Source organism: Lygodium microphyllum, unplaced genomic scaffold, assembly GCF_053477565.2.
Source record: "Lygodium microphyllum isolate KBCC unplaced genomic scaffold, Lygodium_microphyllum_v1.1.10 scaffold_32, whole genome shotgun sequence".
Taxonomy (NCBI): Eukaryota; Viridiplantae; Streptophyta; class Polypodiopsida; order Schizaeales; family Lygodiaceae; genus Lygodium; species Lygodium microphyllum.
In genome coordinates, this window is record NW_028229515.1 from 4,732,733 (window position 1) to 4,794,390 (window position 61,658).

The 61,658-nt window shown below is 41.2% G+C and overlaps 1 protein-coding gene across 1 annotated transcript; it reads right to left on the reverse strand.

Moving 5' to 3' along the window:
* Window positions 1-28,757: 28,757 nt before the first annotated feature.
* LOC148009237 (uncharacterized) lies at window positions 28,758-29,726 on the reverse strand. The gene has a single exon (XM_087673677.1). The coding sequence runs from the start codon at window positions 29,724-29,726 to the stop codon at window positions 28,758-28,760; it is 969 nt and encodes a 322-aa protein (XP_087529803.1).
* Window positions 29,727-61,658: the final 31,932 nt, after the last annotated feature.

Genomic DNA, 61,658 nt, shown 5'->3' on the forward strand with positions numbered 1-61,658 from the left:
TTGGTCATGTTAATGTACAGCGACTTAAATCAATGCAGGCTCAAAATATTGTTGCAGGATTGCCAAAATTCAAGGTTGCAGAAATGCATAAGGTATGTGAAGCCTGTCAGTTTGGAAAACAGGCAAGGAAACCATTTCCTAGACATGTTCAAGAGAGTGAGAAGCCATTGGAATTAATCCACTCTGATGTGTGGACTACTAAAGCTGCATCTCTTGGAGGCTGTCATTATTTTGTCACTTTTATTGATGACTATAGCAGAAAAGTTTGGGTGTATTTTATGAAAAAGAAAAGTGAAGTTTTTGGGCATTTCAAAACTCTTAAAGCTATGGTTGGAAAAGAAACAGGCTTGCAGATAAAATGCCTAAGGTCAGATGGAGGGGGAGAGTACCTCTCAAATGAGTTTGCAAGGTTCCTGCAGGAGCATGGCATAAAGCAGCAATATTCATGCAGTTATACCCCACAGCAAAATGGAATTGCAGAAAGAAAAAACAGACATATTGGAGAGGTATCTCGTGCCATGCTCAATGAAAAAAACTTGCCAGATTTTTATTGGGCTGAAGCAGTTGCTACAGCAGTCTACATAATGAACAGGACTCCCACTGCAGCAATACATGGAATGACTCCAGAGGAGAGGTATACTGGTAGGAAACCAGATATTTCTCATTTGAAAATTTTTGGTTGCATTGCCTATGTACATGTGCCAGATGAGCTGAGATCCAAGTTGGATCCAAAAGCTGAGAAGTGCATCTTTATTGGTTACTCTCTGCAGCAAAAAGGGTATAGATGCTATAACCCTTCTACTCGTAAGTTTACAGTGAGCAGAGATGTTGTTTTTGATGAGATGAGTAGCTGGTATAAACCAGTAAATGTGATTGATGATGTAGATGCACAAAATGGTAATGCTGCACAGAATTCACAGCAGCAGTCACAAAATATTAGTGGACCTGGAGCGTCCTCTAGCAGTGGTTCACATTCTTCGCCATGGACAGGCAGATTGAGATCAGGAGAATCTTCTCAAAGTAATGCAGATAGTGGTATGCAGGTATCACGAAAAGGAAAAGAGAAGGTTGATCAGCCCATGTTTGATGTGAATGCAGGTCACTCTTATGTGGATGGTGAATCCAGTGGCTCAGAACAGAGCATTGATGATGAGTTGGGTATTCCTTCTATTGTTACACCTGGAGTAAGGAAGACCAGGGATGTTTTGAGAGCACCTGGGAGTGAACCTACTTTGCGCAGGTCTACGAGAGCTAGGTATCCTGTGGATAGGCTGAAATATGATGGATTTACAGCCATTCACTATGCATATATGGTCAAAGTGATACAGGAACCAGAACCCACTTCTTTTGAGCAAGCCATGGGAAAAGAAAAATGGGAGAAAGCCATGGATGAAGAAATGGATGCCTTGGAAGCAAATGCTACATGGGAATTGGTACCTTTGCCTAAAGGTAAAAATGAAATTGGCTGTAAGTGGGTTTATAAGGTGAAGCACAATGCAGATGGTTCTGTGAATAGATACAAGGCAAGATTAGTAGTCAAGGGGTATGCACAAACATATGGCATTGACTATGAAGAAACATTCAGTCCGGTTGCAAGGATGGCAACCGTAAGAGCAGTCATTGCTATGGCTGCATCAAAGGGATGGTCTTTACATCAGATGGATGTAAAGAATGCCTTCTTGCATGGTGATTTGCAAGAAGAGGTCTATATGGAGCAGCCACCAGGTTATGTGCATGCTGCTCATCCTGAGTTTGTTTGCAGGTTGAAGAAAGCCTTGTATGGCTTGAAGCAAGCACCTAGAGCATGGTCTGACAAGATAGGACAGTATCTTGTCACTATTGGCTTTCAGATTTCCAAGGCAGATTTCTCACTTTATGTGAGAAAAACAGAGAAATGTATTATGCTACTTGTCATTTATGTTGATGATTTGATTATGACAGGTGACAGTGATGAAGATATCCTTCATGTGAAAATGCTATTGAAGCAGAAGTTTGAGATGAAGGATTTGGGAGAGCTGCGTTATTTCTTGGGCATTGAGGTGATTAGATCACCAAGTGGGATACAGCTCTTGCAGAGGCAGTATGGATTGGACATGCTGTCCAAATATGGGATGACAGGCTGTAAGCCTATTTCAGTTCCTTTGGAGCAAAATGTGAAGCTGAGCACAGATGCAGGTGAGCTTCTAGAAGACCCTACTATGTACAGACGCATAGTAGGAAGTTTGATTTATATGACTATTACCAGGCCAGATTTGAGCTATGTTGTTGGATTGGTAAGTCAGTTTATGCAGGCTCCAAGGAAACCACATTTGGATGCGGCTAGACGCATACTCAGGTATGTGAAGTCCACATTGCAGTATGGACTATTTTATGAGACTGGGGTTCAGATACAGCTGCATGGATACACTGATGCTGATTGGGCTGGTAGTATTTCTGATAGACGATCTACCAGTGGATATGTGTTCTCTTTTGGGAGTGCTGCAGTCACTTGGAGCAGCAAGAAATAGCCTACAGTTGCCTTGTCGAGCACTGAGGCTGAGTACAGGGGTGCAGCAATGGCTGCATGTGAGGTAGCTTGGTTGCATAAGCTACTTTATGATATGCATCAGTCTACAGATGGACCAGTTGTCATTTATTGTGACAACATGAGTAGTATACACTTGGCAAATAACCCAGTCTATCATGCTAGAACAAAGCACATTGAGGTGCATTATCACTATGTGCGAGAGAGGGTTTTACTAGGTCTTATTGATCTAGTTTATGTCAGCACAGAGGATCAGGTAGCTGACATATTCACGAAGGCATTGGGCGCAGAGAAGCTGCGCAAGTTCAGAGACCTGCTTGGTGTGCAGGAATTGGGATTGAGCTCGAGGGGGAGTGTTGAGATATCGAGCTCCACTCGTGATACGCCAGGGTGACCGTTGTGTATTTATGTCACCGACTTGTCAGTTGCAGACGCGGTTGGTACACCGCCCATGAATAATAGCTACATGATAGCTATCCTTATCTACTCTAGTTCGTGGCTCAGTTAGTATGCCACCTTAGTTAGTTGAGTTTGGTTTGAGACCCATATATAGGGTTCTTCTATTTCTTTGTATTAGAGTTCTTTTGGCTTACACAACTAAGAAGAGGAAAACTGTTTTCAGCCTCCACCCTTGTGTGTCTTCCCCCATTGTGCAAGCAAGAAAGCTTCAAGCGAGACTCCTTCCTTCTCTCCCACAATCTTGACATGATAGAGGGTAGTCCTTGTGACCATGTCCTTCCTACTTGCTAGGTAGCTGTCCTAAGAGTCCCTACTAGTGTGAGGCAGTTAGAGAATCCTACCAAAATAGCAAAGAAGAGCAAGTTCTGCATATATCTAAAGATAAAAAGTACAGAGGTGTCTAAAAAGGGTTCTAACCCCTCAATAAGAAAAAAAAAGAAAATTTCTTAAAAGTAATTGATTATCACATTGAGGAGGCTTGGTAGGTTCCTGGGGATGAGTCAAGCTGATGCCTTGTCTTCCTAGAGGTAGCAGGTAGTGAAAAAAAGGAAGGCTGGAGCGAAAATAAAAGTGAGTGAAATGGAAAAGGATTAAGTGTCGCCTCATGAGAGCTTGGTAGATTCTTGGATACCGAGTCAGGACGACCTTAGGCTGATGCCCTATTCTCCTTGGGTCACTCTACGCTCAGCTCCCTCCTTTTTATATGCCTAAGTATGGAAACCATGGAAGGAAAATGTGTCATAATAAAAATATGATAACCAAGCTATAGGAGTCTTTGCCTAGTAGGAGATCCTGGTCTAGTTGTCCTAAGTTAGGTAGGTAGTTCAGACCACGACCTCTTTGATAGGATTTTTATCCAGTCCATGTTTGAGGAGTTGGTTAGCAACTCGCTCTAGATATCTGTCAGATTACTCTGGGCCTATCCCTTGTGGATTCTCATGCCTTGATTCTATCAGGGGGGTAGGGAGAGCTGCTCCTGTGCTTTGTTGAGTATATTTTTTGTGGCACTTCATGCTTTCTCTGGTTGTTGGCTATGCAAATCCATTCATGGGATTCGACGGGCTGAGTCACCCTACCCCGTGGTCACCAATGAGAATAGTATTTAAAGACCTGCAAAGTGTTGATAAAGAGTGGATTAATGCAAATTTTAGGTGGAAATTTTAGCCAATGGAAATGAAACATAAAGATTCGGTCATTTTTAGAGACCGAGGCGGACAGAAATGTAAAACCTCAACTATTGCAGTGGTTGCAAATTTTTAGTAATTATTTCAATAGTTGAATTGAAGAGAGATAGCTTCTCAACTGTTTGGGATGTCAAGTCCGGCATGCAGGATTTTTCTGATTTGGAATCAGGCACCGAGCGAAAGAGATGTGAGTGACCAGGCAATTTTAAGGGTTAAAAATGACCAAAGCAATGGGCATGGCCTTTGATTTTTTTTTTAAAAAATCAAGAGGGGGGGGTTTCAAATGGCGGCGTGCAGCAAACACGCCCCGCCATGGCATCGTTTTTTTTTTTTTAGGAGGGTGTGGAGGTTGCAAACAAGGCCATCAAACACATCAATGCAATCATTTTTCTTAATTTTTCTCTCTCCATCACCAGTCTTTGATCACAAAATGGATGCCCGGTGAAGAAGTTGAAAAATCAGTCTTTCTCTCTCCTCCCTCATCTCTTCTCTTGATGGATGTTCACATGTATGATTCTACAGAAGAAGGGGAAGGAGTTGGATGCAAGATGCTAATGGAATAACAGAACCATCGTAAAGAAGATCGTAGATCAAAGTTGAAGAGAGCGTCAAACGGCCAAAAATCAACATCAACGGGTCTCCCAACCATTAAATACATGTCTCCAAAATCCGATTTCTATGTGTAAGTGGCAGATTCATTTGTTTTATGAGAGATGTTTGATGGAATTGTTTGTAAATGGTTGTCTTTGATTGATAATGCTGAAATTTATTAAAAATATTGAATAAAACCAAAAAATTTAGTCATTTAATGATTTATATCAAAATACGCAAAACCTGCAATTATGTGGTTTTTATAGAAATGCTAAATTTTGGAGATTTTGGAATTTATATCGATTAGAAATGAATATAAAATCAATTCTCAGAAATTATAATCAATCCCAATTCATAAATCAAAAATATCATAATTTAATCTAAATAAATAAAGAAAAATAGTAAAAAAATGGAAAAAATAGTTTTTTTTGCTAGAAAATTAAGAAAAAATGTGTTATGTTCATGGATGTATGACATGGCTAGACCATGAGGGATAAGCCTCAATTCAACCTTATCTTTGTGTCAAAGTATAGTTTTTACCGCTTTTACAAAAAAAAAAACACATGAAAAAACTGCTCTTTAAACCTATCAACGATACATAGCCGAAACGGTAGGGAGAATGAGGGCTTTTGATGTTGATTAGTGACATATGATTTTTGATGCCAAGAAGTGCTTAAACATAGCCAAAAATTCCGAATTTTAGGGAAAAAATAGACTTCGTTGAAGGCAGCAGCTACAATCAATGTGATCTTAAGTAGCAAGTCCCTAAAGCACTAGTGCTTATTTTCATGGAAAATCAAACCATGGCGGATGGCTGAGCTAGAGTTTTCCTAATTGCAAAACGACGTCACAAATCCAACGCAAGTCTCTGATCTCCATTCCGAGGTCGTTTGAACCCCCATTTAATCCTCGCAAGGTTCGGGGTTGTGAAGTGACTACTGGATCTAGAAGCTAGGAACAATGGGATGGGGCCTAGCATTATAGATTTCAACGTCATGGAACCACCCGGAATCGAGACGGATCTCGATTCCGACGTCATTTGCCCCCTCAAAATTGAAAAACCCACTTGTCGGAAGTGTGAAAGCAAAAGTCATGAACTAGATACTTTGGGTTTAAAAGCTTAAGCTTGGAAACAAACTCAAGAAATGAAATGCCATTGGGGAGGGAGGGGATGGGGCGTCAGTTTTTCGTCGCCTCCCAAATCCCCTTTTTTTTGTGATTTCTAGTCAGTCTGAGGCATGAGGGATCCTCTTGGGCCTGATATGCCTCTATTCTTCGCCCTCCATCGCCATAAACGGATCAAGAATTGATGCACTAAGCAAAGTGATAAAAAACTAGTATTTCTCTCTCCTCTTTCTCTCTCCTGCATAGAGGCACTTCATGTGGCAAGAATCAAGAAGAGAATCAATAGATGGATGCTTGTCCGGGAGGCACTGGATTATTCCAAGAGACTGGGGAGGCTCAAGGCTGAAGATCTATGCTGAAATCCATGGCTAGTTGGTTGATACACAGTTCCAATTAAATCTTCAAAAAACCTGAAATACCCAAAAAGGCGATATGCTTTATTTTATGAAAGAATTTTTCTTGTTTTTTATCGTTCATGGTCTAAATGGTGTGCACATGAGCTGAACTTTTATTTGAATGTTCCTTACATTATGTATGAGGACTGCAATCATTGTTATGTAGAACTCATATTGATTTACGGTAATTATAAATTCGGTGAGGGGGAGGATGATGTTATACAACAATTTAGGCATTGAAATAATACAAAGTCTGATTGTTCTCTCTATGCATAACATTTAGGATGTGGTTTATTTGGAAATAATGGATCTAGCAGCACGAGGTTCGCATGGGTGCTAGGTTCTTGCAAGGAAGCATTGCGTATTAGCGAAAATGCATTAAAAGGGATGTTTTTGCACGACACATAGGCTGATTTCAAACCATAATTGTTTGTGCACAATAAGGCATCCACTATTGCATAAATCATACACATGGTATCTATTCCTAACATGCATAGCAATTGGTTGAATTATAAATGACCCACGCTGGAGAGAGTAAGGCACCCAAGCTGTAGGTCTAGACGGTGGGTCCAAGGGGACAAGTGAGGATTGGTACATTCTTGGAATGATATAATATTAATACCAAGAGTAGAGTATGTTTCGTATACGTTATGTTTCGTATACGTTATATGTGTTAGCGATGCATCGAGGGGCCAATCCTCAAGGTGTAGGAGGGTCGCAATGGGGCCGCAGCAATCAGCTGAGGGGTGCCTCCTATGTTATTCTACATGGTGAATTATAGCAAAATGTGTAGAGTCTCCCCCTAAGGAGTCTAACAAGATTAAGGGTTGGACTACAAACACGATACAAACGCAAAATGTACGTACGATGGCAAGGCAATGTGTCCTGTAGATGCTCCTGGCCGCGAGGCGTGGGGTTGTCTTGTGCATGTTAGAGGTCGGGCTAGTGCTATAGCCAGTGCTAACCCTTTCTAGGTCCAATCAGTGGTGCGTCTACTGGGAGCCGTCAACAAGTGGTGGTTCTGAATCTAGGGTTTCTAGGGACCAAATAGTTGGTTTATGTCCTTTGACAAGGACCATCAAGGCGAAATACAAAAAGCAGAATGTGCTAAGAGGGCTAGATGGTAGTTGGAGATTGTAAGACACTATTCTCCTTAATAAAGGAGTAGCCCGTTACACATAAGCGGTAGTGGTTCTAGTAACCTAAGTGTCACAAGCAGCCCTTTGAGTGCAAGTGGAAGTCTTATTACTTTCCTACTTCTAATTAATCAACCCACAACAAGTGGGGGTTAGTTGCACCTACACAAATTCCTGTTGTCAATCCAGTTGTAGCCATGGCACAACCCATCGCAATTCTAGTAGGGACATCGGATTTACCAGCATTAGGAGCACCGTTGCCCATTTTCCATGGGTTAGCAGAAGAAGACGGAGAACTCCATATTAAGGAGTTCCAAACGCTCATGTTCAACTATCAAATCCAAGAGGAAGGACATCTAATGATGTTCTTCAATATGACGTTAAAAGGAAGAGCGGCAATGTGGTATCACGGTCTAAAAGCCAAAACCATAACTAGCAGTGCCCAATTCTTTACGGCTTTCCGTAGAGAGTTTGCTCTTGAGAAGGGTGGACAGTATTGGTTGCGTGTCTTGAATGTAATATGCCAAGAGCCAAATGAGAATGTTCAAGCCTATGCCAAGAAACTAAAGCAAGTTCTTTGCAAACTTAATACTTATATTCCCATTCGAGCAGCTGCATAGTTGCAATATTTCCTACATGGATTGGATTTCAATATTCAAGTGTACCGTAGTAGTGTCGCTTTGGCCAACATTGACATTGTTATTACCCAAGCAGGAGTAGAGTCACGCTTGCAAGCATATTATGTAGCAATGATAAATTGAAATGGTAATAAGTTGCCTTTGACCAATGGGAGTCAAGGAGACCCCACGTCAAACGCGAATGGGAGAGGGAGTATCATGCCAAATTTGATAGGGAGTCGATGCCCCGAGGAGGGTGCCCCCTCAAGATTTAACTGTAAGTGGTGTGGTGGCCAACATTTCCCTAGGAATTGTCTGAATGTTAAATGCGATATTTGCGAAAAGTCTAGCACTTAGCTGCTATCTATTGGATTAAGATAAATTCTCTCCGACAAGGTAGTAAAAAACCAAGTCCAGTTAACCATCATGCACAAGGGAGTAATCTCCAGCAAGATGAGAAACCAAGACAAACACTGCAACAAGGAAAGGCTACTGTAGAGGAGTTGCCTCATGGCAGTAGAGTTAGCCTTATTGAGGTCATATATGTTAATGATGTTGAAACTTCTAATCTACGAGCTGTAACAAGAGGTCAAAAGATCAAAGAGGGTGAAAAAGGAATTGTAAAACCTGTCAAGGGAAGCCCTAAGCAAGATGCTAGGGAAAAGCGAGTCCTGAATCCTGATATGGAAGGTGAACCTTTAAGACCTGTTGGTAGTAAAGTTGATCCCAAGAAGGATAAAGGATTGCTGAGAAAGAAAGTAAAGGCTAAAAAAGAGGTACCAAATACGATTGAAAGACCAAAGGAGAGAATGGCTTGGCGCGAGAAGAGAACTTTGGCTAAACCACCACGACTTTGACCTAGCAAGTTCTCTTTGCAAAGTTAGACTAGACATAAATCTTATACAATTGACTAAAATTTCTCCAAGAGTACGCAAGAAATTCAAGAAAATCCTGTGATAGGGTATATTGTAGAACCTTTGGGCATAGCTAGAGTGGGAGAAGATTGGTTTGATCATACTAAAAAGCATTGCCTTAGGGTTCCAGCGTATGTGAATGGAATATTAGTAGAGCACGCTATCATGGACACTGGATCCTCTGTCATCAATATCATGAGTTTAGATTTGATGGAGAGGTTAGGTCTAGAGATCCAAAAAGATGGCTCCACACTTCTTAGGATGGCTGATGATAGTCTAAGACAACAGAAAGGTTGCATCACTAAAGTCCACGTTACAGTTGCGAGCGTGGAATGCTATCTAGACTTTAGGGTGATAAGGTTTGTAGGACATCCTAGCTATCGAGTTTTGCTAGGCAGGCCATGGATTCTATGGCTTGTATCCGAGAACTATTGGATATAGATTCAATTACGTAATTGCTCGCTCCTATCACATAGGAGCAGGGTCTAAAAGAAGGTATTCCCTAACCCTTGGAGGGTATTGGAAATTTTCGCCAAAGCAAGAAGGTCAAATGCTTAGCATCAAGATAGGAACCCCCACCTTAGCAGATGTCTCGAGCACTCACCTGCACCTTTGTTTGTTCTTGTAAAATTAGGAACACCACTTCAAAAAAAGATTGTGTAACCCTAAACTCATAAATGAGAATAATGAATCAAGTTGAGAACTTTTGGAGGGCATGCCAAACCACCCCCAGCTGGCTGCCAACCCTAGCCAAGGGGGTTCTAAATAGTCGTGACAAAAACGTGGACCGAACCTGCCATGAGAGGTCTCACCGTGGGTTGGTTTGAATGTAGGAGGATGCTTGGATGCTAAGGGGGCCTCAGGTTGTAAATTCCCTACTCTCAAATGATATGTGTGACTCGGGATAGATTCTCAAGGGGCCCTTGTTACTAGTGCAAGGGGAAACTTGGTGGAAATAAAGTGAATCCTTATGGATTGTGGATAATGTCCCTTGTTGAACAAGACTTGTATCTCTGATAAATTGCTAATATTAAGTTTACTTCCAGGGAACTTGTTGGAATTTTTTTTCATGTTAGTGCCATAAGATTACGTGAACGAACCCAGTCCTTAAAAAGGCCAATTAAGAAAGCTAATTTTACATGTCACACCTAAAAGTGATAGGGCTAACTAGATAACTAAAGTATGCCTAATGAGGGAAGCGGGAGGGTAGAACCCCGGGTGGGTTTGTCCTATGGCAGGGTGGTTCCAAATAACTGAAAGGCTTCTCACAAGATTTTACTATCGTTAGACCTTTGGGTAGCACAGGTTAATTCCCGAACTCATACCGTTTTTGGGGATTGGAAGGGGATTATGCCCTATGGATAGAGAGAGTTGGAGCAATGCATGCCTCTCGTTCCTACTTCTCCTTGAACCCAGAGGGGTATGGACTTGCTTTGGATTGGGTAACTCCGCATATAGTAGAGCAACCGGGAAACCTTGACCACTAGGAATTCAAGATTCATGTCAATCATAGTGGGTTTGGCCGCGGACATTCTGTTGTGAGAGGCGGACTCAGGAAAACCTAGGCGACAACCCCCGTGACATTCCGTGGGAGTGCCGAGCGGTGACACTTAGATTCATTTCTGGATGGATTGGCAAAAACCTAGGCAACAAACCCTGTGAAATTACGTGGGAGTGCCAAGCGGTGACACTTAGATTCATTTCTTGATGGATTGGCAAAAACATGCTTAGACAGCCAATAGATGGGCACATTATAGTTGGTATCAGAGCCGACCCATGACTGAAATAATTAGGGAGAAAATTTGGGAGGAGTGAGACGATATGTTCATTAGAAAAGGTTTCTCTCTTTTTTCTCACTTGTGGATTGTTGTCGCTTCAAGACTTACAAGGCATGGAGGGTTCCTCATATTTCATATCATGTTTAGGACAACTATGAACTCTACAAGCTATCGCAAATGATCAGACATGATGGTGATCTTGGATCGGCTCTACAACATCTCACTGTTGTATGTGGAAAGGCGTTGGACTTGGAGTGTAGGATACTGCTACATAAACGCCAACCGATTCACCTAACTTCAAAACAATCTGAAGAGGTTAAAGTGGTTGGAAGACTTGAAGATTATCAAGTTATTCATCTTCTATGAGACTCATGTCAACTTGACCCTACACATCGGATGCCGGCCAAGTAGATCAGAACTGCTACATCTATGAAGAGGTGGTTAAAGTTTTACCAACGGATAGAATTAAAGTAATGGTCAGAAATGAATGTAATGGCTATCAAAAATAAGGATTTCTTGAACTTCCCATGATTTATGGCTTCTTGAGAAACCATCCCCCCAATCCATACTACTATTTTGTCCCTATAGCTGATTCCAATAGGGAATTATTAACCTAGCGTTAATGTAACTCCTAAAAAGAAAATCTCAGCCAAAACCTATCTATTCCCAAATAATTATACTTGAGGCTTACACCTACCTATGGTTAAATAAGAATTTTATGTTCATTTGAATGGTTGCAAAGTTGCAACTGAAAATCTGTGTGCATTGATTTAAGTTGTATAGGGATGTGTAAATGCAATCCTAACACAGGAAAGTTTAAATGGTAATCAGATACAACCCCAAGCGCAAATCCATAATCCTATTTCTGCACTAAGCCGAGCAGAGGTACAAGAGAAAAAGATTCTTCTCAAACAAATTAAACCACCAAAATTTGATGGAAAAGGGAAGACTATTGAAGCTTATGTTGAAATATGGAGTGAATCCATGGAGGACTATTTCAGTGCAACCGGGACAACACCTGTGAACCAAGCCATGATTGGTAAGCTCAAGCTCACCAGCAAAGCTAAGCTATGGTGGAAGCAATGGTGTAAAGGCCAAGCAATCCACTGAAAGCACAATAACTTGAAGAAAAAATAAGGAAGTAGTGCAGGGACGGTATATGCCACGTGCATACAAAACTCAAAAAATGAATGAGTTCTTCAAGTTGAAACACTTGGGCTTGTCTCTGTAGGCATACTACTCAAAATTTGTTTCCTTGTTGAAATACGCCCTGACAATGAGTATCCCCCAACAAGTCTCAAAGTTTTGCAATGGGTTGAATCCACGAGTAAACACTCAGTTGGAGTCAATGCGTTCTTCGAACTTGCAAGATGCATTTATAAGAGCAGGACCTATTGCCCAACAATTCCAGCCAAAGTCCAGACCTTGGGCTTACAGAGACCAGAGTTCGAGGATTTCAATAACTCAAATTAAAAGGGCACAAGGACAGAGTCAAGGCCAATGGAAGAAGCCAAGAGCAAATGCAATCAATGACTTTTCCCCCGCTCAAAGAGGTGATCAAAGCTTGTGTTATTTCCACTATAATGAACCTGGGCACTTCAAAAGGGAATGTCCCAAACTTGGTAGAGACCGCCGTCAAGGAAAATTCAGAGGCCAAGCTAGGGCTACCCATGGCCGAGGTCGTGCAGCATTGGAAAGAGCAAAAACTTCCAATATTAGCACTAAAGTATTAGATGAAGAAGAAGATCCATGCATGGAAGCTAAGATTGAGAGGGCAACCATTCATGCCGCTCTCCATAAGAAGGGGCCAAACCGCAAATTCTTGGTGATTCAAATACCATCAAACTACCAGGATAAAGAATTCAAAACCTTGATTAACTGTGGTAGCACTCATTCTTTAATTTCATCGACCTATGCAAGAAGGTTAGGGATAACCACTGTAGCTGCATCCACTTTGCTTGTCGAACTAGAAAATGGGCGAGAAATCACTTGCACTAGACAAACTGCGAAGGTGGAATTCCTACTCGAAAACGAGCCCACAATTGTTAAGTTCAGAGTAATGAATCCAGGTGTCCATGAATGTGTGCTCGGGATTGATTGGCTAATCCCCATTGATTCTTACATTCATTGTGGAAAAGGTCAAGTCCCTTTTTGGAATCCTAAGGGTGAGCTAGTTACAACACAAGGTGAAGCAGGTAAACCAAAGATCCAGCTAGCTAAGGCAACATGAATAGTTCAAGGAATAAGGAAGGGGTTACCCGTCTACCTGATCAAACTAAACAAACCGGATCAGGCAGAGGTTACCAATGAAGAACCATCATGGCTAAAGGAATATGTGGATGTGTTCCCAGAAGAATTGACTAAATTACCACCACTTAGGACAGCGGATCATGAGATTAAGCTAATCCTAGGAGCTATGCCAGTTGCAAAAAGGTCCTACAAGATGTCCATTCCTAAATCCATTGAGTTAAAGGAACAACTCAAAGAACTACTGGACCAAGGGTACGTACGCCCCAGCAATTGTCCTTGGGGAGCTCCAATCTTGTTCCAAAAGAAGAAGGATGGTACACTTTGACTTTGCATCGATTATAGAGGCCTAAACCAAGTAACCATCAAGAATAAATACCCCATTCCAAGGATAGATGAGTTACTCAATCGACTACAGGGAGAAAAAATCTTCTCGAAGATCGGTTTGAGGTCAGGGTATTATCAGATCCGCATCAAGGATGAGGATATTCCAAAGATGACATTCAATATTAGATATGCTCATTTTGAATTCACAATAATGTCTTTTGGATTGACTAATACCCCTGTCACCCTTAACAAGCTAATGAAGGACATTTTTAGACCATACCTCGATGATTTCATACTCGTCTTCTTCGATGACACCTTGTTTTATTCCAAGGAAGAGGTGGATCATGAATCCCAAGTTCACATCGTCCTTGAGACCATGAGGACTCATAAGCTCTATACTAAGAAGAAAAAGTGTGCCTTCCTCAAAAGGAAAATTGAATATCTTGGATTTATTATGTCAAGTGAAGGGATCTCTATAGATCCCACCAAGGTTAAGGATGGGATGTCCAAGAGTGGTCCCCATCAGCTACTATTAAATATGTGCGCAGCTTTCTTGGATTAACAAGTTGGTACATGATCTTCATTAAGTACTATGCATTAATCACAACACCCCTCACAAATTTGCTGAAAAAGTAAGTTGCCATAGTGTGGACGCCCTCTCTAAACAAGCAAGTTTTAATCAACTCAAGCATAGCTGGGTGACAACACCAATTCTAAAGCTCCCTGACTTAAGCAAGGAATTTGAAGTTGTCATGGATGCTAACGCACTTGCACTGGGCTATGTACTAATGCAAGAAGGTCATCCCATAGCCTATTCCTCGCGGAAGCAAAAAACCCATAAGAGGAATTATGCCACCCATGACCTGGAACTACTAGCAATGATCCACGCCCTCAAACTTTGGTGACATTACTTGCTTGGTAGCAAGTTTTCTTTGGTCACCGACCATGAGATTCTTAAATAGATCTTCACCCAGAGACCTCAATGTGAGGCAACGTCATTGGATAGAAGTTCTACAGGAGTATGATTTTGAGATTAGGTATCAAATTGGCAAAGAGAATGTGGCTTGCTGATGCTCTAAGTCACAAGGCGTTCCTAAACTCTCTTATCATGGAGGAACCCTCAATGGCTGAATCTTTGGCAATTATGGTATCAATGCCTAGCAACCCTATCCTTGAACTAGCCAAGGAAGAAGCTAGCCATGATCCACAATATCTCGAGATGATAAAGGGAATTTTGGAGAAGGACCAAAACCCCAAACTCAAGGTCAAATATCAAGAATTCTGTGTCAATGAGGGACTTGTCTATTTTAGGAAAAGATTATGTATACCATTGATCAAGAAACTCAAACAGAGAATACTTTGGGAAGCACATGACTCCCCTTTTTCAGGCCATCTCAAATATGTTAAGATCCTAAACACAGTCAGAAAGAGCTACCATTGGGGAAGGCTTAAGGGAGACGTGCTCAAATATGTCACGAAATGTTTGTCTTGCCAATGCATTAAGGCAACACAAGTCAAGATGCCTAGGAAGATGCAACCTCTCGATATCCCCCAAATGAAGTGGGAATTTATCAGCATGAATTTTGTTGTTGGATTACCCTCAATGCAAGGGGGCTACAACTCAATTATGGTTATAGTAGATATGCTCACCAAGGTTGCATAGCTCATTCCAGTCAAGACAAATTATAAAGCTTCAGATTTTTCCGGATTGTTCATCAAGGATATTTTCAAGCTCCATGGGTTGCCCAAAAGGATCGTTAGTGACTGCAACTCCCTCTTTACATCTCACTTCTGGAGAGGGATATTCAAGGCCATTAGGACTCAACTCTATTTCAACAAAGCCTATCACCCTCAAACTAACGGCAAAACTGAGATCAGGGTCAATCAAGTCATTAAAGATATCCTTAGAGCTTATTTTTTTCGTGAACCCAAGAAATGGATTCAATATCTACCATTAGTAGAGTTCACCTATAATGCTTCCTACCAACAAAGCATCCAAATGACACCTTTTCAAGCATTGTATGGGCATGATTGCTGTACCCCATTAAACTTTTTAGAACCTACTTTAAGGGTTGAAGCTTATAAGGAAATGCTTGAGGAACTGGATGAGTAGGTTAAGACCATCAGACAATACATTAGAGCCACCAAGGATAGGCAAAAAGCCTATGCAGATCTAAATAGACAAGAGCGACTCTTCAATGAGGGAGACATGATTTTTATTTGTGTATGGCCCAAGAGGAGTTCCCTATCAATGGGGGAGTTTAATAAACTAAGTCCAAGGTATTATGGACCCTACAGGATCCTAAATGCCTAGGACTCGATGCCTACAAACTCCAACTCCCTGAGAACATAAAGATTCACAATGTATTTCATGTTAGCCTACTAAAGAAATGTGTATCCAATTCTAGCCATGTACTCGATGATCAACAAGTTGTAATGTCAAGCCAAGGAGTCCTTGAGCTCTAGCCAGCTAGAATCCTAGACATTCAAGAAAAGAGATTCAGCAATAGAATCCTCAAGGAGTACGTCATCTAGTGGAAGGACTTTTCAGAAGAAGATTCCACATGGATTGACGAGAGTGCTCTCAACAAACAATACCCCCACTTCCTTTCGAGGTGAGGACATCTCGATTCCTTAAGGGGGGAGAATGTAACATTTCCCCTCCCTCGCGCCTCCCCCCTAATTAAATTATTTTTTAATTGGAAAAAATTAATAATTTTTCGCCTACTCATGCCGCCAACTAGCCGAGGAGGGGCTTTCGTGTATCAACACAGTGGGAGGGCGACTTCCTATGTCAACTGGGTAGAGGGGGGCTTCCGCATGTTGTTGAGGTAGCTCCAAGGAGGGGGGATGACGTGGTCAAGAGGGGGCAAACTAGCTGGCCGCCACCATGCAAGTGATGGGGGGAGGGGAAGAGGGAGTAGAGGGGGAGGGCCTCCATACCCTACCCAAGCTTCCCCCCTCTATAAAAGGGCCTTGGGTGTTGAAGAGAGAAAAAAGGGAAAAGGAGGTTCATTGCTTCCCGACTAGTGACTAGAAGGAGAGTGAGGGAGAGAGTAAGAGAAAAGAAAAAGAAAGAAGAGAGGGAGAGGGAAATGGAGAGTAAGAGGAAAGAGAAAGAGTAAGAGAGAACAGAGAGAGAGAGGGAGGGAAAGGGAGAGTAAGAGAAAAGAGGAAGAGTAAGAGAGAAGAGAGAAGAGAGAGAGAGAGAGAGAGAGAGAGAGAGAGAGAGAGAGAGAGAGAGAGAGAGAGAGAGGGAAAGGGAGAGTAAGAGAAAAGAGAAAGAAAGAGAGGGAAAGAGAGGGAATTTCTCTCTCTTTGAAGACTTCCGAGCTTGCCATCTTTCTTTTCCCCCCTCTTCGAGAGGGTTCTCACGGACAAATTCCATCCACGAGGAGTCATCTCTCTTGTAACCTGGGCACGTAGCCACAAAGGAAAAACCAAAATTATATGATGCCTCCCAAGCGAAATCGAATGCGAATCCCGATTCAACCGTGATGGGGCTGCGGGTCAAGGAATCATGTCACTTGGTAATCATAGGCTTCCCATAAATCCTACCCTGATGGGAGGCCTTAAGAACATAGGTCGACTTCATTGGGAAGGGAGAAGTATTCAGCAAAAGTCTATGATAACTAACCACCATTTAGGTTGCATCATTCTATCATGTTGGAAATTATGTTTATTTGCACTTTGGCATGTTTTGAACAAATAAGTTGCACAAAATATTTTGCATTCATGCACACTAAAAAAATCAAGGACCTTATTGATTATGCTCGTAATGAATTAGATTATCCACTAACATTGGCATGTTTGAAGTTACTAAAAAATGGGTTGTTAGGACACTTATGCATATTCGTCATTAAGCAAAAATTTTACTTTTTTTTGCATCACAAAATTGGTTAAATTGAAAAGGTAGGGATAAAATCTTGAATCAAGTCCATGAGAATCCTGAGTGCTACAATAATCGGGTTAAGTATGTTTAGGTCATTGCAACAATAAGCTTGGTTTTGGGCTCCTATACTCCTTTAGAGAGATGTAGCTTACACATGCATTAGGCCTGATGACTTTGTGTTCCTCGTACAAAAGAAAAACACAAGCCTGTATGTACAATTTGTGTAAGTGCATTGCAAAGAAATTCCCAAGAGTAGAATTCCACATTGCATCATCATCCTAGGAAAGACTCAAAAGTATTGTGGACAGTTTCAGCAACACTGCTAGCGATTCATCTCAAAGATAGTAATAAGACACGCATATAATGTGCTAATCTTAATTACTCAGGTATTTCAATGAGATAAATCCTATATGGGGCTTAACTTGACTTCCTTTGGATTAAAGGTAATTGAGCCAATCCATTGTTACTTCATAAGTGGACCATGATACAAGTAAAACACTCACTCGCCTCTATTCCAAATGTGGCATCGATAAAGTTGAAACAACTTTGAAGATATCGCCTTTAACCATGATGCAATCTATCGTTAATACAAGAGGTTCGAGTGTCCTTTCTTCCAATGACAAGAGCCCTGGATTAAAGACTAGAAAGCTAGGACAACTTCTATCCGAGAACTATCGAATATAGATCCAATTACGTAATTGCTCACTCATATCACACAGGAGCGGGGTCAAAGAGAAGGTATTCCCTATCCCTTGGAGGATATTGGAAATTTTTGCCAAGGCAAGAAGGTCAAATGCTAAGCATCAAGATAGGAACCCCCACCTTTGTTTGTGCTTGTAGAATTAGGAACACCACTTCAAAAAAAGATTGTGTAACCCCAAACTCATAAATGAGAATAATGAATCAGGTTGAGAAATTTTGGAGGGTGTGCCAAACCACCCCCAGCTGGCCGCCAACCCTAGCCAAGGGGGTTCTAAATAGCCGTGACGAGAATGTGGACCGAACCTACCACAAGAGGTCTCACTGTGGGTTGGTTTGAATGTAGGAGGACGCTTGGATGCTAAGGGGGGCTCTAGCTATAAATTCCCTTCCTCTCAAACGATATGTGTGACTCGGGATAGATTCTCGAGGGGCCCTTGTTACTTGTGCAAGGCGGAAACGTGGTGGAAATAAAGTGCATCCTTATGGATTGTGGATATTGTCCCTTGTTGAACAAGACTTGTATCTCTGATAAATTGTTAATATTAAGTTTAGTTCCAGGGAACCTGTTGGAATTTTTTTTCATGTCAGTGCCATAAGATTACGTGAACGAACCCTGTCCTTTAAAAGGCTAATTAAGGAAGCTGTTTTTACATGTCACACCTAAAAGTGATAGGGCTAACTAGATAACTAAAGTATGCCGAATGAGGGAAGCGCGAGGGCAGAACCCCTATTGGGTTTATCCTACGACAGGGTGGTCCCAGAGAACTGGGAGGCTTCTCACAAGATTTTACCATCGTTAGACCTTTGGGCAGCACAGGTTAATTCCCAAACGCATACTATTTTTAGGGACCAAAAGGGGATTATGCCCTATGGACAAAGAGGTGGAGCAACACATCCCTCGCATTCCTACTTCTCCTTGAAGCCAGAGGGGTATGGACTTACTTTGGATTGGGTAACTCCACATATAGTAGAGTGACTGTGAGACCTAGACCACCACGAATTCAAGATTCAAGTTGATCCTAGTGGGTCGACTGCGGACATTCTGTTGCAAGGTGGACTCAGGAAAAACTTGGTGACAAACCCCATGACATTCTGTGGGAGTGCCGAACAACAACGCTTAGATTTTTTTCTCAATGGACTAACAAAAACGTGCTTAGACAGTCGGGCACGTTTCACGTATAGAAGCCAAAAGTATAAGATCACAAGGTCCCAAAGACAGAGGATCCAGCTGAAAAAGCAACCTCGATTCAAGCTACTATCGGACATCGAGATGACTACGAACTTGAGAGAGGTACTTGAGGATCAAATTCTTAATTACAATTTTGAATTTACACTTGGATAATTCTTGGGGATTTCCAAAAGAGAATTTCATGATGTTATCATCAACATCATAAAAAGAAAACTCCAAGTTATTGAAGAGCCAACATAGGATATGATCCATCAAGAGGCTTTAGCTATTGTCGAGTCTATTCTCTATGGGTTGCAGATTGAGGAGATTGATTCTCATGAGTAGACTATTGAGGAGTCTACAGATGGAGCTCTATTTATGCACTGTCTTCATCCTTTGCTTCAACCCGTATAGTATGATGAGAGTGAAGATGCACCTAGATTGGTGCCTCGTAGCCATTTTTCTCGTAGTCACTGGGCTCGTGCGCCTACAGAGATGGTAGTCAAGCTTGGAGAGACTAAGACTCCTTGTGTTTCTCCTTTGGATCATGGATCCAAGATTAATGTCATTGTGCGAAGTTTATATGATATTGGTAGATGGCCAGCTGATGTGGATCATGGTTGACGCATGCTACACAACTCTTATTCTTATCCTATTATTTTGGGGCAGCCATTTATTGTTGAGTCTCAAATTGAGACTAAGGTTCTAAATGATGGGTTTGCCTATGCATGGATCCGAAGCAAGGATGGGAAGAGAGCTATCCAGTTCATGACCGTTTGCATCAATCATCTACAGAATAAAGATTCTTTGAGGGATTCCCCTCTTCCAACAAGAGAGCCGAGTTTTTTATGGGTACCACTGTCTGTTGTGAGATGATAGTGGTACAATTTAGGGAAAGCTCTAGCCTCCTGGCGCAGCAGCGGAAATTTTTCCTCATGTGTTTATGTCGTATCCACTAAAAGTACTTTGTGTTTTCAATATGTTTCAAACATTCCTAGAGCTACCATGTAGTATGTAAAAAGAAAAGAAAAATCATTTATGCTTGCAGGTGTTTTGCATGAATAAGACCGGATAAATGTTCTCTATGATGGCCTTTCATGCCCAGATACCATGGAAGAACTTTGGGTATTGCTAAATGCTAACAATCAAGATTTGTCATATGCCTTACACATAGGTCCATTCTCTGGCGATGTATTGTGAAATTGCTAATTTCATGCTTCAAAAGAATTTGGGTACTGAGGATTCTCAACAAAAAGTATTCCTTGTGTTGACATATTTCAGCAAAAAGAGTTGGATGTTGCTGTTTATACATAGCAAAATTTGTGTTTACCAAGATATTTTCATCGAGGGTTGAAATTTGTAGGTTGTAGCACTGAAGCCAGAGTTCAAAAAATATATAAGACAATTAACAAGAAGGTTAGACGAGTTTGCAGGACTGCTACCTTTGGACAATGATGAGATGATTAGAAGAGCTGCTATGCAACCTCCTTTACGAGATCCTATAGGTATCGATCATAAGTTTTCAACTAAGACATTGAAAGAGATGAATATTGGGACCAAAGATTTTCTGCTTCCCGAAGAGGTAAGATGTTTTAAAGAGATGTTATGCAGACATGAAAAGTATTTTTCTTTCTTTCCACATGAGATTGGATGCGTTGATCCTAGGGTTGTGACGCCTATGGTTATTTTTACAATTCCGCATGTCCCTTGGAATCTGCGGCCTATTAGTGTACGGAGGGCTCACTTGCCCAAATTGGTAGAGCTTTTGAATGAGCGGATCAAGATGGGGATTCTTGATCCATCTTCAGCTCCATATTCCAACAGATGGTTCACAATTCCTAAGAAGAACGGACAGTCAGATTCATATAGGACCTACAGCCAGTAAACAGATCACTATTCAAAATGTTGGTGCATGACCTATTGTGGATGAGTTTGATGAGGCTTTTGCTGGAAATGCTATCTATTCACTTGGTGATCTTTTTTCAGGATATGATCAGTTCTAGCTTGCCCTTGAGAGCAGGGATTTGACTACGATAAAGACACCTTGTCCGAACGTGTACACTTCTGCAAGGAGCTACAAATTTAGTTGTCCATATGATGAATGGGATGAGCAAGGTTCTACGAGATTTTATTTGTGAGATTACCATGCCTTTCATTGATGACTTACCTATCAAAGGTTATTTGGAAGAAGGAAAGATGATTCTTTAGACGACCATGGATGCACATTCTTTGTGGCTTCACATATTGCAGATGTTGAGAGGATTCTTTGCAGACTGGAGGAAGTGAATTTGACCTTGTCAGGGTTGAAGTCTATTTTTGGTGCCAGAGAGGTTTTGATTGTTGGACATATGTGTGGATATTATGGCAGGAAGCCTTCTCCTGTGAAGATTGATGCCATAGAGAAGATTGCAGAGACTTGCTCTTCCACTTTGGAGGTTTGCAGGTTTCTTAGGGCTTATGTGTTTTATCTTATTTGGATTCCTCTTTTTTCCCATATTGCAAATGATCTCTACCAACTCTTGAGAAAAGGGCAACGCTTTTCTTGGGAGATGAGACATACTAAAGCTATGCAGAAACAAAAAAGAAATTATTAAGAGCTGCTCCGACTCTTCAAAAGGCAGACTATGAGTGTGGGAGACCTATTGTTTTTACTTTTGATACTAGTCCTATATGCATTGGATGAGCTATTGGCTAAGATGATGTAGATGGGAATAGATATGCTATTCGGTTTGGAGCAAAAGACCTTAATGAGCGAAAACATAGGTATTCAAGAGAGCTCTTGGGAGTTGTCATGGCTCTCAAGAATGATAGAGAGTACTTCGTTGGAGCTGTTGTGGTGGTCGAGACTAATTTTTTGCCTCTTCCAGGTATGATCACTGAGTGGCTTGGCATTCAGATCTAGACAATCCATCCGCAATGAAATTTGTGACACCTTTGCAATAAGTAAGTGTGAATTGGTAATCCTATAAAGTGAGAACCCATGACAACAAGGGACCAGGAGGGTGCTATTTTTGAATGAGCAGAATTAGAGGTTGATGATCAGTCTCCACCTGAACATTCCCACCATGTAAGTAGGGATGAAATTTTGCAAAAGCCCAAACACTTGCAAGTAGCTCCTTTTCTGTAGTAGAATAATTCAATTTAGCAGGAGTTAAAGAGCGGCTAATGAAAGATAGTGGGTGCCAGCGATTAGCATCATCCTATTGGAAGAGAACTGCTCCCAGGCCCTGATTTGAGGCATCAGTCTTTAATCGAAAAGGCCGTTGAAAATTAGGATGAGCTAAAAGTGCAGCTTCCTGAATTACTTGTTTGAGCTTAGTAAAACTATGGTGGCAAGCTGAATTCCAGATATATTTTGCATTTTTCTTCAAGAGTTGGCAGAGAGGATAGGTTATGGCAGCTAGATTAGGGACTGATCTCAGAGAAAAATTTGCCATGCCGAGAAAACTTTGAAGGTGTTTAACATTAGATGGGGGAGGGTAATTCTAAATGGCAAGAACTTTGGATGGGTCCATTTGGATGCCCTCAGAAGAGATTACAAACCCAAGAAATTTCAATTTTGTGGCACCCCACTTACATTTTTGAAATTGTAACTGAAGGTTGAATCCAGCTATTCGTGTGAGCACCTTCTCAAGAACCAGTATGTGTTGTTCCCAACTTGCAGTATGGATGAGAATGTCATCCAGATAAACCAAAACAACTCCTTCACGAATGAGATCACCAAAAATGTGATTTGCTATACGCTAAAATGAGCTTCCTACATCTGAGAGGCCAAAAGGCATCCTGGTAAACTGAAACAGTCCGAGAGGAGTTCTGAAGGCAATTTTGTGGGCATCAGAAGGGTCTTGACTTGCCTAACTGATCAAGTAGGTCATCAATGCATGGTAAAGGGTACAGGTCATGGATAGTTACCTTGTTGAGGGGACGAAAATCGATGTAGAAATGGTAGCTTCCGTCATCCTTTTTCACAAGGTGAGGTTCTGACACCCAATCACTGGAGGAAGGCTGAATGACACCTTTTTGGAGCATATCCTGCACTGCTTCATTTATCCTTTGGTTTTGAAGAGGTGACCTGCGTCTAGATGCCATGTGTATAGGATGGGCATCTCCTATCCGAATAGAGTGACAAACAAGCATATTGATCTGTGTAGTAGTTGTGCGTGATTGAAACAGTGTTGGAAATTTAGTGAGTACAGATCGAATGTCATGCAAGCAGTGTTCTTTATGTGCAACTACACAGTGTGTGTGAACAAAGTTCGGTCCTTGCAAAAAACGTATGAAAGGAATTGGTATTGTGTTTCGCAACACTAAGTGGTGAGTATCAAATGTCAAGATTGTGGGAGAGAAGGAAGGAGTCTCGCTTGAAGCTTTCTTGCTTGCACAATGGGGGAAGACACACAAGGGTGGAGGCTGAAAACAGTTTTCCTCTTCTTAGTTGTGTAAGCCAAAAGAACTCAAGTACAAAGAAATAGAAGAACCCTATATATGGGTCTCAAACCAAACTCAACTAACTAAGGTGGCATACTAACTGAGCCACGAACTAGAGTAGATAAGGATAGCTATCATGTAGCTATTATTCATGGGCGGTGTACCAACCGCGTCTGCAACTGACAAGTCGGTGACATAAATATACAACGGTCACCCTGGCATATCACGAGTGGAGCTCGATATCTCAACACTCCCCCTCGAGCTCAATCCCAATTCCTGCACACCAAGCAGGTCTCTGAACTTGCGCAGCTTCTCTGCGCCCAATGCCTTCGTGAATATATCAGCTACCTGATCCTCTATGCTGACATAAACTAGATCAATAAGACCTAGTAAAACCCTCTCTCGCACATAGTGATAATGCACCTCAATGTGCTTTGTTCTAGCATGATAGACTGGGTTATTTGCCAAGTGTATACTACTCATGTTGTCACAATAAATGACAACTGGCCCATCTGTAGACTGATGCATATCATAAAGTAGCTTATGCAACCAAGCTACCTCACATGCAGCCATTGCTGCACCCCTGTACTCAGCCTCTGTGCTCGACAAGGCAACTGTAGGCTGTTTCTTGCTGCTCCAAGTGACTGCAGCACTCCCAAAAGAGAATACATATCCACTGGTAGATCGTCTATCAGAAATACTACCAGCCCAATCAGCATCACTGTATCCATGCAACTGTATCTGAACCCCAGTCTCATAAAATAGTCCATACTGCAATGTGGACTTCACATACCTAAGTATGCGTCTAGCCGCATCCAAATGTGGTTTCCTTGGAGCCTGCATAAACTGACTTACCAATCCAACAGCATAGCTCAAATCTGGCCTGGTAATAGTCATATAAATCAAACTTCCTACTATGCGTCTGTACATAGTAGGGTCTTTTAGAAGCTCACCTGCATCTGTGCTCAGCTTCACATTTTGCTCCAAAGGAACTGAAATAGGCTTACAGCCTGTCATCCCATATTTGGACAGCATGTCGAATCCATACTGCCTCTGCAAGAGCTGTATCCCACTTGGTGATCTAATCACCTCAATGCCCAAGAAATAACGCAGCTCTCCCAAATCCTTCATCTCAAACTTCTGCTTCAATAGCATTTTCACATGAAGGATATCTTCATCACTGTCACCTGTCATAATCAAATCATCAACATAAATGACAAGCAGCATAATACCTTTCTCTGTTTTTCTCACATAAAGTGAGAAATCTGCCTTGGAAATCTGAAAGCCAATAGTGACAAGATACTGTCCTATCTTGTCAGACCATGCTCTAGGTGCTTGCTTCAAGCCATACAAGGCTTTCTTCAACCTGCAAACAAACTCAGGATGAACAGCATGCACATAACCTGGTGGCTGCTCCATATAGACCTCTTCTTGCAAATCACCATGCAAGAAGGCATTCTTTACATCCATCTGATGTAAAGACCATCCCTTTGATGCAGCCATAGCAATGACTGCTCTTACGGTTGCCATCCTTGCAACCGGACTAAATGTTTCTTCATAGTCAATGCCATATGTTTGTGCATACCCCTTGACTACTAATCTTGCCTTGTATCTATTCACAGAACCATCAGCATTGTGCTTCACCTTATAAACCCACTTACAGCCAATTGCATTCTTACCTTTAGGCAAAGGTACCAACTCCCATGTAGCATTTGCTTCCAAGGCATCCATTTCTTCATCCATGGCTTTCTCCCATTTTTCTTTTCCCATGGCTTGCTCAAAAGATGTGGGTTCTGGTTCCTGTATCACTTTGACCATATATGCATAGTGAATGGCTGTAAATCCATCATATTTCAGCCTATCCACAGGATACCTAGCTCTTGTAGACCTGCGCAAAGTAGGTTCACTCCCAGGTGCTCTCAAAACATCCCTGGTCTTCCTTACTCCAGGTGTAACAATAGAAGGAATACCCAACTCATCATCAATGCTCTGTTCTGAGCCACTGGATTCACCATCCACATAAGAGTGACCTGCATTCACATCAAACATGGGCTGATCAACCTTCTCTTTTCCTTTTCGTGATACCTGCATACCACTATCTGCATTGCTTTGAGAAGATTCTCCTGATCTCAATCTGCCTGTCCATGGCGAAGAATGTGAACCACTGCTAGAGGACGCTCCAGGTCCACTAATATTTTGTGACTGCTGCTGTGAATTCTGTGTAGCATTACCATTTTGTGCATCTTCATCATCAATCACATTTACTGGTTTATACCAGCTACTCATCTCATCAAAAACAACATCTCTGCTCACTGTAAACTTACGAGTAGAAGGGTTATAGCATCTATACCCTTTTTGCTGCAGAGAGTAACCAATAAAGATGCACTTCTCAGCTTTTGAATCCAACTTGGATCTCAGCTCATCTGGCACATGTACATAGGCAATGCAACCAAAAATTTTCAAATGAGAAATATCTGGTTTCCTACCAGTATACCTCTCCTCTGGAGTCATTCCATGTATTGCTGCAGTGGGAGTCCTGTTCATTATGTAGACTGCTGTAGCAACTGCTTCAGCCCAATAAAAATCTGGCAAGTTTTTTTCATTGAGCATGGCACGAGATACCTCTCCAATATGCCTGTTTTTCCTTTCTGCAATTCCATTTTGTTGTGGGGTATAACTGCATGAATATTGCTGCTTTATGCCATGCTCCTGCAAGAACTTTGCAAACTCATTTGAGAGGTACTCTCCCCCTCCATCTGACCTTAGGCATTTTATCTGCAAGCCTGTTTCTTTTTCAACCATAGCTTTAAGAGTTTTGAAATGCCCAAAAACTTCACTTTTCTTTTTCATAAAATACACCCAAACTTTTCTGCTATAGTCATCAATAAAACTGACAAAATAATGACAGCCTCCAAGAGATGCAGCTTTAGTTGTCCACACATCAGAGTGAATTAATTCCAATGGCTTCTCACTCTCTTGAACATGTCTAGGAAATGGTTTCCTTGCCTGTTTTCCAAACTGACAGGCTTCACATACCTTATGCATTTCTGCAACCTTGAATTTGGGCAATCCTGCAACAATATTTTGGGCCTGCATTGATTTAAGTCGCTGTACATTAACATGACCAATGCGTTTATGCCAGATATCAATATCTGCAACTACACCGGTCCCATGTGCAAACATTGCTGCACTCAATTCAGACATGTCTGCATCCAATGTAAACATTCTGCCCTTCTTCTTTCCTTTTGCTATCAAGCGACCTTTATTTTTCATATCCTCAACAAAGCATCCATGAGGATTAAATCTGACCTGCAAGCCCTGTTCGACCATTTGACCAACTGAAACCAGATTCTTGGTGATATTCGGGACATGAAATACATCGGACAGGTATTTCTTTTTCCCACCCTGCATAGACAAGGGAATTTTTTCAATCTGCACAATAGGATGTGCAGTATCATCACCAGTCTCCACAAATCCTGGTTTTTCCATTTTCCTTGCATCCTCCATCCATTCTGCATGACCTGTCATGTGGTTTGATGCACCTGAGTCAACATACCATACATCATTGCTTTCTTCTGCACTTGTCATAGAATTGTTCATGTGCTGCACCATGAACAAATGCTCATTTCTGTCATCACCCTGTCTACTAGAAGATGCATAATTCCCTTGTTGCAGTTTTCCATTCATGATGTCATTCTGCTTTTTATAGCAGTCTTTAGCCATATGACCCATTTTACCACAGTAGTAGCATTCAACATTACTGTTTGCATTTTGGCCTCTTTGCCATCCACCACGACCTCTTTGGCTCCCCCTGCCTCTAGAGTTACCACGTCCTCCTCCATAGGACTGGTTTTCTTGAGTTTGCTGCATATTCTGATTTCTGCCACGGCCTCCAAATCGGCCTCCTCTACCTCTGCCTCTACCTCTTCCAGCATTTGAGTAGAAGACAGCTTCTTTTGAAGTTCCTCCTGAAGAAGATGCACCACCATTTCTCTGCTCCTCAGAAATTAGAAGAGCAATCAACTCCTCAAAGTCAGGAAATCTTTCACGAACGGAAATAGATGTTCGAAACTGTGCATAATCCTTTCCTAGACCATTCAAGGTCACAGAAACTAAATCATCATCTTCCACTGGCGACCCAATGGAAGCAAGTGCATCTGCAATCTTCTTCACCTTCATGTGGTAGTCATTGATACTCATATTTTCTCTTTGCACATTATGCAACTCTTGCTTGAGCTGCATTTTCCTGGCTTGTGTATTTGTGCTATACATCTTTGACAGAGTATCCCATGCCTCCTTTGGCGTACTTGCATCTTGAATATGCACAATCATAGAGTCTGAAATGCTGATTGACAGCCAATACATAACTTTCCTGGCTCTCTCATGCCATGTTTTAAATGCCTGCATTTGTTGTTGATTGGGAACATCAGGAAGAACTGGTTCTTCTTCATTTCCTGCAACAAATTCCCAATATCCTTTTCCCATAAGGAAATTCGTCATTCTAAACTTCCATGCCTGGAAGTTGTTCTTGTCAAGCTTTTCAGTGACAATCTGTGAAAGAGAATCAAACGCCATTACAGAATACTGCAAGAAATTCTGTCACTGCAAAAAACACAGCTTCACCCTCACAAGGGCAAATCTGCAAAACTGGCGAAAGTGGTATTTGACCACACAGTCACTTCCTAGTGACGATTTTGCATAAACAGGAACCAAGGATGATTCTGAAACTCCCAATGTCTCTGCGCACAAGCATACGATGCAATTTCTACAGTAACTTTTCACGGACCTGTAGAACAGTGGTCGCACAGCATAGAACTGAGCCTTTTCTTGAGTGGGTGCAGAAAACTTCCGTCTGCAAAACAGGCCCCGAAATGGCCTCAAATCAAAAAAACAAGGTCGCCGAGGGCTAAAGCCCTCGCCCGCAGCATATACTGCCCTCTTGCTTCACCGCGAAGGGCGAAGCTGGCGTGGCAAATCATAAAAAGGATGACTAAATTGATTGTGTGCAACATAAAAGCTAACGTGGGCTACTGTGTCAGAGTGATATAACTGATTTTTATCTCCAAAAATAACAAAAATTGGTGGGGCTTTGCTAGTGGGGAGACCTAGTTGCTGGACTAGTGATTGACTAATAGAAGAAATGGAACTTCCTGAATCAAGAAGTGCTTCTTGGAGTGTGTCATTGAGGTGGACTGACATTGAACACACTAGGCGTCCGGAAGATGAAGCGGCTTGACAATGCGGGTGATGTTCTTCCACCAACCACCCGCTTAGAGGTTTTTCGGCAAAGCGGCAAGCGTTGCGGCATCATTGATCTGAATTTGTGCATTCTGATGTTGCCTGGTAGATTGAAGTTTTCTGCAATGTCTCCTAACATGCCCGTAATTGTTACAATAAAAGCATTTTGGGCGTCCTTGTGAATCTCTAGCTGGGAGGGACCTGCGTGAATTGATTTGGGAGTTTTGGACATCTATGTCCATAGGTGTTGGAAAGGCATCTATAGTTTGGGTGGGTGTTGCAGGTTGTGAAACAAATATTATTGGCTGATCAGGTTGGATTGATGTACCTTCTATACGTTGTGCAATCTGGATGGCCGTCTGGAATGTCGTGGGTCCTTGATCACGTACCCTTCGGGATATATCATGTCGAAGACGAGGCCATAGAAAGAAAAGCTTCATTTCTTCAGACATAGTGGGATTAGCACATAGTAGAAGTTGGTTCATTTTGACCGCAAATTGCGCAACGGGCTCTTGCTGTTGTTGCTTGAGGTTTTGTAGTTGTTGTAATGCCGTCTGTGTGACATTCTGATGAGCGAAGTTTTGAATTAACTGGGTTCTCACAGCTGCCCAATTCTCTTTGGCTGAATCATCCTGCTGGACAAACCATGTCGCAGCTACCCCTTCAAACAGTGTGCGAGCTTCCCTAGTTTTTCGGGTTTCTGACCAATCGTGATAACTGGACACGTTATCATAATGGTCAAGCCAAGTAAGTACATCTTCAGTTGGAAGGCCAGAAAAAGATTTAGGCCGAATTTTGCTATCGGTGCTGTGTTTTTGTAGAGATTGGGTAGAAAGATAACTAACCAGGGTCTGATTAGTGTGGTTTACTTGGAGTAAAATGTTTGACACAGCTTGAAACATCTGGTCTAGTGATATTTGGTGCGTGAACTCAGGCTGCATCGATGCATCCTCATACTGAGGGGAAGCAGGCATATGCCGAGGAGAGAGAGGGTGACTCATGCTCTAGATCTGAGACAGTGGGTGAAAACCTAAAAAGGGGAATGAGCAGGACCTAAGAAAGCAAATGGATAGAAAAAATGCTGATCTACCAGCCGTCTCCACCAATGTGGAATGCACTGTGCAATACTCGTGTGCCAGATCTAGTGAACTCTCCTCCCCTCCATTACCATTGACTTCTTCTTAAATACAAGAATACCCCAAAGGGAAAGATCAAGTGTCTGCCAAGAAGTGGCCTGGTTTGTTACAGTTAACTATTACAAGTCGGACATCCCAACAAACTGGTGACATCAGACTGGTGGCGTGGAAGGATTCCACAATATTATGGACATTTAAGTGGAGTATTGCCACATCGGACACTTGCATTCTTTGAAGATGGTGGAGACTTGCTATGATGTGACCAATGTCCCTCTACCTATTACACATCCTGCTTATTACAGATACAAGATATCCTAGAAGGAGACTGGGTGTGGCTAAAGTGACAATCTTCTTTCTCCAATACAGGATAAAACAATCTCTACAAAAAGAATGGTGTTGTGTGTTCAATATGAGCATTGATAACATGTGTCTTGCACAGTAAAACAACTTGCCACATTGAATAAATATACATTTGGTATTGACAAAGATCATCGAGATTATATATACCTTGGATAATGGCCTCTCTTGGTAACTATTGAGACATAAATTACCATTGCAATCTTATGATTGTACTTTGTGAAATGGAAGAATGTTTTACACCCATAAATAATCCTTAGACAAATATCAACATGTTGCACATGCTTTGTAACTAAAACGTCCGGTCTACAAAAGTGCCTTGCGAGGAACTTAAACCTTGATTAAATGTGATCACCCTTAGTGCAATAATCTTGGTTAATAGCTTCTCTAAAACATTAGGCTATTGTATGGTATGTATATGATTATGGAAGTTTTTTTAAAGGGTGAAGGCTGAACTTTTGCAAAGGAACGACCGATGGGCAGTCTTAAAAAGAAGAAGCTAGCCGAGAGAGTTACGCTACTGGACAAATCGGGGTAATATTGGTGGAGGCGGCATGATTGACATAGGTCAGGAGGCCAGCGACGATGACTGGAAAAATAAAAGCATGCTAAAAACTGAACGGGCTTTGAAAAAGCTTCAATAGAAAAGCCATGACTTTCGAGAGTGACTGCGTTTTTTTTTCTAGTGGCATTGATTATAAATGAAGGTGATGAGGAGAAGCAGAATGGGGGGGGGAAGAGGAAGACTGGAATGATGACGATGAAGAAGGGGGCTGATAACGATTGTCAGGGCTGCGCCGGAGAACGTGCAAAAAGGAGGAGCAAGCGCTGTTGCGATAACATAGATGGGTGAGGTCAACGAAGGTGCAAGATTGAGCTAATCACGAAGGGTGAAGGCATTGACGAGCTTTGAAAAACAAGGGGAGGTGGTGAGCTCTCCTGAAGCGACAGCAACAGAAGACGAGGAGGAGAAACCAACAACAAAAGCTGCAAAATGGAGGACGGGAGAGAACGAGACAATAGCAACGATGATAAAGAGTCGGGTCTCCTATGTAGTCTCCCTTCTGACTAGTACAGTTGATTGCGTCTCCGTCAATGCCATGTAGACACACGCCGTCTATCAGCCTCACACCACATGTGAGGATTTTTGACTGTGCAGTCAGCCTCATAACGCAACAACACTTCTCCCCTTTTTGATGTCGTGCCACTAGTCAAGGGAGCCTGTTACAGCACTTCATGACACTGCAACAATTTTGCTTCATGATGTGGCGGAAGGCTCGCTCATCAAGAAGCAAAGGTCATGAGCTTAGGAGCGCAGTCTCTGCCCTGATTCAGTGCTGTGGGTTCCTAGGAGACGGTGCAACACGTCTGTAACTAATGAAAATACCATCTTCATCAACATTCGGAGAAAGCCAAGTGCTAGAAGAGGACGAAAGCAGCATCACATGCAACAGTGATCGAGAGGAGTCTCGTCTTCATCAATGACTCGGCCACCTGCTCCTCTTCGACAAAGTGGAAGGGAGAATGTGGAGAATATTAAGCATTCACGAGGTGCTCCAACTACCACCTTAATAATGCTATCTCAGAAGGAATTGGACAACGTCCAGTTCATGCTTGCCTACCGATGAGCATCTTGGCACCAAAAATTGCGACTTTTAGATGAAGCGACACATGTGAAGGTGGCGTTTTGATGGTTGGTACAAAAATGTGAAGCTTAACCGATATCTCTTTCTCTTCTTAGCACCACCTCCATCGTATGCTATGCTTACAAATTTGTTTATATGATGCAACGTGGAGTTTATCTTCCTACCGCCCGCAACCAACACTAAATTGACATCGTCCATCTTATCATCTTACTTCCACCACAACAGAAACGTGGCATAGACGCGCATGTTAGACGCGCAAAGTCGGGCGTGTCTATCATTGCGTCTATATGTGCATGTAAAAGAGCTTGTAAATAGATGCAAATTTTGTGTCTATATATCCGCACAAATAGACGTGTTTTCAAACACGTAATTATTTAACCACCTGAAATTGGACTTAATATAATAAAAAAACAGAGTTAATAATTATTTTTGCATTGCTCTCTAATGAATGGCAGTTTCTCGGCCAGTTGACAAGCCTGATATAAGTAATTAGTGACAAGCGACACAAAGCTTATTATACAATTAGTAGCAAGCATTGCATGTATCTCGTAATTTCTCTACTTGAAGATGATAAAAAATACTTCCTTTTTACTATGAAAAATTCAATTTAGCTTTAAACTTGACTATTGATTCTTGAGTATGCACATGTGCGCATGATATTTTCCATAGAATTAAGAATACACATTGAATCATTAAGCGAATTAAGTATGTTATAGTGAATAATCCATCTCATCTTCAATGAGATCAGCCCTTGCTAAACTATTTACTTCTAGGTCTATGTTACCAAGAGGTAACGAAACAAATAAGTCTATTCCACTATCAGATATGTTGCTATATTTCTCAATAACTTCATCATCATCAACCACATTATTGTCCTCTTCTGCGTTTCCTTGAACATCCTCGTGAGGTTCATCGTGTACTATATCACGCATATCATCCATTATGGTGTCATCATGTACATCATCATTAATTGTTGGATTGTCATCTGCTATCTCTATGTCGGTAATATTACCCTATATTGGTTTTGAACGATTAGATATAGAGATGACATACCACCATCGGTTATTGTTTACCATTGGATGATACACAACCTGTATTTGAAAAACAAAAGCAAGAAACTTAAATACTTATTATATTGTGTATATGTATCACATGTATACATATTAAAAATTTAGCTTTTACATATATACCTGCTCGCATTGTTGAGGTAGTACTAATGTGTCATTCTTGTTTTGGTGAAATTTTGTAGAGTCAATGATTACAAAACCACTTGGATGACGTCTGATTATGCAATGCTCACCATTTGTTACCACTTCTTTAAACCACTTCACATCTAGTACATATATAAAGAATCGTCTGAAGTCAAGCTTCAGAATATCTTGGATCAAGCCACAATAACTTTCCATGGTATCATTGGCATCCTTGAAGTGAGCAAGGACACCACAATCTTGGGTATTCCTCTTTTCATCTATACGTTGAGTTCGAAGATGTTTACCCTCACACCAAATAGCATTGAATAATTGCACTAGTAGTAAAAGATTAAGATCAAACATGTCAATTTATTATATAAAAGTAAAAGATTAAGATTAAACATGTCAATTTATTATATAAAATATAATTAGAAACAAATTAACTGATAGTATGTCTCACCTTTGATAAGCAACCTCGTGCGTATCCCCACTCTTCTTGAGATATATTAATTTCCTTCTCTTTTTTCATTCTCTCAATTTTCTCATGTAACCAATCTATATCAATATGACGTGGGAGTGCATTTAGATGATCTAGAAATGAAACATTACGTTCATATCTAGTGTAAAATGCTTGTCTTTCCCTTTTTCTTCTTGTCCTTGCTTCATTATATAGTTTCACCCATTTGCTCATTACATCACTATTGAGCACACAAAAACTATTTAACTTACGAAGTTCTTCTTTTATTAGCACTTTACTCATTTCTTTTCTTTGAGGTATTATAGAGGTCATCCTTAAGTATTTATCGTCTTTCCATAGTCGTGGTTGAGAGGGATCCACTTCAGCAAGATATTCAGAGATATAAACAAGGAATGATTGCACTAACCAACCCTCAGCCATGCTTCCCTCAGGCCGTGCTTTTTGCCTCACAAAATCTTTCAAGGTTTTCATGGAGCACTCAAGAAAAAACATCCACCTTGCATGAACTGCCCCATAAAGTGCAATCTCATCAATCATATGTACGAGTAAATGTAATTTAGTAGTCAAAATGGACCGAGGAAAAATTTTCTCCGCCAAACAAACCACCTCAACAGATAATACTCGAGCATCTTGCAATGTGTTTGGATCAATTTCCTTCGAGCTCACATATCTGTCAGGATGTATTTGACAATTGTTTATTTTTGTGTAGAAATTCAAAGAGGTTCACTACATGATATATGCAATATATAATGAAAAAATACAATGTATACACACCTCACAAGCTCTCCCATCTTGTAAATGATATCACGTACATCTTTGGATATACAATGGGATATGCTAGTAAGAAGTATGAACTGAATGTAAATAATATTCATAGATCAGATGATTAGTTGAGGAAAAAGTCATCATACCCCAAATTTTACACATAGTTACTCCACTAATTACTATATTCATGGTTAGAGATACCCTTACTTAAATCCTTTTGTGCCAATCATGAGACTTCAAACCAGATAGTTGCTCCACACCTCTTTTCTTTTTCTTTATGAAGGCTCCCTTGAGACATCTCATATATCATGTGGGTATTCGAAAGCTATATATTTGTTCCTTCACTATTTTTTCCTCGTTCTTTGACAACATCCTAGGTGCATGGGGTAGCTCAATCTTTCCTCTAGGTCCAATGCGTGGCCATGCTCATCTCATGCGACCAATGTTACGTAACTCCTCCCTTACATTGACTGAATCATAAGCCCCTATCAAGTGATCCCATAATGTAGATACAACATTTTTGAATATGTGCATGGGGTCCAATAGGTGATTGATCTTGAGTTCAGTCCAATACGAAAGACGAAAAAATATAGAGAACCTAACAAACAAACAATATATTATGTAAACAATTCATCATGCTAAATACTTTAAAGTCAATCGAGACAAATATACTTCTTACCGCCGGCTCATGCCGAGTGGAGGGCGGTCGTCGGCATTAATCCATCTCTCCTTCCAATCTCGAATGGTTACAGACTATGGAGTCATTCCATTAGTAGGGAAAACATATTTGGGATGGTCAATAGGAAGAAATCGATGATGATTGCCATAGATAGCCTTCTTTAAATGTGTCGGCCTAGAGGAAACTAGAGAGGGACCGCAAATAGGACATGCATGATATCCTGATGTGGTTAAACCTGAACAAACAAGTGAATTAATAACATGCAATTGATTCAAGTCTTGAATTTCAAAGATAGAGTTATATATATGTACCTGAACACTCTCCATATCCTAGAAAGTCATGCATGGTCCACAATAACATGGCCTTCAACGTGAAATCTCTAGAGGATGCAAATATGCTTGTATCTTGCACGTCAATACCTTCCCATAACATTTCTAACTCTTCAATCAAAGGCTCTAAGTAAATGTCCATGTTTTTTACCTTTGTGCTTTCCAGGAATCAGAAGGGACAACATTACATGTCCCTTTTTAATTGCCATGAGTGGAAGAATATTATAGTTCACCAATACCACTGGCCATACACTGTATGATGTGCTTTTGATGCCAAATGGATTGATTCTATCCATACCTAAACCAAGTCTGAAATTTCTTGGCTCTTCTTCGAAAACAAGCCACAAATTTTCTATATGTTGCCATGCCGGTGTGTCTGCAGGGATCCTCTATTTTTCATCACTTGAACAATGACTAGCATGCCATGACATTAGCTTTCCAATAGTCTTACACTTGAACATAAGTTGAATACATGGAACAATCAGAAAATGCCGCAAAATCTTACGAGGCATATCCATTGACTTCATCTCCACTTCGTATCTTGATTCGTCACAAACAGGACACTCTCGTCCAAACTCATGAATCCCACAAAATAAGACACAATCATTGACACATGCAGCATGGATCTTGACATAATTGAGGCCTTCCAGAGATGTGAAGTAATGTCTTGCTTGCTCTCTCTTAGTTGGAAATTTGTTTCCTTTTGGAAGCATTTGTGATAATGACCTACATATATTTTTAAAAGTGAGTTAAAAAACCACCAACATATATTTGTGTCCGATTTCAAAATAGAACAATTAATATTATGATTCATAAGCCAAACTAAATTCATACCTACTTCAATAATGCATTCAAACTAACATTACTCCATCCATAAATTGTTTGCAAGTTAAGTATCTCGAGGGACGCTCGAAGAATGGAGTACGTACAACCTTCATACAATGGAGTATATGACGCTACGTATAGTGGGTCATCTGGCTTCGTAGAGTGACTTTCTCCCCGAACCGGTTGTGAAAATAGATCGTGTACCATGTCCAAAATCTCATCCTCTACAACTTGATGGGGCATTTCATGAGGGCTACTATCATGGTCATCAATCTCCAGTCTTCTTGAAGACTCTGCCTCCTCACGTCGACGTTTTGTAACCTCTCGATGCCCGGGAGGGAGCATTTGAGGATGTGGCACCGCATCCTGCTCAACCACAAAAGGGAGTTACATGTACATTGATATATATTGAGTAACATAGACTAGAAATCTTAGTGTTAAAAACAATTAATACCGTTGATTTTTCTCGGTCCCATTCTCCATACATGATGAGGTGTGACATTGCAACTCGACGTGCTCAAAAAATACACCCTCGACAATGATCACACATGCATTTAATTTGTCGTTGTAGCCATGCATCTCGATTATCAAGACATAATGTTTCATCCTCACTTGAGGATGTGCTCGTTGACTCATCAGCATACACCGTACTAGGTGATGACGACGACATGATTAAACTTAATTCATGACAACATCAAATTTATTATTCATATGTTTACATAAAAACTTCAAGGCGTATTAATTATTCTAAGATCTCAATTTTAAATACACAACTTATCATAAATACTTAAAAACTTATGATAAGAACTTACTATCAAAACCTATCTTAAAAACAAAAAATCACGATAAAATCTAAATGCACGTCTATACCTGCGTTTAACTACGCGTCTAAACCTGTGTCTATCTGCGCATCTAAATTCGTGTCTACAAGCGCATTTACGTAAACGTAGACGTGCATGTACACGCAAAAATAGACGCAAAAGTCAAAATTCAAAAGTTACTTGAATCATTTTTTTTCAAACTGCGCCTTTTCTTTTCCACGTTTTTTGTGTATTCTGAAACTCGAGTTCAGCGGACATGTAGTCTACCTCCACTAGTCTCTTCATGCCTCACCTCCTCATGACTCACCTCTTCTTTCACTTCAAAGAGACAAGAGGGGAAAGAAGAAAGCCAAGGAGAGAAAGAAAGAGTAAACAAAAGAGAGGAGAACAAGAGGAAGAAGAAGCAAAGAGAGGAGACAACAAGCAGCAAGCATCAAGGGAGAGTAACTCACCAAGGTGAGGAATAAGGGAAAGGAAGCAGCGCCACCACCCGTCCACACCAAAGACCCAAGGTGAGTCCTCTCTCTCTCTCTCTCTCTCTCTCTCTCTCTCTCTCTCTCTCTCTCTCTCTCTCTCTCTTGTATTAGGATCTATGATTGAACTTCTTATATCACAAATAAATCATAGATGGCGGTTGTAGGATTGAAAGCAGCCGACTGAGTGCGTTTGACAGCGCGTGTAGATTTCAGTGCAGACGCAGACATAGACATGTAGCTATATTTGCTGTCATCGCGTCTGCAGTTGCGTCTCCAAGCGCATGTATTCTGCATCTTAGACACGAGAATACATGCGCTCTGCCCAGAATCTTTGACTTCAAAGTTGCATCTCCAGGCGCGTGTATTCTGCATCTCAAATGCGAGAATATATGCGCTCTGCCTAAAAGCTTTGACTTCAGAGTCGCGTCTCCAGACGCGTGTATTCTGCATTCCAGACGTGAGAATATACTTACTCTACCCAAAAGTTTTGACTTCAGAGACGTGTCTGCGATCGTGTCTATGCTGCATCTCAGATGCCAATATACACATGCTCTGACCAGAGGGTTTGACCTCAGGGAAGCGTTTGAGAGTGTGTCTATTCTGCATCTCAAACGCAATTATACACGCACCAGCTCTGATAAAAAATAATTTTTTATTTCTGAAATTGTAGGAATATTGCACAATATTACAATTTAGCAAATTTATCTTATTCTTGTGTTTTGTTTGTAGATGTCGCATCCTAGTTCATCTAGCAATGACCCAGATTTGGATCACATGAATGATACATTGGGCTTGTTCGGCAAAGGGGTCAATGCTTTTTTTGGAGGTTTTCCTAGTAGAGAAGACTTCATGGGAGAGATGACTAGACACCTTGGCCGCTCTCCCACAACAGACGAGGTGTTCAGCGTCATGTCTAGAATGCCTCTGACATCTTTGCCTGGCACTGCTTCCCAAACACCAAATGTCCAAACTCCAATTGCAGGTACTCCACGTGCAGTACTTGTACATGCATCGACTGAAGCACAAGCGTCAGCCGCGACACACGTGCATTTGCAGAAGCACGTGCATCCAGCGAGGCCGAGCATAGCCGACAGAGAGGGAGGAGGGAGAGTCGAGGGGGAGGACGAGGCTTGTGTGGGGGTTGCCTAGGAGGTGGCGAGCAATCATCCTCACCAGAAGATCACATAGAGGAGCCTGAACGCCAGTACTATAGAGTTACAGATACTAGTGACATCTTCCATGATGATGAAGGAAGGGATGTAATGGCGTACATAAGGAGCGTCGTGCATGTGATGTATAAAAATTGTTTCGTTTACTTCAAGAATCAGAAAAGCGGCTTGTGGCAGGAGGTGTTGAGAGCAGTCCATAGGAGGTACCCAAATCCTGAGGGTCAGCAATTCTCGAATGATTGGGGATGCACAAAAGTGAGGGATTTGCTTCACAACAAAAGATCCCACCTCATGATACACGCCAGGGAGTCACTGCAGAGATAGGATGAGGGGCATGGAGCCTATAGCCAACCACCTATGTGCCACCGCATAGAGTGGAAGAAAGCCAAAAAGAAAGCAACAGAGAAAGTGAAGAGTCACCAGCACGCAAAGGCGCAACGCATCCAAATGGAAACCATGGGATCGTCGCATTACGGATCGGACGGTAGAGAGTCGTGGGAGACAAAGTTTGTAAGTATATTTTGATTTCTAGTTTTTTAAATTTTATATTTCTTTTAATTATTTATATAATTTATTTTAATACATTGTGTCGCATAATTGTTTGTATACATCATAACTGTTTTGCAGACTACTACCGTTGGTAGGATACCTACTCCTAGAGAGGAGGTTACCATCGAGGCCATAACCGCGCAGCCACATGACTTCACTTCTATGAGGAGGGTCTCATCACTGAGGAGCAATACAACCAGGCTATAAGGATTCGACAGCCAGAGGAGGTATGTTTTTCTTACTTTTCTATTAAAAGTATAGCTAATTATAACTTTTTCTTTGCAATTGTACGTAAGCAACCTTGATCTTTTGTGTGTGTAGGCGAACCCCGATGTGGAGCATAGCGAGGAGGGGGATAGAGATGCTAGTAGCCATGGTGGTGCTAGCAAAGATGTTTCTTCTTCAGATTCGTAGAGGAGCATCATACCTCCTCTATGGCCTTGTTTTCTTGTATATCTATTATCCATCTTTGAGCCTACTGCTTGCAGCCACGCTTTAGGTCTCAAGCACTTAAACTCCCTATGTAAATGTGTTTTATCTATAATGAACACATGGATTTTTGTTTTCAATTCTCGTGCCTTCAGATCCATTGTGTTTTTCACAAATTGTGTTCTTCGCGTCTATTTGCACGTCTAAATTGCAGAAAACGCGTGTCTATACTCGCGTCTAAAATGTAGAGTACACGCGCTCATACACGCGTTATATACTTCAAATTAATAAAAAGAAATTAAATATATATATATTTTTTAAAGAAGATTTTTGGTTTTGCGTTCGCATCTACTAGCACTTGTAAAAGCACGTCTATGAACGTGTCTATATGCCCGTCTAATTTTCCATGTAGACACGCTGGTAGACACACAAAAGAAATTAAATAAACAACAATTTTGGTTTTCCTCTGCGCTTGTATTCATGCGTGTATATGTGCATCTAAAGCGCGTCTATTGGTGTGTGTAAATTTCCTCATACATGCAACTATAGACACGAAATGGTAGACGCATAAATAGACGGGCCTGTAGACGCGCCCGTAAGATTTTCTCTCAATCCAAAAATCGCATCTAAAAGTGCGTCTAAGAGGCATTTTTGTTGTAGTGTTCATTCTAACAAAAACGTTCTGTCAAGGAAAAGCTAGATTTGTCATCTTACAACCATCTATCATGTTTTACTCATCATTAGAATTGAATGGTAAAGACTCACCAATATCACATGCATCTTTGAAGAATATGTATGGCTAGTCTAGGCCATGTTGCGCTTCATCTTCCTTTCCAAATATTCTATCCTTGTGAATAGAGAGTTTATTACAATTCAACAACAATACATATAGAAATTATTTCTAGAACTTACAAACAAAGGTTCACTTTTATATCCCTTGTTTCTTATTATGATTAACAATTTTATGCATCCTCTTTTGAATGCAATGAGTTGAGGACTACTCTTCACCATCTTTTACTCCCATCTTTAAGCATCCCTACAATGAGTGACATTCAGGAATCCTCCCATGCGTAATATTCTGTGCAACAACAGCTAGTTACCAAAGGGTATGTGTAGACTCATAGTATTGATTATAAGAAGAACTTTGCTCCAGTGGGGCTAAAATGGCTACTATAAGGGTAATCATAGAGCAGTGGCTACATCAAAAGGTTGAATCATGTATCAAACGCATGGTAAAAATGCCATCTTGAGGGGGGAGTTGCAAGAGGAAGTTAATGTGTAGCAGCCACCTAGTTTATGTCAATGAGAATAATCCATATTTTATGTGTAATCTTCATAAGGCCTTGTATGGGGGGATGAAGCAAGAACCTAGAGCATGGCATAATAGTATTACGCAATACCTTGTCACAGTAGCATTGGATTTCATTGAGTGTAGCTGATCACTCACTATATGTTTATAAGAGTGATGTAGGTATTCTGGTTATTACTATATATCTAGATGATTTTATCATTGTGGATGATATTGATAGAGATTGACAATGTGAAGAGTCTTCTCAAGGATAATTTTGAGATGAAGGATTTCGGAGAGCTACATTATTTTCTTGGCATAGAGATAATTAAGACTCTAGAGAGGATATATGTTATCATCATAGAGACAATATGCATTGGATATGTTAAAGAAGTATGGTATGGTTGATTGCAAGCCTATTTCTATACCTTTGGATATTAATACTGAGCTTACTGCACATGACAGTGACTTGATTGAGGATGTCACTATGTATCAAAAGATTGTGGACAATCTTATCTATTTGATGATCACTATGCTAACCTAAACTACACAATTGGTTTGGAGAGTTAGTTTATGCAACTTCCATGGAAGCCACATTTGGATGCAATGCGGTGCACATTGCCTTATGTCAAGTCCACATTGGACTATTCCTTATTCTATGGCACAAGTGTGCCATTGGACTTGCATGGTTACACAAATGCATATTGGATCGGTAGTATTTTAGAAAGGAGATCTACCAATGGTTTTATGTTTTTCTTTGGTAGTGGTGCTATAACTTGGAGCAACAAGAAACAACTGATAAATGCCTCGTCTAATATAGGTAGAATATAGAGGCATTGCAATTTTAGCATGTGAGATAGCTTAGTTACACAAGCTACTTGGTGATTTGGAAATGCAAGTGGATAAGAAGGTTATCATCTACTATGATAATCTTAGTAGCATTCAATTGGCTATGAATCCAGTGTATGATGTGCAAACCAAACACATGGTAATCCATTACCATTTCATTCAGGAGTGGGTTCTAGCAAGTAATATTGATCAAGTTTATGTCAACACAAAGGATCAAATTACTGATATTTTTACCATGGCTTTGGGAGTTGAGAAGCTTTGATGCTTAATGAATATGCTTGGAGCTCACAAGCTCATATTGAGCTTGAAGGCGAGTATTGAGGTGTCGAGCTCTACATAGGCTCACATCCACTATATGCCTTAGTAATGTGGTACAATATTATTCATTCGCATGTTACGTGACGGACATGAGGTTAGCCTAGTGATTCTACAACTGGAGGATGGACCACAACCACATCATCAATCCTTAGTTATGACACATTTTTTATGCCACCTCTTTTTTCCTAGGAGGTTCACACTTAGTGACCACATGTACACACATTGTGGTACTTTTATATTATTGTTTAATCATGTTGTAGACTTAGTTCTTTTGTGTGGAAGAAGAAGAAAGAAGAAGAAGAATATTTCAACCCTATCTCTTTGTGTGTGCTCAAGTCTCCATCGCCTATGTGTATGTGCTCTTGATCTCGTCTCACCTCTCTTGCCTCTTGTTTGTTTTCTGAATATTGCAAGCATATAAGACATGTAGATAATGTTCCAAATATTAAAAATTTCATCCCAGGGTATTACACCTTCCATGCCTATGCTTACCCTAACGGAAGTGCAAGAGAAGAAATTCCTTCTCAAGCAAATCAAATTGCCTGATTTTGAAGACAAAGGAAAGGATGTCAAATCTAAAGCAAAATTTTTCATCAAATCTATGGTGGATTATTTTTCTTTGCAAGCATGCCCCGCATAATTAGGCAATGATATCTCAACTAAAGTTGATAGGTGAAGCTGACTTTGGTGGAAGCAATGGTGCAAGGACCAAGGGGTTGTGGAAGCAACCATTACTTGGGAAAATTTGAAGTAAGTTTTACGTGGGTGATACCTTTTTACATGCACTCGGCAATAAGGAGATACCAAGATGTTTCCATTGCAATGAACATGGCCACTTCAAAATATAAATGCTCAAAGTTAAGTCAATCGATCCGTCAATGACAATTTTGTGGCCAGAATTGAGTAGTTTCAACCACAAAAGGAAAAGTAGCTGGAGTAACCATTAAGGGAAGAGAAAAGGGCATAGATGAAGGAGAAGATCCCACTTTAGAAGTGGACATGGAAAAAACAACAATCCATGTTGCTCTTGACAAGAAGGGTCCCAATTGCCAATTTTAGTGATTCAGACTCCAACAACCAATCAAGGTAAAACCATTAATATTTTGATTGATTGTGGAAGCATCCACTTATTTATCTCACCAAAATATGCAAAAAGTCTAGGAATAAACATTGTATCTATATCTAAGTTGTTAGTAGAATTGGCAAATGAGAAATAGATAATTTTTTCTCAACAGACTAGAAGAGTAAATTTTAGCTTAGGATGTAATCTTTCTAACATGGGGTTCAAAGTCATAAATTTAAGAGCTTATGAGTGTTTACTAAGAATGGATTTTCTTATTCCCAATGACACTCATATTCATTGCAAGAAAAGTCAAATCACATTCTTGAATAAAAAATGAGAGTTAGTAACCACTCAAGGCAAAGCCGAAAACCCTAGAATCCAACTAACAAAAGCTTTTTGGATTGTGAATGGACTAAGGAAAGGACTACCTATCTATCTAATCAAACTTAATAAGATTGAGAAAGGAAAGGAAGCTAATAAAGAACCACCTTGGTTAAAGAAATATGTAGATGTGTTTCTTAAAGAGCTAATAGAACTTCCTCCACCAAGAGAAGTTGATCCTGAGATATCAAGCTAACACCAGGAGTTGCACCAATAGAGAAAAGCAACCCTATCATATGTCCATTCTAGAAGCCATTGAGTTGAAAGAAAAACTCAAGTAACTTTTGGACCAAGTGTTAGATATGATCAATGCCCCACCCTCATTAGGTGCTACCAATGATCCATGGTGCTCAAAGTTGTAAGGCCCCCATTATGAGGAGAAGCCGAATGTGAGCCCGGACATTGGTTGAGTCCTGACTTGTATATCAGATGAGGTCTATGTGACCAGATGGAAAAAAGGTGACCGTTGTGGGTCTAATCTTTGGGTTAGACAGAGTGGTTAAGCTGGTAGCAACTCGAGGTGCATTGCATCCAGTTGCAGGGTAAGGGAGTTAAAAGGGGCCCCTATTGTGGGGTCCGAGGGCTGCAGAAGTGGCCCCTGGCTTAGGGGGTCCCAGAGGGGCCAACGGCCCCCCTGGTGGGGGTCAGGGGCAGCGCCCCCGGGCCGATGGTAAAGGCAATATTCCCTGGAATATTCCATGGCCGACTAGTGGAGGCTTATATGGTAGGTCGGTCACGCCAACCTCACGACCTTCGCAGACTATAAAAGCTAAACCCTTTCACAGCCATCGATCACTCATCTTTCACCCAATCAGAGTTGCTGTTCCAGCTAGCCGTAAGCTCTTCACCTATCTTCTGTCTAGATCGCCATCTAAGCTTCACACAGTGGAAGCGCATGGGTGGACAGAGCCATCTTTGTATCAGTTGTTTGGAGTTAAAGAAATTACTGATTCTCCTCTTATCTGTTGTGTACTCTCTAGCGGAATTTTGGTGCCGAAAAGTGCTTAAAAATAGCTAAAAATTATGAATATCAAGGGAAAAATATTCAATGTCAAAGGCGGCGACTCGATCTAGGACGATTTTAAGTGTCAAAGTGCTTTAAAGGCGCCCCAGCGACATTTGTTGATTTTTCATAATTTTTCAGACAGTCGTACGGGTTGGCAAGAGTTACTGACCAATGCGGGATGCCAAGCTGGATGCCCAGGATTTTTCAAAGCTCAATCCCCAGTCCGGACGGGAAATTGCCACAAAGTAGGCAAAATTTGAAAAGGTGGACCAAAGTTTGGCCAAAGTGGGCATGACCTTTGGGAGCCCAAGAAATTTAAATATCACATGAAAAGTTTGATGCAAGAGATGAGAAAAAACGTGGAGAGAGGAGGTGCCATGATGCGCCCGAAAAATGCGCCTCCTCCTCCTTCATCATGGCATGGAGGTTGCATACAACCTATCAGGCAGATCATTGGCCCTCATTTCCCTCTGTATGCTGGTCATTTCGCCGCCCTTCGCCCGTCAAATGATGCTCTCTTTGAATATCTCTGATTTCAGTCTTTCTCTCTCCTCCCTCTCTCTCTTCTAAAGCCAAGTTCATGTGGGAAGAAGAAGGAATAAGAAAGAATGATGGAGGCTTGTCCGGCATGGATTGGATTGCTCCACGGGCTGGAAATGGTGATTTGTGATTGTGCTGGACATGAAGTGCTGCTGATTTTCAGATTTGCAGCCATGGACATCAAACCCGAAACACGCAAATAAGCGGTAATTCAATTTTTTCAAAGGAAATTTGAGATTTCATGGCTTTTGATTGATAAAATATTATTCATGTGGGCTAAAAATTGTTTATGTTGCTGTTTTTCATGAGTTCTTGCTGGTCATAATTAGATAATCAGAAAAATATGCATCTTCTGGTTCAAATTAATACACTAAAACACGCAAAATATGGAAAATCAAGGGAAAATGATGGTTTTGGGCATAGAATTGGGAAAATGAATAGGAACACCAACTAAATTTTCATTTTTGCTGCAAGAAGGAACTAAGGGCCACAGCCCATAACCTATCTTGAATTTTTAGTAATAAAATAATGTAGAAAATAAGGGAAAATATAAGGAAAATGGAGAAAAATCACTAAAAATAGGGGGAAATGCATTTTGGGTGCGGAAAATTAATGAAAATTAAGAGCAATGTTTGTGAATGTTTGGGGGGAATGAAGCATGAGGATTTACCTCAGTTCAACCCCACCTTATTGTTCTAGTGTGTTTTTCCCGCTTTTTATGCATAAAATGATGGCAAAATGCCCTATAAATCCATACAACAAGGTAACATTTGATTGATGGGAGGGTAGAGTAGTTGAAATATGTCTAAATGCTGTGTGGGATGATGGAAAAGTTGCTGATTTCTATGCATAGCATTTAGGACGGATAATAATTATAAAATAAGAGCCTAGTAGCACGAGGGTTTCCTTGGTGCTAGGTTTGTGCAACGCCGCATAAGAACGGTAGTTGAAAATCATTGAAAGGATGTTTTCCACATGTGCACAATGTTGATTTCATAATTGTTTGAGCACTTGGCATCCACACTATGCATAAATCATGAAAATATTTAAAGGTATCAGAAATCCTGGATGCACAACAATTGTTTTGATTAGGACCTTAACCTACGTTGAGTGAGAGACAGGACATCCTAAGCCATAGGCTAGTCGTGGGGTCTAGGGAAAAGAGAAGTAAGGACAATGGTACATTCCTGTATACGACTAAATGGTACCTTGAGTGGATTTTTGTGCGAAACGTTTATATGTTGAGCGACGCATCGAGGGGCCAATCCCCAAGGTGTAGGAGAGTCGCAGAGGGTTGACGGCATTCAGCCGTAGGAGGAATCCCATGTGTATGTGATTCGAGCCTTTTGGCTATGTGAAAGGGACTCCCTCTGAGGAGTAATATTGGGTTAGGATCAGTTGGACTACAACGTATTACAAACGCAATGTTTAGGAAGGCAGAGATTTTAATAGACGCTCCTGGCCGCGAGGCCGTGGGGTTGTTGAGCGCGTGTGATAGAGGTCCGGCTAGTGCACGAGCCAGTGCCGGCCCGTTTTTAGGTCCATCAGTGGTGCGTCTACCGGGAGCTGGTTAAAAGTGGCGGTTCTCGAATCCTGGTTTTCTAGGGACCAACTAGCAGTTTATGCCAAAGGATACTGAGATTGATCCGTTATTTATTGATAAGCATCGTCTAGCAAAAATCCAAAAGCAAGAAAGAGACGAAAGAGCTAGGCGATGTGCTGAAATTTTTAGGAGATATTCCCCTAAGCGTAGCGGTGCTGAACCCTTACGAGGGAGTGGATCTAGTGGTCTTGGGGCCACAAGCAGCAAGTTAGGAGAAGGTGGAAGCTCTAGTGCTCCCCTTTCTGCCATAAGCCAGTCCACGTCAATTGCGGGAGGTGTAACCCCACCATCCCCTATTCCTAGTGCAAATCCAATCCACGTCATGGCGCAGCCTATTGCAATTCCAGCAGGAACGATGGATTTACCGGCTCTAGGTTACCTGCTACCCATTTTTAATGGGCTAGTTGAGGAAGATGCGGAACTCCACATTAGGGAGTTTCAAAAGCTGATGTTTAACTGTCGCATTCAAGAAGAAGGACATTTAATGATGTTCTTCAATATGACTCTCAAAGGAAGAGCTGCCATATGGTATCATGGTTTAGAAGCCGGAACCATATTGAATATTGATTCATTTTATGGAGCTTTTCGAAGGGAGTTTGCCCCTTAAAGGGGTGGGCAATATTGGTTGCGTGTACTCAACGTGACCCGCCAAGAACCATACGAGGATATTCGTGCTTATGCGAAGAAGATAAAAGAGGTTTTCCGTAAGTTGGACACCTCTATTCCTATCCCCGCAGCTGCCAAATTGCAGTATTTCCTACATGGTTTGGACTTTAATATCCAATTGCAGTTGAGTAGTGTCCCCTTGGGGGATATAGATACTGCCATTACACGAGCACAAGAGGTGGAATCCCGACTACAAGCAGCCTATGCTTCTCGAGACAATTCGAATATGGGTTTAGTATTGGGAAACAATATGGCAATGGCCAATGGCAGTAGTGGCCAAGGGATAGCAATGGCTAACCCTAATGGGAGAGGGAACATGATGCAGAATGTCCCTTTATTACCAGCTCCCCCTAGCATGTCGATACCTACGGGCAGTCAAATGGCTCCAAGTGGTGGAGGCCAGGCGGTCAATTCTAACACCATGCCTGTGGCTCAACAACCAGTGCCTAATCGAATTGTTAGGCCGATGGAACGACATAGTAATGACCAAGGCTATGAGTCGAGTTCTTCCAATGTTCTTAGCGAGGTTAAGGACATGATGAAGCATTATACCGACATGATTACGGAGCAGTATCGACAAATAGCCGTGGATGTCAACTTCCTTAAAAAACAACAAAACTTGATAGGAAGTAGATATCCAGATGAGGGTGCACCTTCGAGGTTTAGTTGCAAATGGTGTGGAGAGCAGCACTATCCAAGAAATTGCCCAAATGTTAAGTGCGATATTTGTGGAAAATCCGACCATTTAGCAGCTACTTGCTGGAGTAAGATCAGTTCCCTCTAACGAGGTAGTCGGCAACCAGGGCCTGTTAATCATCGCGTGCAAGGAAATGATTCCCAATGAGAAGATGGGCCTAAACAAATACTTCAACGACCAAAGACTACAGTGGAGGAGCTACCTAGTGGTAGTGGGGCTAGTTTGATTGAGGCCGTACACGTTAATGATGCTGAAACCTCTAATCTGCGTGCTGTTCTTACAAGAGGTCAAAAGGGTAGAGAAGCCGACAAGGATAAGCCTGTCGACGGAAACCCTAAACAAGGCGACAAAGGAACGCAAGTTTTGGATCCTTCCATGGAAGGGGGACCTTTGAAGCCCGTGGAAAGTAAAGCCGATAAGGAACCACCAAAGAAGAAGGTGAAAGTTAAAAAGGAGGCATTGAAGCCAGTTCAGCGACCTAAAGAGCGGATGGTCTGGCGTGAAAAGCGAACTCTATCAAACTATCATGAATTCGATTTGGCGAGCTCTCTTTGCGAAGTCAAGCCGGATGTGAATCTTTTACAGCTTATTAAGTTTTCCCCAGGAGTACGCAAGGAATTTAGAAAGATTTTACGTACCGGGTATATCGTAGAACCTTTGGGTATTGCACGAGTTGGTGATGACTGGTTCAAGCATGCTGAGAAGCATTGCCCAAGGGTTGCAGCCTATGTCGATGGGATATTAGTAGATTATGCCATTGTCGACACGGGATCATCTGTTAACATTATGAGTTCTGAACTGATGGAACGGTTGGGTCTTGCGATCCAGAAAGATACCTCCACAATTATCAGAATGGCAGATAATAGTTTGAGACAGCCGGAAGGCTGCATTACTAAGGTCCATGTCACTGTTGCAAATATAGAATGCCTGTTGGACTTTAGGGTGATTCATTTTTCAAGCCGTCCAAGTTACCAAGTATTACTCGGACGACCTTGGATCTTGCAAGCGGACTGTCAAGTGGATATACCCTCCGGTCGGCTAATATTCGGCAGAGGTGCCCAGCGTGTGGTGGTTGATGCTTATCCTGAGTCCCTGTAGAGTGAGAGAGCTCCTCTATCTTCTACAGAATTGGAGACACTAGAAGATTTATCTGCCAGTGAGACATCATCAAGTGATGAGTCCAAGGAGGGATCAACCACGGAAGACATCTATCAGATCACTTTGAATGAGCCGATAGAAGGCCAAGATCGTATAAGAGATGCAGATGTTATCAAGCTAGACCTTGGTACGCCTGATGATTCGCGGCCAATCAAATTAGGTTCTATGCTCAGCTCAGCAGAAAGGGAGACTATGTGGCCTTGATCCAGGAATTCCATGATATCTTTGCCTGGAGTTATGATGAGTTGAGAGGCATCCCTCCTAGTCTTGCTGTTCATACAATTCCGTCGAAAGAGGGCAGTCATCCTGTACGGCAGAAAGTAAGGCGTATGCATTTCGAACTGAGGGACGGCCTATTTGAAGAGTTACAGAAGCTGCAAAAAGCGGGTTTGATTTTTCCTGTGCAACACACGGAATGATGTTCGCCGGTTGTGATTAGAAAGAAAAAGAATAATCAAATCCGATTATGTGTAGACTTTAGGGAGCTGAATAAGCAGACAGTTAAGGACTACTACCCGTTGCCATTTATTGACCAGATTTTGGATCAATTAGCAGGTAGGGAGATATATTCGTTTATGGATTGCTGTGCAGGATACAACCAAATGGCAATTGCAGAAGAGGATAAGTTGAAATCAACTTTTATCACTGTATTTGGTACTTTTGCGTACCATGTGATGGCCTTTGGTTTATGCAATGCGCCTGGTTCGTGGCAACGAACAGCAAATAAGACATTCGGTGACATATCCCCTAAAGAGTTGAAGGTGTTTATTGATGACTTAGGGGCCGCCACCGTGAGAGGAAGACAGTTGATCATTTTAAGAAAATGCTTTGAGCGCTGTAGACAATTCTGCATCGCCTTAAACCCACGGAAGTGTGTTTTTGGAGTACCTTATGGGCTATTGCTGGGTCATGTGGTCAGTTCGGTAGGAATTGCGACAGACCCCGAGAAGGTTAAAGTTATAATTGCCATGGGTCCACCACACACTCCGAAAGAGGTTCATAGCTTTCTGTATTTGGTTGGTTACTACCGTAGATTTATCAATGCCTTAGCAGAAAGAATGTTGCCGCTTACAAATTTATTGTCCTTTAGCAATCAATTCGATCAATTTGTCACAAGCAATGGAACGAACTTAAAGTCCTTTTCATAAACCAACTTCATAACCTATTTGGCTAGCTTTAATCATTAATACATGCTTTGTGTGTTCGTTTGTATGGGGTGACCCTTGTAAGGTAGCATTCGAGGATGTGAAACAAGAGCTAGCAAGAGCGCCTGTTTTAAAAGCACCTAAAAGAGGTGAGGTGTTCTATATATTTTCAACAGCTACCATGTATAGTATTAGCTACTGTTTAGCCCAAATTTGGGAAGAGAAGTGGTACCACCCGATTGCTTTTGCTAGTCGAAAGTGTTGAGAATCAGGAATCACACTCAAACAGCCTCTTTGTATGGAGTCTCAGGGTCAAGGACATGCAGGCTAACTTATCCCATATGCACAATGGTGCCTACTGCAGTTTCCTACTTTCCTATAAAGCATTGTACTTGCTTCCTTTTCTTAATGCAATGATAGTACTCTTTTCATTTCAGTAAAGTGTCAATGTCATTGTCGACATACACAAGATTGTGTTTATGAGTCCAAGTCTCAATCTTGGAACCTAATTCACTTGTGTAACAAACAGTGTCCATTCCATCATGAGTCTACACTTCTCTTTCCATCCTCCATAGCTTCCGGTTATGCCATGCTCTAGATCCTGCATTTCTCACATGGTATCAGAGCCCAGTTGGGCATGGCATTGCTTGTCTAGCCTCTCTTGATTCCTCTCAACCTCTATCCAGCTCACATCCAACTCAATGTCAGCTCATGACTCCATTTTTCAACTTGACCTTCATCTTGAACTGTGTCTGCCATAGCCAGGACTGCACCCTGCCTCCTTGGAGCTTCTTGATCTCCTTCCACACTCAATATTTTGACACGCTTTCTTCTTGAGATATCTTGTCTAGGTCAGGGCAAAGCCTCCTGGTACATCATAATCTGACATTGGTCCGTCTATACTCCAGCATCGCTTAGATTCGTGATTGCTGTCCAGATCTGCGCCTGTGCTGGTCGTACGTCCGACTCTACCTCTGCGCTGCGTGATTTACCCTGTGGGCTTAGGGCTTTTGAAGCTTACCCCATAGGCTTGCTTCTCATCAACCAGCACGCGGAATGATCCATCCCACGAGTTGCAGCAGCCCAAAAACCAGTCGGCCTGACTGCAGAAACCCTAAAGCTCCACCATAGCAATGTCAAGTTCAAGCTCATAAACCACTTGAATTTTTTACTTCTGTCAAGCTATTGCCACTTAGACAAGGCTATTGCAACTCAGATCTGAAGCTTCTAGCATCAAATCAGTAAGGGAAGATTCGAAGACATCAACACCAAGTCTCAAACTTCTTCCTCCATTTGGCAAAGCAAGTACTGTCACTCTGATCCACTGTGTTACTGAAGTTCCCAGCAATAAAAAGATTCAAGAAGATAAGCATCAACAAAATCAAAGCATCAAATCAAGAAGGGGAAGATCACTTGGATTTTAAAAGAGTAAAAGACTTTTGCAGATTTGGAATTAATTGACACTCAGTTAGTGTTTTTTAACACTTGTGTCTCTCAATCAATTCTTCCCGTTGCTCAAATCCAATAAGTCTGAAGTTGATTTGCTACTGTTCCCGTAAATCTAACATGGGAAAAGACTCTCCAAATGCTCGATTCAAAGGAGTCGGGTTCCACACTTGGCAAACCCGCATCAAGCTCATTCTGATGAAGAAGGGTCTCTGGGCCATCACAAATGGCAAAGAGAAGAAACCTTGGGACGCAAACCTTGCAACTACTTGGCAAAAGAATGATGACAGAGCTCAGGCCATTATCAAACTGGAGCTAGACGACAGTTATATCCATCATGTGGATAACTGTGAGACCTCACAGGATACATGGAAAAGACTTGACACCCTGTTCGGTGCACAATCTAAATCATCAAAGTATGGTCTCTTGATTGAGTTCTTCAGGCTTGAAATGAAGTCAAGCACATCACTTGCCACACATCTTAATTACATGGAAGGACTCCTAACCCAACTTGCAGGAATCAACATTAAAATGGATGAAGATGTTTGTATCGGTGTTCTACTTAAGAGCTTGCCTCCTGAATATAATAACGTATCAACAACTTTAATCAACATGCCAAATCCTGAACTTGTTGATATCCAGGCATCACTATTAGAAGAAGAAAAGAAGCTAAAAACCAAAGAAGAACCAAGTACCTCTAGAGATGAGCATGCATTATATGTTGGCAACAGGTACAAAGGCAAGAAGGATCAGCTCTTTTGTGACTTCTGCAAAAGGACCGGACACACCGAGAAGTTCTGCCACGCAAGAAAGAGATCCCAAAAGGCCTATCTAGTCGCAGTCAAAGAAGAAGAAGAAAATGGAGCAAAGGAAGAAGAAGATGAAGATGAAGACCACCAGGATCGGAAGGACAAGACTCATCAATCCTTGTACTCTCATAATTCTGATAGACTGTTTTAATAGCCTTGTATTTTCCTTGCCCTAATGCTTCCTGCCATAAGCTTTGTAAACTCCTTATGTAACTTGGCATTACAGTCCCTGTACACTTTGTAAGGCCCCTGTTACAGCCTCTGGATGTCCACCATGTTTATGGTACCCACACTTAGCTTTTTCTGCAACAGCCTCTGGTGTTTTGTCATGTCTGTGGTATGCCCACACTTTGCAGGTGGTTCTCATTACAGCCTCTACACACTTTGTGCCTTTCCTAGTTGTGATTGAGGAGGGGTGTTGAGAATCAGCAATCACACTCAAGCAGCCTCTTTGTATGGAGTCTCAGGGTCAAGGACATGCAGGCTAACTTATCCCATATGCACAATGGTGCCTACTGCAGTTTCCTACTTTCCTATAAAGCATTGTACTTGCTTCCTTTTCTTAATGCAATGATAGTACTCTTTTCATTTCAGTAAAGTGTCAATGTCATTGTCGACATACACAATATTGTGTTTATGAGTCCAAGTCTCAATCTTGGAACCTAATTCACTTGTGTAACAAACAATGTCCATTCCATCATGAGTCTACACTTCTCTTTCCATCCTCCATAGCTTCCGGTTATGCCATACTCTAGATCCCGCATTTCTCACAGAAAGCTGGGGATATCCGAAATCAATTACACCTACATGGAGAAATTGTGTCTAGCGATGGTCTTTGGGACCAAGAAATTCAGGCATTATATTCTCTATGAGAAAGTCATGATTTATACGAAGGCGGAGGGACTTCGATTATTGATGAATAAGCTACAGTCGCCTGATCGTCTAGCAAAGTGGTTGATCACTTTGCAAGAATTTGATTATGAAATCAAGAGTAAGCCACCAAGGTTGCAAGGCATCGTGGAATATCTTGTGGACTTTGGGGAGCCGAAAGAATCTGTGGCTGAAGGTAGTGACATGGAGTTGTTATTTAAAATAGATACGGCATCTATTCCCTCCTGGTATGCTGCAATAACGCATTATTTATCAACAGGAGAGGCGGGATCCGAATTATCTAAAGCTGAGAGAAGGAAAATTAAGCAGCAAGCGTTAAAGTTTGCTTTGATCGCAGGTACATTATATCAGCAAGGGGTTGATGATATCTATCGCCGGTGCGTGATGCCTGACGAGGTGCCATTCATTTTGGAAGAGTGCCATGATTCTGCTTGTGGTGGCCATTTTGCTGGATGTCTTACAGCACAAAAGGCTTTGAGAGCAAGTTATTGGTGGCCTGCCATCTTCCAAGATGCGTTTGCGTATATTAAGAGATGCGATATTTGCCAACGACATGACAGTCGAGAGAATAGGAAACGACCACTCACCCCTATTATGGCAATATTTCCATTTGAGAAGTGGGGAATAGACTTTGTGGGTCCTATTACTCCGTCATCAACTACACAAAAGAGGTACATCATTTTCGCAACTGACTACTTCACAAAGTGGTCAGAAGCACGTGCAACAAGGAAAGATGATGCTAAAGAAACTGCTAGTTTCCTTTTAGAGCAGATAATATGCCGGTTTGGTCTGCCGAAAGAATTAGTGTCGGACCGCGGAACTCATTTCCTGAATAAGGTGATTAAAGGTTTGACAGAGATGTGGCAAATCAAGCATAACAAGACAACCCCATATAATCCGCAAGCCAATGCGCAAGTTGAAAGCACCAACAAGCAGCTTGTGGGCAACCTGTCCAAAATTGTGTCAGAAAAGAAACGGGATTGGGATAAAAAGTTATATGTGGCAGTGTGGGCCTATAATACGACTTTCAAACGAGCCACTGGCCATACCCCATTCAAGTTAGTATATGGGGAGGAGTGTGTCTTGCCTTTAGAACTTGAGCTGCCGACTATTCGGTTTGCCATCAATCATTCTTTGAGCGATGAAGACGCACTTTTTGAGCGCTTGATGACACTGGCACATTTAGATGAGCTTAAGTTGCAGAGCTTATTGCACCAAGAAGTGGCAAAGCGCCGAATGAAGCAGCTACATGACCTCAAAGCCAAGAAATACACCTTCAAGAAAGGACAGCTTGTTTTGTATTATGACGCACGACGTGAATTATTTCCAGGCAAGCTAGAGCCCAAATGGGATGAGCCCTATAGGATCGTTAGAATAGGAAAGAATAAATCCACAGTCTTGTTAGCTGACCTTGAGGGGATAGAATTTAAAAATAAGGTTAATCTTAATAAGATTAAACCTTATTACTTTTGATTGCACTAATGCTATGACTGCCTTGCAGATCTAGGCGAGATCGATCAAACATCTACAAGGAAATCGTGATAAAGGTTGATGGGTCGTCTGATCCCTTATTTAGAACATCCATATTTAGAACAGAGGTATCATCAGGGAAAGCTCATTTGGTGGAGCAAAGGATACAAGGTGATTGAGCAAGAAGGCAGGACATTTATTTGGGAGATCAAGGTCTTCTGTCATCACTGCCTACAAATTTTGACGAGCATCCCTGTTGAATTCAATGATGATGGAGGGATGGAGCCTACAGTCCACCCGTTGAATATGCTGAATTTCGATTACCATAATTACGAGTAGAGTTCAGGATGGCAGGATATGTAAACCCTTTATGGACGTACACCTTGTACTTTGATGGGGCGTCTAGGGGTGCATGCAGAAAAGGAAGTGTAGGAGTTGTCATCCGAGACCCCCGACGACGCATTGTCATGAAGTTAGCTGCTTATCTCGGGGCGAATTTTACCAATAATATGGCAGAATACAAAGCCCTGATTAGGCCAAGAGGGCCATTTCCCTGTCTAGTGCGGGTGTGTTTAATGGGGGTTTTTGTTTTAAGTGTTGTGCTGGACAGGTTTCGTGTTCGTGGAATTTGTTGGAGCCTGGAGGAGCCTTGCTGCGATGGAAGCTTCTTGTGGCCAATCCAGGTGATACCTCTCCTTTACGAGTACCTTTCTTTCTTGTTATATGTGTATTTGTACTTGTCGAGGGGACACATTTTGGTTGGGGACCGGCAGCCAAGGCATGAAGTCCCAGGTTTAGGTTGAGTATGTTTGAGGGAGGTCGGAGTAGTTATTGCCTCCTGTAAAGACATTGTCAGCCACCGAAAGACCTGTTCTAGAAGGAAGTCCTAGTAGCCCTGTTCTGCTAGCCTGCTAGGCAGCCGTTCTAGGAGTTCTTGTTAGTAGTGAGGCAGTTAGAGAAGCCTGCCAGAAGATAATAATGATGATGCCAAGAAACCCTAGACATCCTAAAAGATGAATATAAATACGAAGGTGTGTAAAAAGGGGTTCTAACCCCTACCAAAGAAAAGAAAAGGAATAGAAATGTATAAGCAGTTGATCATTGCCTTGCGAAGGCCTGGTAGGTTCCTAGGGACGAGTCAGACCCGGGGCCGATACCTTGTCTTCCTAGGGGTGGCTTCTTGCTGGAAAAAAAAATGATGACAAAACAAGGAAGGTTGGAGCGAAAATAAAAGTGAGCATTAGAAAAGGATTAAGTGTCGCCTTACGAGGGCTTGGTAGGTTCTTGGGTGTCGAGACAGGTCCTGAGGCCGATGCCCTGTTCTCCTTGGGTCACTACGCTCAGCTCCCTCCTTTTTACATGCCCAAGTATGTTCATCCAATAACAACCCTACAAGAAGAAATGTACTGAAAGAAAATATTCTTTGATCAGGCTATAGGAGTCCTCGCCTTGTAGGAGCTCCTAGTTGTGTTGTCTTTAGTTGGTACGTAGTGCAGACTACCACTTAGGGCAACCTCTTTGATAGGTTTTTTAGTTTGGCTGTGTTGGAGCAGCTGGTCAGTGACTCACTTCGGATCTTTTATTAGATGATGCTAGGCCTACTCCTTGTGGATGTCATGCCTTGGTTCTGTCCAGGGGTAGGGGGAGCATTGTGCTGAGGTTTATTATACATTCGTTTTGTATCAGTTTGATGCTTCTTTGGTTGTTTATGTGCAGATATATTCGTGGATTCGACGGGCTGAGTCGCCCTACCCTGTGGTCGCCAATGAGAGCGGAATTTTGGTGCCGAAAAGTGCTTAAAAATAGCTAAAAATTATGAATATCAAGGGAAAAATATTCAATGTCAAAGGCGGCGGCTCGATCTAGGACGATTTTAAGCGTCAAAGTGCTTTAAAGGCGCCCGAGCAACACTTGTTGATTTTTCATAATTTTTCAGACAATCGTGCAGGTTAGCAAGAGTTACTGACCAATGCAGGATGCCAAGCCGGACGTCCAGGATTTTTCAGAGCTCAATTTCGAGTCCGGACGGGGAAATTGCCACAAAGTTGGCAAAATTTGAAAAGGTGGACCAAAGTTTGTTGGCCAAAGTGGGCATGACCTTTGGAAGCCCAAGAAATTTAAATGTCACATGAAAAGTTTGATGCAAGAGATGAGAAAAAACGTGGAGAGAGGAGGTGCCAGGATGCGCCCGAAAAATGCGCCTCCTCCTCCATCATGGTATGGAGGTTGCATACAACCTATCAGGCAGATCATTGGCCCTCATTTCCCTCTGTATGCTGGTCATTTCGCCACCCTTCGCCCATCAAATGATGCTCTCTTTGAAGATCTCTGATTTCAGTATTTCTCTCTCCTCCCTCTCTCTCTTCTAAAGGCAAGTTCATGTGGGAAGAAGAAGGAAGAAGAAAGAATGATGGAGGCTTGTCCGGCATGGATCGGATTGCTCCACGGGCTGGAAATGGTGATTTGTGATTGTGTTGGACATGCAGTGCTGCTGATTTTCAGATTTGCAGCCATGGACATAAAACCCGAAACACGCAAATAAGCGGTAATTCAATTTTTTCAAAGGAAATTTGAGATTTCATGGCTTTTGATTGATAAAATGTTATTCATGTGGGCTAAAAATTGTTTATGTTGCTGTTTTCCATGAGTTCTTTCTGGTCATAATTAGATAATCAGAAAAATATGCATCTTGTGGTTCAAATTAATACACTAAAACACGCAAAATATGGAAAATCAAGGGAAAATGATGGTTTTGGACATAGAATTGGGAAAATGAATAGGAACACCAACTAAATTTTCATTTTTGCTGCAAGAAGGAACTAAGGGCCGCAGCCCATAACCTATCTTGAATTTTCAGTAATAAAATAATACAAAAAATAAGGGAAAATACAAGGAAAATGGAGAAAAATCACTAAAAATAGGGGGAAAATGCATTTTGGGTGCGGAGAATTAATGAAAATTAAGAGCAATGTTTGTGAATGTTTGGGGGGACTGAAGCATGAGGATTTGCCTCAGTTCAACCCCACCTTCTTATTCTAGTGTGTTTTTCCCGCTTTTTATGCATAAAATGATGGCAAAATGCCCTATAAATCTATACAACAAGGTAACATTTGATTGATGGGAGGGTAGAGTAGTTGAAATATGTCTAAATGCCGTGTGGGATGATGGAAAAGTTGCCGATTTCTATGCATAGCATTTAGTACGGATAATAATTATAAAATAAGAGCCTAGTAGCACGAGGGTTTCCTTGGTGCTAGGTTTGTGCAACGCCGCATAAGAACGGTAGTTGAAAATCATTGAAAGGATGTTTTCCACATGTGCACAATGTTGATTTCATAATTGTTTGAGCACTTGGCATCCACACTATGCATAAATCATGGAAATATTTAAAGGTATCAGAAATCCTGGATGCACAGCAATTGTTTTCATTAGGACCTTGACCTACGTTGAGTGAGAGACAGGACACCCTAAACCATAGGCTAGGCATGGGGTCTAGGGAAAAGAGAAGTAAGGACAATGGTACATTCTTGTATACGACTAAATGGTACCTTGAGTGGATTTTTGTGCGAAATGTTTATATGTTGAGGAACGCATCGAGGGGCCAATCCCCAAGGTGTAGGAGAGTCGCAGAGGGTTGACGGCATTCAGCCGTAGGAGGAACCCCATGTGTATGTGATTCGAGCCTTTTCGCTATGTGAAAGGGACTCCCTCTGAGGAGTAATATTGGGTTAGGATCAGTTGGACTACAACGTATTACAAACGCAATGTTTAGGAAGGCAGAGATTTTGATAGACGCTCCTGGCCGCGAGGCCGTGGGGTTGTTGAGCGCGTGAGATAGAGGTCCGGCTAGTGCACGAGCCAGTGCCGGCCCGTTTTTAGGTCCATCAGAGAGAGAAGAGAAGAAGAGGAGAAGAGGAGAAGAGAAACAGAATAAGAAAGGATAGGGGAGAATAAGAGAAGAAGAAAGGAAGAGATAGATGAAGAGAAGAGAACAATACAGAGAGGAAGAGAGTGAAAGAAGAAGATAGGGGATCGGAGGAGAAGAATAAAAGAAGGGAGAATAGTAGAGAGAGAGAGATAGAGAGAGGGAGAGAGAGAGAGAAGAAGAAGAAGAAGAAGAAGAAGAAGAGCAAGAGGAGGTCGTTATCAACAACCACCCACAAAAAGTATTATTTTGGCTTATGAAAATTTTACCCTATTACATTCATGGAACCATCCTTCTATTCGTAAGATTTCCATCTCATAAGGAATTTCCCTAACAACACGAGGCTTCTAATCAAGATTGTCAAGTTTGAGCTAGTATACGTGGACTCCCTACATTGTGGCCTTGAAGAGACGATATTCTAGAGTAGGGAGCGTAGGAGCTACAAACATGGTCACAAACGTGGATAATACACCATCACACACAATTCCATCCTAGGTTCTTTTTTTTTAATCCATTCAGTGTAAAGATTAGTAAAGTAAGTAATAGATTTTTGATAATTAGTGAATAAATTATAGTTCAACAACTAGATGAAAAATGAAAAAAAAATCACTAAGTAGGAACCACCGATTTAGATTTTATGAAAGGTAGAATAGGTTGTACGACATCATGATGCATTGAATAATTACATATAAATTAATTAATTAACTTTGACTCGTGAAGGATCATTAGAAAAATCCAAATTAATTTAAAAATAAAATAATAGCATATATTTTTTTTGGTAATTATTGAGTCATGTAAACCTAGATAAGTATTTTCCTAGCATTTATAGATCATGCAAACAAAGAGAAATATTTTTTAAGAATTCATAGGTTATGAAAATATCAATAAAATATTTTTCTTAGTATTGATATGTCATGTAAAGAGGTTTAAGAAAACTAAAGTAATTATTAAACTCGTCAAAGTGGAATACCTTCTTTAATAAAGAAAATTCATCCATTATTCATTAAGTTAAATTTATTAAAATCACAAACATAGCAGAATCTAGGATATTCAAATCAATTCACTTTATCTTGACATGATAAAGTAAAAGGACAAACCCTAGGATCGTGAAGATTCAAAGAAACAATATAATTCTCCTTTAGAAAAATAGAAGCCTGAAAATTGTAGGGAAATACTCGATAACTTATATAGCTCCAAAGAAAACATTCGAGATTCCAAGGTTTTGAAATCAATTTCCGCAAACCAACACAAATTTTAACTCATTTTGAACACATATGAGTATAGAAATTAGTTGAGACTTGTAATAAGGTCAATCGACCAACCTTCTAATTAGTCTTTCATAATTACGAGAAAAGACCAAATAAGCTAGAAAAATTAGTACTATCAAAGGGAAGATTCAATGACAAAAGACTAATTAGAAGGTGAGAGCGGATTTTTAGAGCCCATTTTGAGGCAGAAAATTGGTCCAAAAATCACAAAATATCAAATTTTCATGCAAAATGAAATGGTTGCATATCAATGAGGTCGAGCTTTCCTAGATGGAGTTCGATGCCATGAACCCGATGCAAGACAAAGTCCGTTTGATCCCTCATTTAATCCTTGCAAGGTTTGGCATTATAAAGCAACTATGTGATTTGGGAGCTAGAAAGTGTGTGATGAAAGTCAAGTTGATAGATTTTGACTTCACGAAGCCGGTTGTCCAGTCCATTCGCGAATTATCGGAGTTTGTTCGGGCCTTCGTTTAAGAGCAACCACTTATGCTAACTGTGAACATGAAAATTTTTGAACTAGTTATTGTGATTAAGCTTAATAATCTTGTTTTAGAGTAGGAAATGAAAACACATGAACGTGGAGGGAAGGGGAGAAGTGCCAGTTTTTCAATACCCCCAAATTTGCCTTATTTTATCAATTTTATTGCCAGTGGAATCAGGAGGAATGAAGAGGGCAACAAGATACTACTTTTCTTCACCATCTATCGCTCCAATCTGATCAGGAATTGATGCATTCAATCAAAAGATTTGATTTTAATATTTCTCTCTCCTGTTATTATGTGTTTCCATGGATTAATGTGTGAGAGAAGGGGTGGGCTAAGATGAAAGATTTTGATCGTGTGATGACACAAGAGGATAAAAGAGCATAGATCAGGGTTGGAAATATCATCAAAGGTTGCTATAAAGTATTAGCAGGCCTCCAATTATAAGATACATACGTCATAAGGCGTAGTTTTATGAGTAAGTCACAGATTTCATTGTCTTATGATAAATTTTAGTTGGAAATGGTTTGAAATGATTACACTTCGGATTATCAATGATCTGATTTATCAAAAATGCTAAAGAAATCAAGAAAAATCACTCACTTGATAATTTTATGCTCACTATAAGACATAGACCTTATACCGACGTTAAAAGTGAAGAAAGTATTCATAAAGAAATTTACCCCCGTCCTCGCAAAAAGCGTCGTTATTGGCAATGCCATAAAACAGTCGATATCAGTGTCATTATCAATGTTGCTACCAATGCAAATAACGACTTTGATAACAACGCTTTGCGACACATTTTGCGACACTAATAGTAGTGCATGCAGTAAATTTGTGATGCTAATAGTGATGGTAACAAGGAAAAAAAATTTGTGGCAGGGTAGCACTATGTGCTTTATTTAGGCCATACAAAATAGTTTCAGAAATGTGTACAATGCTCGTGTAAATAAAGACAAAGTGTACTTAAATCATAACACTAATGCATGAAATAAATACATGATCGCATAATGAAAATGACCGGTACAATCATGGCAAGATACTACTACTACATAGAAAATGTCTATACAAATCAC

Coding starts and splice junctions, on each gene's coding strand:
- LOC148009237 (XM_087673677.1), bottom strand. CDS start 29,726: ATGAGTCACCCTCTCTCTCCTCGGCATATGCCTGCTTCCCCTCAGTAT.